Source organism: Macaca fascicularis, chromosome 3, assembly GCF_037993035.2.
Source record: "Macaca fascicularis isolate 582-1 chromosome 3, T2T-MFA8v1.1".
Lineage (NCBI taxonomy): Eukaryota > Metazoa > Chordata > Mammalia > Primates > Cercopithecidae > Macaca > Macaca fascicularis.
Window position 1 is genome coordinate 191,903,142 of NC_088377.1, and position 72,089 is coordinate 191,975,230.

The 72,089-nt window shown below is 39.2% G+C and overlaps 1 protein-coding gene and 1 long non-coding RNA gene across 2 annotated transcripts; one reads left to right on the forward strand and one right to left on the reverse strand.

Moving 5' to 3' along the window:
- Positions 1-3,042: 3,042 nt before the first annotated feature.
- Positions 3,043-40,102, reverse strand: LOC102137076 (uncharacterized). Its single transcript, XR_010585923.2, has 5 exons — positions 39,864-40,102; positions 35,766-35,840; positions 10,918-11,029; positions 7,923-7,969; positions 3,043-5,023 (listed from the first exon to the last, which is right to left on the reverse strand). It is a non-coding gene; the product is annotated as an uncharacterized lncRNA (long non-coding RNA).
- GIMAP2 (GTPase, IMAP family member 2) lies at positions 38,040-45,880 on the forward strand. Its single transcript, XM_005551148.5, has 3 exons — positions 38,040-38,126; positions 39,389-39,424; positions 44,553-45,880. Exons 2-3 carry the CDS (start codon positions 39,397-39,399, stop codon positions 45,545-45,547), a joined length of 1,023 nt encoding a protein of 340 aa, XP_005551205.3. The 5' UTR covers positions 38,040-38,126; positions 39,389-39,396; the 3' UTR covers positions 45,548-45,880.
- The last annotated feature ends 26,209 nt before the right edge of the window (positions 45,881-72,089 follow it).

Genomic DNA, 72,089 nt, shown 5'->3' on the forward strand with positions numbered 1-72,089 from the left:
CATCTACTGTTTTTTGATTGTTGGATTATGGCCATTCTTGCAGGAGTAAGGTGGTATTGCATAGTGGTTTTGATTTGCATTTCCCTGATCATTAGTGATGTTGAGCATTTTTTCATATGTTTGTTGGCCATTTGTATATCTTCTTTTGAGAATTGTCTGTTCATGTCCTTAGCCCACTTTTAGATGGGATTGTTTTTTTTCTTACTGATTTGTTTTTGTTGTAGATTATTAATATTAGTCCTTTGTCAGTTGTGTAGATTATTAAGATTTTCTCCCACTCTGTGGGTTGTCTGTTTACTCTGCTGACTGTTTCTTTTGCCATGCAAAAGCTCTTTAGTTTAATTAGGTCCCAGCTATTTATCTTTGTTTTTATTGCATTTGCTTTTGGGTCATGAAATCCTTGCCTAAGCCAATGTCTACAAGGGCTTCTCCAATGTTATCTTCTAGAATTTTTATAGTTTTAGGTCTTAGGCTTAAGTCCTTACTCCATCTTGAGTTGATTTTTCTATAAGGTGAGAGATGAGGATCCAGTTTCATTCTCCCACATGTGGCTGTCAATTACCCCAGCAACATTTGTTGAAAAGGGTGTCCTTTCCTCCACTTTATGTTTTTGTTTGCTTTGTTGAAGATCAGTTGGCTATAAGTATTTGGGTTTATTTCTGGATTCTCTATTCTGTTCCATTGGTGTATGTGCCTATAAAACAGTAATCACACTGTTTTATAGTTTGAAATTAGGTAGCATGATGCATTCAGATTTGTTCTTTTTGTTGAGTCATGCTTTGGCTATGTGGGCCCCTTTTTGGTTCCATATGACGTTTAGAATTGTTTTTTCTAATCCCGTGAAGAATGATGGTGGTATTTTGATGGGGATTGCGCTGACTTTGTTGATGGCTTTTGGTGGTATGGTCATTTTCACAATATTGATTCTACCCATCCATGAGCATGGGATTTGTTTTCATTAGTGTCGTCTATGATGTCTTTCAGAAGTGTTTTGTAGTTTTCCTTGTAGAGGTGTTTCAGCTCCTTGGTTAGGCATATTCCTAAGAATTTTATTTTATTTTATTTTATTTATTTTTTCAGTTATTGTAAAAAAAAAAGGTTGAGTTCTTGATTTGATTCTCTGCTTGGTTGCTGTTGGTATATAGAAGAGCTACTGATTTGTGTACATTAATCTTATATCCAGAACCTTTGCTGAATTCTTTTATCAGTTCTAGGAGCTTTCTGGAGGAGTCCTTAGGATATTCAAGGTTAACAATCATTTCATCAGCAAACAGTGACAATTTGACTTTCTCTTTACTGATTGGGTGCCCTTTATTTCTTTCTCTTGTCTGATTGTTCTGGCTAGGACTTCTAGTACTATGTTGAAGAGGAGCAGTGAGAGTGGGCATCCTTGTCTTGTTCTAGTTCTCAGGGAGAATGCTTTCAGCTTTTCCCTATTCGGTATTATGTTGGCTGTGGGTTTGTCATAGATGGATTTTATTACATTAAGCTATGTCCCTTGTATGCTGATTTTGCTAAGAGTTTTAATTATAAAAGGATGCTGGATTTTGTCAAATGCTTTTTCTGCATCTATTGAGATGATCATGTGATTTTTGTTTTTAATTCTGTTTATGTGGTATAACACATTTATTGACTTGCATATGTTAAACCATCCCTGCATCCCTGGTATGAAACCTACTTGATCATGGTGGATTATCTTTTTGATATGTTGGATTCAGTCAGCTAGTATTTTGTTAAGGATTTTAGCATCAGTGTTCATCAAGGATATCAGTCTGTAGTTTTCTTTTTTGGTTGTGTCCTTTCCTGGTTTTGGTATTAGTGTGATGTTGGCTTCATAAAATGAATTAGGGAGGGTTCCTTCTTTCTCTATCTTGTGGAACTGCATCAAAAAGATGGGTACCAATTCTTCTTTGAATGTGTGGTAGAATTCTGCTGTGAATCTGTCTGGTCCTGCACTTTGTTGTTGTTGCTGTTGTGTGTTTGGGAGAGGAGGGTCTCCCTTTCCCACTTCTGCAATTGGAGCACTCACAGAATTTGGGGTATCTCCCATGTCCTGCAGGAGCAGTCTGCTTCCTTTGGGGGGTCCTCGCAGGGTTGCTGGCTTATTCTTACAGTTGATCTGCAGCTAAAATTCACAATGCGAGCTTCCGCAAGCTGTTCTGTCCAGAACCGCAATCTGGTCCTGCCCCCCATCTGCTATGATGATCTAATTGTCTCCCACTTCGGAAAGTTTCAAAATGATTTTTCTAGGCCGGGCGCGGTGGCTCATGCCTGTAATCCCTGCACTTTGGGAGGCTGAGGCGGGTGGATCACGAGGTCAGGAGTTTGAGACCAGCCTGGCCAACATAGTGAAACCCTGCCTCCACTAAAAATACAAAAAAATTAGCTGGGTGCAGTGGTGGGTACCTGTAATCTCAGCTACTTGGGAGGCCAAGGCAGGAGAATCGCTTGAACCCAGGAGGGGGAAGTTGCAGTGAGCCGAGATCACGCCACTGCACTCCAGCCCGGGTGTCAGTGTAAGACTCCATCTCAAAAATAAATAAATAAATACATAAATAAAAATTTTAAAAAAGATTTTTTCTGTCTCTCTCTCATCTTTGGCTTCTCAGTATGGGATAAAGGGAAAAGTCCACAGAAAAATGCGGAGCCTTCCCCATGGACTCTCCAATCTAAGGCTTGCTCCCAGCTCACCTTCTGAGGAAAGTGTGGATCATTTCCTTTGCCCTCCCCTGATCTATTTAACACATGATGTCAATGAAAATTTACAATCATGGCTAGAGAGTAACCAAGGACAGGCTGTAGAGTGCATGGTTAAGAGTGAGCATGGTAGAGTCACACTTCAACTCAAATATTTTTATCATTCTAAAATCAAATCTTCATAACAGTCAATTCAAAGAAGTCCAGCTTCTGTTCTCATTTCTGCTCCCTCATTCCCTCCCTCTGTACACAGATAACCATTTTCCTTCTTTGTTACTCTTTCTTGCTTTCTTCTTTAATTTCTTCCTTTCTTCCACCTTTCTTTTTTCTTCTTTCCCTTCCTTCTTTCTTTCCTTGCTTGTTTTCAAAGTATTTATCTTTCTATTGTCATCTTTACATTTATATATCTATATGAAAATATATAACATATAAATATAATAAATATACACGCAAAATTGTATTTTGTGACCTTTACTAGGCAAATGATAGTTTTCCTTACATTATTTTATTCAACTCATAATTGAATAAAATACTTAGCAATATATCCTGGAGATGATTTTACAACTCTGTATAGAGATAGTCTTCACTACTTTTTACAACTAAGTACTTCATTGCATGGATGTATCTAAGCTCATCCTACCAGTCTCTTATTCATGGTAATTTGGATCAGTTTTGTCTTTTGCTTTTTTAAGTAGTACTCTTCCAAGGAGACTTTTGCATAGTTCTTTCTATGCTTTTGCCAGTGTATTTTTGGGCATATTCTTAAATTTGATAATGTTGTGTCAAAGGGTAAATCCTTCTCTATTTGCCCCCATAGAGATGAACTCTTTCGCTTTCCCTTCAGTGTCTGAGAGTTTCTGTCTTCCCTATACTTTTGCCAAGAAAGTAGGCTGTCAAACTTTAGGAGTTTTGCCAAATCTATACATGAGAAACATTCTCTGGAATCTATCCTTTTCATTCTCTGGAATCTATCCTTTTTCCAAGGACTCTTGGTTCTGGTTATTGGGTAATAAACAAAGATTTGGGCACTTGATGTGCTCATTGCTAGAAGGTGTCACTTTTTCTAAGCCTTAGCAGACAGAGCTGGGAAAGCTATGCTTGCATATTTACCTATGCAAATCCACATACTTACGTTGATTTCTGTATCTCTCTATCTACATCCTTTTAAAAAGCAGTAAGTTCTAGTCTCATTTATAACTTGTTTGTGCAACATTATTTGCAATATACATACTACTTTGTTCAATCCTGTTGTCACTGATAGAGTTGTCCAGGTTCTTGAAGTGTTGAACAAAGAATTGAACAAAATGCACAAAGTAACAAAAGAATGAAGCAATGAAAGACAAAGCAAGGAACTAACAAAAGCACGGATTTATTGAAGACGATTTACAGCGTGGGAGTGAGCTCCAGCAATCAGTTCAAGAATCTCCTTGTTACAATGCTCCCCAGTGTTTTCACATAGCCAGAATAACTTGGTAACACCTCTAGGTGCCATTTATTTATTTATTTATTTATGACTGAATCTTGCTCTATTGCCAGGGCTGGAGTACAATGGTATGATCTCGGCTCACTGCAACCTCTGCCTCCCAAGTTCAAGTGATGCTCCTGCCTCAGCCTCCTGAGAAACTGGGATTACAGGCCGCATACCACCATGCCTACCTAGGTGCCCTTTAGAGGTCTCCAATTGATTACACCTTATGAAGGATTGGCCTGTGACCAATCAGAGGATAAAGTGGAAACTTATGTCTTGTTATCACAGGAGCAAGGATGTGGCCTTTATGCTGCCTAATCTTGCCAGAACTGTCCGCACCTGCTGGTTTTTTGCGTGTGCCTTAACCCTTGGTTACCTTAATTCCCTATTCTCCTGTCTTATTTCCTGCTGAGAGACATGATCCCCATAAATCTTTATAGGAGGCAGAGGGACTGAAGATCAGTTTTCTGTAGCTGCCTCAATAGGTCATGGGCGTTGTCCCTGCCTATTGAGAATCCTGGCTCTTTGTCCCTAGGCAGTTAGGTCGGTGTCCGTGGGTTGCAGTGAACCTTGTACTTGGTCATAAAAGGTGCAGCTAGCTTGATCCAGTTGTGATAGTTGAGTATTTTTGACTTGATTTCGGATTTTGTTCCAAAACTGACTGAAACCCTTGCCCAAGTTTCTGTGAGGGAGCAAAAATCAATTAACATTTTACACCAGGGAAAATTGGTAGGTATTTACTTATCTTTTGGCTTTCTTTTAAACAGGTACTTCAGGTCTTCCACAAGTCCACAGGTATAGTGGCAGGAGGGAGCCTCCAGTTCCAGGTCCAGGGCTTCAGATATTGCAGGCTTAACCCTGGAAAGATGTATCCAACAATCTAACCCTAGTACTTTGACCATGGAAGGCATGGCCAATACAACTGAAAACAGTCCTTTCCATTTGGGTTGTAATTGTTGAGCAGGTGACCCTTCCATGTTTTTTTTTTTTTTTTTTTTTTTTTGAGACGGAGTCTGGCTCTGTCGCCCAGGCTGGAGTGCAGTGGCCGGATCTCAGCTCACTGCAAGCTCCGCCTCCCGGGTTCACGCCATTCTCCTGCCTCAGCCTCCCGAGTAGCTGGGACTACAGGCGCCCGCCACTGCGCTCGGCTAGTTTTTTGTATTTTTTAGTAGAGACGGGGTTTCACCGTGTTAGCCAGGATGGTCTCAATCTCCTGACCTCGTGATCCGTCCGTCTCGGCCTCCCAAAGTGCTGGGATTACAGGCTTGAGCCACCGCGCCCGGCCAGGTGACCCTTCCATGTTTTAACAAGTACCTTATCTCCTGGCCTGACCTTGGTTTGCTGGTTAGTTGCTGGTACAGGGAACCTCTGAGTTCCAAACTTTTGTAAAGCCTGCTGAAGTTGTCCCAGGTTAACTACGTATTTTACTAAACCAGCTGCTTCTGGATCAATCATTAGATCATTAGTTTAAAATAGCCTCACTAAAACATTTCATATGGGCTCACATTAATTTTTGCTCTTGGGGAATTACAAATTCTTAAGAGGGATATGGGCAATACGCTGATCCAAGTTTCTGTTGTTTCCTGATGTAGCTTAGCTAATGCCCGTTTTAGAGTTTGATTAGCCCTTTCTACTTTCTTGGAGGATTGAGGCCTCCATGCTGAATACAAATAGTATTTGATTCCAAGAGCCTTAGTTATATGAAAGTTATTTGGGAGTTATAAATAATCATTGAGTTATTTGGGAGACAAAAGAAGGCTGTGATCACTTTGGAGGCTTTGGGGTAACCCAAACTGGGGAATATTTCCTTCCAGAGAAACTTTATAACCTCATTAGCCTTCTCTGTTCTGGTAGGGTAAGCTTCAACCCAGCTAGTAAAGGTGTCTATTCATAGTAACAAAAACTTGTATCCTTTACAACCTGGCATGTGGATTAAGTCCAGTTGCCAGTCTTCCCCTGGGTAAGTTCCCCTTCTCTGGACTGGTCCTATTAGAGGAGGCATTTTGTTTCCTGGGTTGTTGAATGCACACAGTGAGCTGGTTTGTCAGATCTGCTTAACCACTGAACCTAAGTTAGGCCCAAAGAAGAACCTGTTTACCAGACCAGAGTGGCATCTCTTCCCATATGGAAAAAGTCATGAAGATTTTTATAATTCTCCATTGGGCTGTTTGAGAGAGATACACTTTTTATCCCATATACCACCAGGATCCTTGTTTTTGTCCCCCTTGCTCCTTTATTAACTGTTTTTCCTGTGGTATGTATTCAGGTTCTATTGGGGAATCATAGAAAGGAAGCAGTGCTAGGATTTGTTGAGATTGCCGCCTGAACTGCTGCTTTGGCTTCCCCATCTGCCTTTTTGTTTCCTTGTGCTACAGGGGTTAAGTCCTTTTGGCGCCCCCTACAATGGATTATAATTATGATGCAGGGTTTTTGCTCCTTAGCTCAGCTAGGTCTGGGTCCTTGTCTCACAACTAGGAAGAATTAGGAACACAGATACCAGAGAGTGGCTGGAGTAGAATTTATTAAACAAAAGGAAAACTCCTAGCAAAGAGAGTGGTCCCGAAAGCAGGTTGCCATTGCACCCTTCGCAGTTGAATACCCAGGCTTAAGGTGCAAATTCCTGGCAGCTCCATCCCATCCTTCCAGTGTGCACGTGGGCCCTTAGACTGAGTCACTCCAAATTGATTTATTTCCCTTACTGCGCATGTATTAAGGAATGTAATTTTCCACTGCTGGTGTGTTTAGGCAAGCCCCCTGTGCAAGTTTCCTCAAATGTACAAAACATCTGGTATAAGCACTTGTGGGGCAGGTTGGAGGTTCTCTGGGGACCTTTCCCTTACTGTCTGCCTAAAGCAAGCTGGCTAATTCCTTTCAGCTATGGCCTCTGGCAAGTATATTGCTTCCAGTAGTTGAAGAATTTCAGACCCATGCTTTATGGAGAAATGCTTATCAGTTAGTAGTCCTGTTTCTTTCCAAATTTCGGCATGAGCATGAACCTGATAACTGCATATTTAGAATCCATATATTATGTTAAGCTTTTTCCCTTTTCCCAATATCGGAGTTCAGGTAAGAGCAATAATTTCAGCTTTTTGTGCTACCCACGGGCAGAGGCTGAGCCTCAATAATGGTGTTATAATTTGGATTCTCTTTTAGGGTGCTAACTCCCAGGGAAATGTTAGTGCTGGAGTTCCAGGCATACTGTGAAAGGAGCCAGGGGTGTTAGAATGAGTGCCTCAGCTTAAAGGGGACACATTTGCATGATAGTAACAACTTGACAAAAGAAAAAGAAAAGTTTATAAAATAAATTAATTGTTGAGTATGGATATACAATCCCTGGTATGTTTCTGAAAACATTAGTCTTGCTTACAATAGGACTATATTTATGGAAAAGTTTAAAGGAATTAAATATTTAATGGATACAATTTGGGATACAGCATGAAAGTATTTCTTCTGATGGGAACAATAGTGCCATTAATTTCCTTGATGCCTGAAATTCTATAAACTTATTCATTATAGGCGTTATGAACTATCCTCATCTCATTTCAAATAAAACACAAATTTCCTAACCTCATTTCAAATTTTAGGGAGAAGTTTATAAAGTAGCAGAAGAAATGAAGGTAATTTATCCACATAACTATCTTGGGGAAACAAAGGGTGTGACTAGATTAAGGAAGGCATGGAATGGAGTAGGGTCATTGGTCTATTTACCAATGTCACTGACTTCGACCTCTTAGGAGTTGTAACTGCAGCTTCTTACCTTTAGTCTTCCTTGCTAAAGGTCAGGGAAGAGTGGCCTTCAGGCTTCTTTGGTAAAGGAGAGGGGAGGAGAGAAGGGAGCACCAGTGTGAGATTCCCAGTGTACCGCCTACCTACGCGCCTCCCCACGCCCCCAATATGGAACCTGCTGCCTGGATTCCTCCTACTACTCTCCCTCAGCCCTTGATTCTGTCACATTTATTTTGGGTCCTTAGTTGCAAGACTGCCTTATTTTATCCATTATTTGTGACCTGTGCCTCGTCTTATCCCTCCAACGACACTGAGCTTGTCTCTTCTCAACAGTGTTCTCAGCACTGTACACATGGAAGGGGCACCATGATGAACTGTACCGCTGAGTTGAGATGAGATCAAATGGGAAGGGCAGGGAGGGAAAGGCTGACAGTTTCCCATCTGTGAGAAAGCAAGGCTGCTGTCGCACTGACTGCTGCAGCAAGCAACATGCTCTGGAGGTCCATTTTTATGTCGGACTCCATGGCCTCAGTTTCCTTTATGAGTTTATACTCACTGACAAAGGCAGGTGGTGTACGGTAAGAAGTGCTGGTCTGGAGCATGGTCCCTCCTCCCTGGGGTGCCCCACAGTCTAGCCAAGACCCATTCCTGGACACATGGTCACCTGGGCCAGCTCTGTCACAGCCCAGTGTCCATCCACTTCCCATCACATCCTCTACATCCAGGTTTTCTGACTGAAGCCTCAGACCCTCAGAGCCAGGTTCCCTCCTCCTTCCAGAGCCACCTCATTTATAGAAAAGCTGCCTCAGGTGACTGAGATGACACCAACTCTGCTACCATCTCCTTTCCCTTTGGGAACCAAGATACCTAAAGAGAGCTTGTGAGCTCTGGGCCTTTGGGTGTGGGAGACAAGACACCAACATCATGAATAAAAGCATAGAAAAGACAATGAAAGATGAATGGGACATTCTAGACAATTCTCTCAGGGGCTGTTTCAGGTTATAGGCTAACAGGTGGGCATTCTCACGACAAAGCCCCTGGACAGATTCCACGATGTCCTAATCCCTGAACAAGGGGTCTTCTCTTTTCCCTAAAAATATCTGTATGTGGGCCAGGCGCAGTGGCTCACATCTGTAATCCCAGCACTTTGGGGAGCTGAGGTGGGGGGAACACGAGGTCAGGAGATCGAGATCATCCTGGCTAACACGGTGAAACCCTGTCTCTACTAAAAATACAAAAAATTAGTCGTGCGTGGTGATGGGTGCCTGTAGTCCCAGCTACTCGGGAGGCTGAGGCAGGAGAATGGCGTGAACCCGGAGGCAGAGCTTGTAGTGAGCTGAGATTGTGCCACTGCACTCCAGCCTGGGCAACAGAGTGAGACTCCGTCTCAAAAAAAAAAAAAAAAAAAAAAAAGAAAAGAAAAAGAAAAAAAAACTGTATGTTACAATTTTTTTGAATTTAAATTGCTTCTCTGGGGTTTGGAATTCATATATTGCCATGTTGCAGATGTGACGATAATAATTATCAACAGTGTCATCTTTATCCTCTTCTGAATTCTCTCTATGAAGCAATTTATCATCTTTAAAGTTCTCTTATCTCTATTGTTTTAGCATGCCCTCTAACATCCCTGTGATATCATCTAAATAGATATTAAAATCTGCTTTTTAAAATATTCAAAAACTGAGCATCACAGGATGTGTTAAAGCCATACAGTTGGTTATGAAGCCAGTATGTTCTTAATAAAAAATCCATTCTAAATAATATTTGCAGTGAGGTATACTAAGGAGATAACACAAAACAAGATTGACAAGATGAACCCTTGCACTAAAACCAGCTGGATAATTATTTTGAAAATTCTTAAGTGACAGTTTTTCCAACAATAAATCTTAGAAGAATAGACTGGAGGCATTCTAAATAGGATAATTTCCATGGAAAATAACCTGGAGCTTTTAGCTGAGCCAAAATCAATAAGAACGAATGGTGCAAAAAACCTGTCACCAAAAAAGCCCCTTTAGCTCATGCTTTCTTAACAGAAGCCCTGGATCCAACAGGAAATAATATTCCCAACCCTCTGTAAGTTTAACAGAAACAAGATCAATTCCAGAGACTAGACTATAGGAAATATTGGCAATTTGGAGTGTTCAGTGGAGTGTAGCAAAGAATATGAAGGGAGTTTGTAAAATAATTATATATTATTATACAGTACATAGAAAATAGTGAATGAACTAAATAAAGACTTCAGAAAAAAGCTGCTTGGCAGTTATACAGATCTGAAGAAATTTGCTATCTGTTGATATGCAAAGCAGAAAACAGACAAATGGGTACATGTTTCAGAAATTTCTTCACCATGAAGGGAAATCTAAATAAGATATCCAAAGATGAAAGTGCGTAATAACAGCAAGAGAAGACTAGTGGTTGAAAACGGTACTTAGAAAGCTTGATAATTTTGCCATAAAGCTTGATGATTTCAACCACGAGTAAAACAGAAGTTAGAGTTCATGCAGGAGAGTGACATGAGGTGAGCTAATGTACCTTCCCATTTTACTAGTTGGGAATTCTGACTTTTGATCTCACTGTAGGTCATCTGCAGGATTGGGACCACATAAAAACTTCCATGCGGTTTTTGAGAGCAAATTTTTTAATCTGCCCCCTTCACCCTCAGAAGTATCTCCTCCAGGAATCTACTCCAGTGCTTACATTTCAAACTCTTGGGATTTAGGGTTTTATTAATCAAGACTCTGTAAAACCTGTGGTTTAGCACACATGAAACTATTCACTAACACCTGAAGCATGGACATGGGAGGCGATGTGAGTATCAGGGAGAGAGAAACGGGCTCGAGAAAGTGCATGCACATGAGCAGGTCAGGGTTGAATCTCCAGGCAGCAGAGACAGTACAGCCATCTCTCCCACCCTCTCCCCAAGGAGACCTCGCAAAGGCATTATCCTTCCCAGCCAGTCTTGACATATAGGGTGGAGGGTTGAGTAGCGAGCTATCGCATGGGAAAATCGTGCAGTACAGCCTCACCTGACGGTATGATTTTAAGTATGTATGTAGGCCTCTGTGAATTCAGTTTTCAGATCTTCCAGTGGCATTTCTCCATTTTTGCTCATGTGTTTAGCATTTGCCCAGTTTTGCACTGTGTCATTTCACAAAGATCAAATGGGATGTGAAAAGGACAATAAAATTATTTAAATGATTAAATAATATAAAGAATAATTCAAAGACATGCTGAAGAAATAGTTATTTTCCAAACGTCCAGTAATCTTTCAGCAACTTGACTGGCAGATTTCACTCTAAACACCTCACATGAGCAGTTGATGGGACACATTTACCAACCGTGCCCACTGTTAGCAACTTTGCCCAAAACTTAAATTCAGTCTGTTCTAGTCCACACCTTAAGCCCATTTTCTCCTCTCCTTTAGTTGTGCAATGAATGATATTAAGGTATTCCTTGTGCCCCACCTAAGGATTTATTATTTTCTCTTAGGCTGGTCTCCAGCTCCTTGTGGGCCAGTCCCTGGGTCCCCATGATGACTCATGAGCTCCAATAAAGAATCACTGGTGATAGGTCTTGAATTAATTCCAAACATTATTTTCATTAGATGGAGAGTTTGCCTGAGGTCAGAGATTCATGACTATCTTGTGGACATGTGATTTGCAGAGCCCAGCAGAGTAAACACAAAAAAATTATTAAGTAAATAAATTGTTACATACCCTTTACACAGAAAAATTATTTTCCCTAGCAGAATAACACATGAAAAATTGAGTAAATAAAATTTATTCCATAGCCTTTACACACAAAAAAACCCTATCTTTTCCACAGTGTAAATAGGTCTATGCAGAGGTTTTTTTTGTTTTTGTTTTTGTTTTTGTTTTTGCTTTTTAAAACTTTGTTTCAATATAACTATGCTTACAGAAATACACTCATATTGGTTAATAGAATGCAATTTAAGTTTAACTTATCTTACACAATTTGGATCAAAAACCTGGTACATGGTTTAAGATTTTAAAAAAGGATTTGCAATCTGGTTTATTTTTATCTAGTACAAATGTATAAAATATCCTCAGTAAAATGCTGCTAAACAAGGCAGCAAGAACCTTGAGAAATTTACCTTTGGTTTGCTTCAGAAAAATAACATGTATTGCACTGCCTAAGTTTATAAAATTGGTGCAACGAAACATTGTCGTATGCCAGAGACATTGTTTCAATGCCAGTTTAGAAAGTTCAATAACTAGTGGGTATGGAAGGGACTGGGAGAGAACCTATGTACACATGTGAAACTATAAAAGCTATCTGATTTAGTTAGTATTGCACGTAGATTGTAAATTTACACAAACCAAAATTCAGATAATTTCTAAAAGAAGAACTACCATTCAACCCGGAAATCTCATTACTTGGTATATACCCAGAGGCATATAAATCATTCTACCATACAGACACATGCACACATATGTTTATTGCCGCACTATTTACAATAGCAAAGACTTGGAACCAACCCAAATGTCCATCAGTGATAGACTGGATAAAGAAAATGTGGCCATATACACCATGGAATACCATGCAGCCATAACAAGGAATAAGTTCATGTCCTTTGCAGGCACATGGATGGAGCTGGAGGCCACTATCATCATCAAACTAACACAGGAACAGAAAACCAAACACCGCATGTCCATACTTATAAATGGGAGCTGAACAATGAGAACACATGGACACAGGGAGGGGAACAACACACACTGGGGCCTGTGGGTGGGGCAGTGGGAGAGAGAACACCAGGATAAATAGCTAATGCATGTTGGGCTTAATACCTAGGTGATGGGTTGATAGGTGCAGCAAACTACCATGGCACACATTTGCCTATGTAACAAACCTGCATGCCTGCACATATATCCTGAAACAAAAAAAAAATAAAATAAAATAAGAAAGAATGTAGGTTATCATTGCTTCCAAATAGGCAGTAAATCTAAAACTAAAACTGTCAGCAGTTTAGGCTTTCAGAACTCAGTTGTCAGATTCCTGCATGGCAGGTTAGGGCAGAGGCACATGCTTCAACTAAGTGGTCATCTTGCCTACTCCTGAGGAAGTCAGAAATGGTCATTGCTGTGTCTGTCTGAATGAGGCCGTGTGTGGGTCCGCAGACTCAGAGAAAAACTCTCCTGTCACCCTTGGGTCAGCACCAGCCTGAGGAGGGTCTACAGAGGGGCCTGAGCACAATTCCCCAAGATTTCCATGGAGAGACTCCTCCTCATCCCAGTCTGGCCTTCCAGTCATCCAGGGCACATCCCATGTGCAGGGAGGGGACAGGGGCCCCAATTCTAACTCTGTCCTGTGTGGAAACCACACTGTATGTGAAGGCTAAGACAATAGATGGAGGAGGTGAGACAGGAAATGGCTGTTGCAGCCACAGGAAGTAGTGTTGCTGCATACACAGGTAAATTTACAATAAATAGTCTTGCTTTCATATCTTGAGAAGGTTCTGGGAAATGGGCTGACATCAGTAGTAGACCACAGACTTCCTGGGGACATGCTGAGATGCACAAGAACAAAAAAACCCATACACTGTATAATAAAGAGGTACAAGCTTCTGCAAATGGTGGGTAACACTGGTTTAAGAAAAATGCTACATTGCCAAAGCAAAGGAAGAACTGAAACTAGGAGGAGACATTGTCCAAACCTAAGTGCAAAGCCCTTGGGGTGGAGGCGATCCTGACTCTTGAGGCCTTTTTTTGCTGTCCTGACCCTCCTGGGCACACTTTGCTCCCCCCATGATATTGAGGAATAGGTCAGAAACCAGGGGCTTTCAAGGGAACAGTATGGTTTGTGGCGAGGTGAGATAGGGATTGGAACATGAGGAAACGGGGGCTGAGTGCCCATGTCTCTCAGCACAACCTACCTCCTTGGTTATTTTGCACCAAGACAGGGACAAAGCCGACATACCGGCCCCTCAGTCTCTGCAAGTCAACAATGTGTGGAACCAAAGGGGTCAGACCCCAGGACTTCATGGCTTTTATGAACATAGCTTCCTGGACAGGGCACTCTACTCCACACCTCCCAGGGTTGGCATTGTCACTCTCCTGGTCTGGTCACCAGGTATAGTCTCCATTAGGGATCACAGGTCCTCAGAACCAGCCCTGTGCAGTTCAGCTGTGTTCCCACAGCTCTCTGAGAACTGAGTCTGTGTTGATGGGTCATTTGGCCAGGCTGTGCTAATGGGTAAATAGAATTTCATGCTCACTGGGTAAGGTCAGAAATATCAGAGAACTTTGGATGTTGATGTGGGAAGAGAACTTAGATCATGTCCTGCAATTCTCACTTTAACCATAAAACAAGCATCCTACCCACCACCTTCATCTCCTGACGCCCGGGCTGCTGCTCTTTCCACAAGGTGGTGAACTTGTCAGTGGGAGGCACAGGTGCTAGAGCGCTAATGGCAAAGTCCATGCTGATGGGCTCCAGTGGAAAACCAGGGCCTCCATGCCAGTGAGGAGCCCTACTGATGCAAACACAGTCCTGATGGGTGCTACTGTGCCACTCAGAGAAGGAAAAAATGAATGTGTCGATGCACCGCAGCAGAGACAATGCCGGGGGAGGCAGGGGGAGAAACTCCCTACGTAATTTAATGCAGTACAACGAGGGTTTTTGGAATTGATACCCTTCCCTTTGTTAATGTCAATAAAATTCTCTTGGTAGGAAGTCCCAGTTTCTGTCACAGTATGAGAATGTCTTATGAGTCATGCTTACAGGCAAAGGGGCTTTGCAACCATCTCTGAATGCTCTAGCCTGGCAGTCTGCCTATGCCCTGAAATGTTCTCCACCACTCAGAGACAGAAATCATTGCCTATTCTCCAGATTAAATGAACTCCTAAAGCATTTTTCCCATAGAGATGCTAAACTCAGAAAGGATAAGACCTAAAAGTTGGAGAAGCTGGGAGGGGGCTGGGCCCTGCCATGGTGTGTACACATGTGCTCTCTGGGTGGAGGCAGAGCGGGCTCTAAGAGCAGACAGGCAGGGTCTGGAGTGGCCTTTTCGGGAAAGCCAGTGTCTCTGCTCTACTTTGTGACCTTCAGAACCCACTAATTCTGGGTGCAGGGTGGGACTGAGGGATGGGTGTCCCATAAGGTTGAATATTACCTAAGGTAGTGGGGCTGGGAGCTGGGATCAGGATTAACAGGACACCACGCAAGAAAGACAGAGGAAAGAGGGAGGAGCAGTGAGACAGAAAGAGGCACAAACTGACAGTGGGAGAGTGAAGTACAGGGTTTAGGGAGCAAAGGAGAGGCAGGAATGGGGGAAGAACAAGGAGACTTTCTGTAGCCAGAAAGAACTTCTCTCTTCACTTCTCTAATTAGTCTGCACCCAACAGATCAAGATTATGTAGCTCAGACCTACCATGTGTGTTGCTCAAGAGGCCATGATCACCTAGGTTACAGTTCACACTTCTTGGCCTGAAATTGACAGTTTTTATATCAGGCTGCAAACTTTCTTCACAGCCCCCTTGCTTCTATTCTACTACCTTATGAGAGTCACAGCAAGGGGCTTGGGGTAGACAGATGGGGTAAAATGGGGTAGAATGGAACAGAGTTGGGGTAGAATCCATCTCTGATTCTACAGTCATTCTCTGAGTAACATTGGTCGAGTTACTCATCTTTCTGAGCCTTATTTTTACTTCTTTAGAAATGGAGATGATAATTTCTACTTCCTACTGTTACTGTAAGCATTAGAGAAGGAGATATAAAACCCAGGGCTGAGCCAGAAAGAATTAAGTGGTAGCTGTATCAGCTCTATGAGGGGTACCCGTTTACTGGCAGTCTGCCTATGCTTATTTTTACCTTAAAGGCAATGCTTATTTTTACCTTAAAGACATTCACACTATTTCCTTCCACCTATTTGTCTGTCCCCAAAGTTCTCCACATTTCCAAATCCTCCCTTCCTCTAGTGCAAAACTCCTGCATGAAAACCTCCACAACTTGAGAGTTTTGATCCTCTGCTGTCTGTCAATCAGACAATGCCTCTTGGACTCCATTTCTCCATGTGTGCTGGTTTCATTTCCTCAGCAACATGGGAAGACATCTGTAGAAATGATGCCGGGTTGGTTTCTTCTTCTTTTTCCCCTTGCTCCACCCTCTGCCACATGACAGACACATCAGAGATTTTAAACCTTACTTGGAGTTCATGTAAATGGCCCAGGCATTCTGATGGTCCCCAGGGGTGCTAGTTTATTGTATTAGCTCCTTTTCAGACTTACTGTGTATTAGACTAGTGGTTCTCAAAATGTGGGCCATGGATCGGCAGCATCAGTATGAACTGGAAACTTGTTAGGAAGTATGGGCTCCATCCTTAACTCACTGAATCAGAAACTCTGGGGATGGAGTCCAGCAATCTAAGTTTCAGTAAACCCCCCAAGTGAGTCTGATGCCTGCTAAAGTCTGAGAACCACTGAGCTAAAGCTTTGTTAAAGGACTCTCACCTATGATTAAATCAGCTGAAATGGAGATCGTAAGAGAGTTTTTAAAAGAACATCTGAAATGTAAAAGTTTTAGGTGAGAAAAGTCAACATAAGACCCTCTCATCTAAGATCATCCTAGAGGAAACAAAATGGAGAGGTGCTTTAGGCCATCAGGAAACAGCCTAAATGTCCCTGAAAGTTGAGATGCCTCAGAAATAAACCTCCAACTTTTATTTGTAGCTGGGCACAGGCCCCAATTCCACCAGTCATGGCAGTGGCCCAACTTCAACAGTGCAAATGATACAGCAATGCCCAAGAGCAGTGGTTCTCAAAGTGAGGTTCCCAAACTACTGGGAATTGTCAGAAATGCTATTTTCAGGCTCCATTCAAAACCTACTAATACAGAAGTTCCAGGGATGTTGACTAGCCATTTGTGTTTTAATAAACTCTTTAGGTGATTCTGATGCAGGCTAAGGCTTGAAAACCTCTTTGCTAGCCACTGGGAATTCATCCTTTACAAGCACTTTTCCATGTAATTCAGACAATTCTACTGGATGGTTTAAATTGTTCCCATGTTAAGATGAAGGAAATTAGGCTCGAGTTTGAGTAAGGACACTTAGCTAGTTAGTGGCCCAGTAAGAATTGGAACTCAGTTCTAATTCCAGAACCCCAGTGAGAATATGGAGGATGTATTTTGGGTATATGTGATCACTGATGGACTGAGCAGTTAAAAATTTATGTGGGATAACTTCAGGGCAGGATGAAGAAGGTAGAGAAAGGCAAATAGAGCAGTCTCTGCTATTTTAATGGATGATCAAGCCCCAGATCTGTAGCAAGTTAAAACTATAGAGGTCATCTCTTTTACAAGATGTGGCCAAGATAACGGGCAACAGACTACATCAAAGAAACCTTCCACTGGAACCCCAGCATTTAAGGACTTGATTTTTTTGTTTGTTTGTTTTGAGGCAGAGTCTTGCTCTGTCACCCAGGCTAGAATGCAATGGCATGGTCTCAGCTCACTGCAACCTCTGCCTCCCAGATTCAAGCAATTATCTTGCCTCAGCCTCCCAAGTGGCTGGGATTATAGGCACCCACCACCACGTCCGGCTAATTTTTTGTATTTTTAGTAGATGGGGTTTCACCATGTTGGCCAGGCTGGTCTCAAACTCCTGACCTCATGATCTGCCCACCTCAGCCTCCCAAAGTGCTGGAATTACAGGCATGAGCCACGGTGCCCAGCCAAGGGCTTGAATTGTTAACTCTTCACTTGAGCTATTAATATTTGATCTGTATTCAGCTCCTTTGACTTCCTTCTCAGTATCTCCCTGTGCATTATTTTCTCCTTACCTAACTGCTGTCCTGACAGAAAACATTTACCTCTGAGAGAGGAATGACAGCTCCAGATCAATGGGGTGCATGTTTTACAGAGGGGAATTTCAGCCCCTTCAGATCACACAGGATAAGACAGTTATCTACCCTCTCTGAGGACAGAGCTTGCTGCTATAGCAGCCCTGGGTCTTGTGGTTTCCTTTCACACACTGAAGTTATTTTTCACACTTGACAAAACATCTAGAAACCAAATGCCTCTGAATACTCAGGGAGATGAAACTCAGGAAGGACAGCAAGTGAAAATGAAAAGGTACTATGGGAGAGTTTTTGGAAAGGAAATGGGGTAGGGGCTGACAGGTTTACGAGCAAAGGAAACAGAATGGGCTGGTGACCCCAGTGGGTTCACCTCAAAGTTTACAGCCAGGGTTCCTCTATGCTCGCTTTGACTCACTTGTTCTGTTTCCATGCACTGAGTGGGTGGGGCTGGTGGGAGGCAGAGCAAGTGGAAGAGGATCACAATTAAAGCAACTGAAATTCAGATCATGTAAAGCCTGATGAGGGAGAAGGTTTTGAATTCATAATTCACACAGCCCACAATTACACATATCTGACTGTGACATACCCACATTCAAGACTGGAGTGTTTTTCCATTTTCCATAATAAAACATTCAGGATACAAACTTAGTTATGAGTTTCTGTAAAACATCATCTGCTCAAATCACCAGCCTCATTTCTACACAATCTGACTTCCCACCTCGAGGATCTAGCCATCCTTGGCTTTCTTTGATTAACTGAGAGCTCCAGGTTTTCACTTACCTTGGAATATGCATTATCTTCTTCCTGAAAATACTTCTAATCTCTTTCCCTAACTTCTACTCACTATTCAATTTCAGCTCAAACAATGTTGCTTTTTCTAAGAATTTTTTTCTGACTACCCCCACTATTGGTTTAGCAGATCCTCTATACACTCTTAAAACATCCTAGTGTTCTCCTTAATAACATTCATTATCCTACAGTTTTTGTTAACTGTCATGTTTGCCTGAGAAAGGAGGTAGTGATAGGGAAAAGGTGGTGATGGTAAAAATAGAAGAGGGAGGATTTTATAGGATAGGCACAGAAGGAAGTAAAATATTTATTGATTCTAATTACACCGTTACATTATTTGGTCTGCCCTGTTGTAAAGTCCATAGTTATGTTTGTTGGCTACTTCTATTAGTTGAGCTTAAGGTCTGCTTTTATTTAATATTAAACATTTACAAGAAATAGCTCAAGTTAAGTCTTGCTTATCTTTGCAAATCAAGCAAGGTTGAGGTCATTTGTAAGGCCTAACTGCTTTTGTCTGCTCAGGGATTCTCCAGGTCTGGTCTCCATTTTAACTTATTAACAAAAAGAGATGAGACCCTGAAACCAGGTCCAGCTAGAACTAGGGCAATTGAAGAGAGAATTGCTCTTAGAAATGGATAAGATTACTTAGGAATAGCAAGTCAAAAATCCTGAATTAGCTATTAACAAATAGAATCAAGCAATGCCTTGTATGATTAAGATTTGTCAAAGTATGCAAAGAATTCAATATTAGGAAATATTTTTATATAATGTAATGTATTACAAAGTTATGGAGCAACATAATCTGATCACCTCCTTAGCTGCTGAAAGGTAATTTGGTAAAATTAGATGTCTAATAATTGGTTCCTTTTCCCCATAATAAAATTTTCCATCTCAACCTCAAAGTCTGCATCTAGTTTAATGGTAAACATTGAGATATTGCCACAAAAGTTAAGAACAAGCTAAGGAAGCCTACTACCATTGTGATTACTTACTTAACATTCTCTTAGATACTAGCCACAATAAATTAACAGTGAAAGAAATTAGAAGTTGTTTTATTAAAAAATTCAAAAAAAAAGAAGGTAAATTATAGTTTTTGGCCCCATAAAGAACTTTTACAAATCAATATCAAAATTATTCCCATCATAATTGAAACATGGGCAATAAATATATAAGACAGATATCAATAAAAATATAGTTCTTTCTTTAATAAATAGACATATGACAAATGACTCAATCATATTCCCATTGAGTAATGTGTATGAAAATCACACTAATATCATCTTTCAGCTATCCGTTTGGCACAGATAAAATTATGAGCAATAATATCAGAAACTAATAAAATGCTGGTGAAACTAATTTGATCAAAACTTTTATTGTAAGCAATTCAGTAATTTCTGTCAAAATTACAAATGCATGTACCAATTGTATAGCAATTCTCCTTGTAGGAACCCACTCAGGTGATCTGATTATCTGTTGCTGCATAAGAAACTACTCCAAAACTCAGTGGCTTAAAACAACATGTTTTCGTGTGTTAAGAATTTGGGCAGAGCACAGTGGGTACAACTTGACTTCACTCCTTGCAGACTGGGCCTCAGTTGGAGTGGCTCAAATGACTCAAGATGGGGTGGGGGACAGATCAATGAGGGCCACATATGGGAGCCTCTGGTTGTCAACTGTGTCCCTAGCTTCTTCTCCACGTTGCACCTGCTGAGCCTAGAATATCCCAAATGGCTTCTACCCTCCTTCACCAAAGTAACAGACTCTTCTCCTGGTGGTTTTACTTTCCCAGGTTCATCATAGAATTGTAAAGTCAGCAGAACTTAAAGGTACTATTGATCAGCTTTATTCACTGTTTGACTCATAATAGCCAGGAAAACAGATTGTGTGTGCGAAGCAGGCTCTCAGATGCTCAGAGATCTTTATAGAGCCCTGACTCACCCAAAACTCTTTTCCTTCATGGCCTGCTGAGTCTTTTACAATCCCACCCCATTGCATCTCATAGTAGAGGAATCCCTTGCTCCAAATGTTATACATCCCCAAAAAAAGTTACATAGCAAAATTCCACCACAGGGGCTCTATATTTCATCATTTAAAGGGGAAAAGCTGCAATACATTTCTAGCCCATCCAAAAACCCCAACAATTTCCTCCAGATATCACTAAAACACTCTTAAACAATCAAAGCAATATAACAGTCAACAATGATATCTGCAAAATGGAAGGCCATTAAATGCCAATCAGATCATTGTTTAGCTGATTATTTGCCAGTTATTTAACACTACACTCATGTCTGTCTGCAGTGAGCAGTGATATCAATGCAAACATTCTTCTCTACTACACCTCTACAAGAATTCAGAAAAATTGATCAAATATAAAAATAGATTCATATAGATAACAAATTCAAATTTCACTCACAAATTTAAAAAAGGTTTATTTACTAATTAGAATTGCCTAAAAGAGGTTTAGAGGAGAGGAGAGGGAGATCAGAGTCCTCACAGTGGCTGCTCAGTGGGATGAGTGTGTGAGATGAGCTGATGAAGGAGGAGGAGGAATTGTTCATGCCTGGGGTTTGTCCATATCCAGTTCCAAGGGACTGGTAATTGTCTTTACAGCACTTGACCCTCCAGAAGGAGATGATTGTGGTTTGAATTAGTTCTCTGGCAGTAAGTCCTTTGCTATGTAAGGCTCATAGTTCTTCACATTTTTCACTGTACATGTCACCAATTCAGACCTCTTCAAAAAGATCCAAGAAGGGTTTTTCTGTTGGCGGTGTTGGTGTTGGTGTTGTTATTGTGTTGCTTTGCAGTCATCACTTCATGAAACTTTGGAAATCAGCAATAAATTGTCCCTTTCTCGTAGAAGAAACTTTCACTTAATAATATGAAGAAAATGATTCTAACAATTAAAAACCAATTTAGACAATGTGGGAACAAGACAGGATCCTGTCAAGAAACAGCTGAGATATGACTGCAGTTCACTTAACTTTCACCCTATAGACTCAAGGGCAATATCAGTGTTTTACTGGTGTGCACAATCAGACTTCCTTCAGTGGAGTTTCAATTCAAATAATGAATTTTGGGTGCAATCAGTGGAAAGTTATTTATGGCAAATATTTAAATTTTGGGAGTTTAAATAGTGAGGGAGAGTTTGAGGTTAAAGAGCTCCTGAATTCTTAGTTATCCCAAAATATAATGATGAATTGAAAACTGCCTAGTAAGTCAGGAAGCTAAACAAGCCTAAAAGAAGTCACCATAATTTTTAAACTCATAGTAACAAGGCTCCCCACTCCATGTTTTGGAATTTGGGGATGTTAAATCCACTTGTTCCTTTTGTTTTGCAATTTCTCATTATATCTTTACCTGTGCACTCTTCTCCTTTCACAAACACAATGTTTTGTATCATCTTATTAAGAATGATATACTCTATAACTGCACTGTTCAGAACAGTAACCACTAGCCACATGTGGCCATTTAATTATATGATTTAAAATTAAAATGTAAAATTCAGTTTCTCCATCCCATTAGCTACCTTGCAAGTGCTCAACAGCCACATGTGCTAGTGGCTGCCATATTGGACAGGGCAGACAGTAAACATTTCCATCACAGAATTCTCTATCGAACAGTACTGCTTTATAAATAAACCCTTTACAAGAAATCACAGAACAATTGTCAAATACATCTCAATATCACTACAGAAAATCTGTGGTCCATTCTTTTGTCTTGACCTATTGTCCAAAATTGCCTTGAACCATGGGAATAAAATGAATTTTAAAATGTCACAGTACTCTAAAACATGCACCTTTACTCAGCCACTGCCCTCTCCTTCCTCACCTCCTCCCAACATCTATCTTACCCCTAATTTAAGGCTGTAGTCACATCACTTACTAGAAGCATGAGATGTAGGGGAAACGTTCCATGTATGCTCATGTTCAGAAGGGACAGCAGTGAGAAGGCTTGAACAAGAAGTTTCATCATGGAGATATTTAAAACTATGCTTGGAAGTCTCTACAGATGGTCTAAAAGATGAAGCAGGAGAAGCAACATTTGCATCTCCAAACCTAGAGGAACAGTGCAAAAACAGAAGGACCTATCTCCAGTTGCTGGGAGTGAGGCCAGCTGTTAGCTGTCAGCTGTTGAGCCATCAGACCTGTCCAGAAATTGGCTTCTGCTGAAGAAAGATGCCTCACGTAAGTCAAGTGTCTTTTCCAGGGGAAGTTTGCATCCAATGGGGATTATAAAGTCCTGCTAGCTCCCCTTCATTCTGAAACTCCAACCAAACTTTAGAACTCCCTGTAGAGTCCATATTTGTTGTGACTACATCTCAGTCTCACTTCTCCCTGCCTAATCCTAGGTTCTTCCCTTCCCCCTCTAGCACTTTTCCTGAGAGGATTCCCCAATAAACTTCCTTCATCCATTTCATCTTCATCTCAACAGTCTGTATTCCTTGGAACCCAAACTTTTGCACATGCACATGTACATATCACTTATGTTAGGAAACATAGTGATGCAATTTGCAATATTAGTAGGTCAAAAGGAAAAAGACATGGAATTATATCAGTCAACATTAAAATAAATTTTTCTAAATTTATATCTCAGATGAAAGACTTTAATGAAGTAGGACTAAGCAAAGTATAGCCACACTGATTTTAAAATAAACTGATTAATTGCCAATAACCAGCATCAATAATAATAAGATATTAGATGCCCTACAGTTAAATAAATAATAAAAACACATTAGCTCACTTTTGAAAAGGTAACAAGCAATGTAATTATACAAGAGAAAGAAACATAAGACTTTTTGGAAACAAGGAGAGAAAATTATCACTATTTGCAACTGAGTCTATGATAAACCTAGAAACTCCGAGAAAATCAAAAGGAAATTTTTTAAATGTTTTAAAATATTGAAATAAGTAAATTAGCTGTTTATGAAATTAATTTACTAATTTTATTGTATTTCTCTTTATAAAATAAAAGCCCTTTAGAAGATAGGGTAAAAGGATAAATTCTGATTTAGAATAGCAACTTAAAAAGTTAAATTCTCATGAACAAACTGGGTAAAAACCGTTATGTGCTCTATATGAAGAAAGACTTAATACTCTACCAAAGGGCACAAAACCTGCCACACATTTTTCCGAAGTGTTGTAACATTTTACACTCCCATCAACATTGTATGAGAGTTCTGATTGTTCAAAATTCTCACTTGTTGCCTGTCATTTTGGATTTTATTTTAACCATTCTGAGTAATGTGCAATGTTATCTCATTCTGAAATAAACTAAGTATTGAAGAAACATACTAAAAATAATAAGAGCCATCTATGAGGAACCCACAGCCAACATCATACTGAATGAGCCCAAGCTGGCAGCATTCCCCTTGAAAACTGTCACAAGACAAGGATGCCCTTTTTCACCATTACCATTCAACATAGGATTGGAAGTAATATTGGTTGGAGCAATCAGTCAAAAGAAGGAAATAAAGGGCATCCAAATAGGAAGAGAGAAATTTACACTATCCTTGTTTGCAGACAAGGTTTCTATATCTAGAAACCCCCATAGTCTCTGCCCAAAAGCTTCTTCAGCTGATAAACAACTGCAACAGAATCTCAGAATACAAAAAAATCAATGTACAAAAATCACTAGCATTCTTATACACAAACAACAGTCAAGCCAAGAGCCAAATCAGGAATGCAATCCCGTTCACAATTGCCTCAAAGAGAGTAAAATACCTCGGAATACAGCTAACCAGGGAGGTGAAGAATCTCTGTAATGAGAACTACAAAAACAGTACTCAAAGAAATATGAGATGACACAAACAAATGAAAAAACATTCCAAGCTCATGGATAGGGAGAATAAATATTGTTAAAATGGCCATACTCTGCCTGTATTAGTCAGGGTTCTCTAGAGGCACAGAACTAATGGAATATACATATATATTTCACACAATAGGCCATCTTCAGGCTGAGGAGGAAGGGGAGCCAGTCCAAGTTCCAAAACTGAAGAACTTAGAGTCTGATGTTTGAGGGTAGGAAGCATCCAGCATGGGAGAAAGATGTAGGCTGGGAGGCTAGGCCAGTCTCTCTTCAGATTTTTCTGCCTGGTCATATTTTAACCATGCTGACAGCTGATTAGATTGTTTCCACCCAGATTAAGGGTGGGTCTGCCTTTCCTGGCCCACTGATTCAAATGTTAATCTTTTGGGGAACACCTTTAGAGACCCAGGATCAATACCTTGTATCCTTCAATCCAATCAAGTTGACACTCAGTATTAACCATCACACTGCCCAAAGCAATTTAAAGCTTTAATGCTATTCCTATCAAACTACCAATGACATTCTTCACAGAATTAGGAAAAAAAAAACTATTTTAAAATTCATATGGAATCAAAACAGAACCTGAATAGCCAAGGCGATACTAAGCAAAAAGAACAAAGCTGGAAGCACCATGCTACCCAACTTCAAACTATACTACAGAGCTACAGTAACCAAAACAGCATGGTACTGGTACAAATACAGGCACATAGACCAATGGAACAGAATAGAGAGTCCAGAAATAAGGCCACACACCTACAACTTCTGATCTTCAACAAAGCTGACAAAAACAAGTAATGGGAAAAGGACTCCCTATTCAATAAATGGTGCTGGGATAATTGGCTAGCCATATGCAGAAGATTGAGATTGGACCCCTTCCTCACACCATATACAAAAATCAGCTCATGCTGGATTAAAGACTTATACGTAAAACCCAAAACTATAAAATCCCTGGAACATAACCTAGGAAATACCATTCTGGACACAGGAACAGGCAAAGATTTTATAATGAACTTGCCAAAAGCAATTGCAACAAAAGTAAATTTGACAAATGGAATCTAATTAAACTAAAACGTTTCTCACAGCAAAAAAACTATCAACAGAATAAACAGACAACCTACAGAATAGGAGAAAATGTTTGCAATCTATTTTTTTCTTATACATGCTGGATATTAGATCTTTGCATCTGACAAAAGTCTAATATCCAGTATCTACAAGGAACTTAAACGAATGTACAAGAAAAAAACAAAAGACCCCATTAAAAAGTGGGCAAAAGAGGGGTGCGCCCAAGATGGCCAAATAGGAACAGCTCCAGCCTCCAGCTCCTAGCCTGAGCAACACAGAAGATGGGTGATTTCTGCATTTTCAACTGAGGTATCAGCTTCATCTCACTGGGGCATGTTGGACAGTTGGCGCTGGTCCGCGGGTGCAGCCTGACCAGCAAGAGCTGAAGCAGGGTGAGGCATCGCCTCACCTGGGAAGCCCAAGGGGGAAGGGAATTCCCTTTCCTGGCCAAAGGAAATTGAGACACACAACACCTGGAAAATCAGGTAACTCCCACCCTAATACTGTGCTTTACCAAGGGTCTTAGCAAATGGTACACCAGGAGATTACATCCCATGACTGGCCCGGAGGGTCCCACGCCCATGAAGCCTCCCTGATTGCTAGTACAGCAGTCTGAGATCTAACTGCAAGGCAGCAGTGAGGCTGGGGGAGGGGCGCCCGCCATTGCTGAGGCTTAAGTAGGTAAATGAAGCCACCTGGATGCTCAAATTGGGTGAAGCCCACCACAGCTCAAGGAGGCTGGCCTGCCTCTTGTAGACTCCTCCTCTGGGGACAGGGCATAGCTAAACAAAAAGTAGCAGAAACCTCTGCAGATGTAAATGTCCCTGTCTGACAGCTTTGAAGAGAGCACTGGATCTCCCAGCATGGAGGTTGAGACCTAAGAATGGACAGACTGCCTGCTCAAGTGGGTCCCTGACCCCCGTCCTGAGTAGCCTAACTGGGAGACATCCCCACTAGGTGCAGACCGACACCTCACACCTCACACGGTGGGGTACACCCCTGAGATGAAGCTTCCACAGCAAGAATCAGACAGCAACACTCACTGTTCAGCAGTATTCTATCTTCTGCAGCCTCTGCTGCTGATACCCAGGCAAACAGGGTCTGGAGTAGACCTCAAGCAAACTCCGACAGACCTACAGCTGAGGGTCCTGACTATTAGAAGGAAAACTAACAAACAGAAAGGACATCCACAACAAAACCCCATTGGTACGTCACCATCATAAAAGACCAACGGCAGACAAAACCACAAAGATGGGGAAAAAGCAGTGCAGAAAGCTGGAAATTCAAAAAATCAGACCACATCTGCCCCTCCAAAAGAACGCAGCTCATCACCAGCAATGGAACAAAGCTGGACAGAGGATGACTTTGATGAGTTGAGAGAAGAAGGCTTCAGTCAATCAAATTTCTCAGAGCTAAAGGAGGAACTATGTACCCAGCGCAAAGAAACTAACAACCTTGAAAAAAGAATGGATGACTGGATAACTAGAATAATCAATGCAGAAGAGACCTTAAAAGAACTCATAGAAATGAAAACCATAACACGAGAACTACGTGACAAATGCACAAGCTTCAGTAACCGACTCGATGACTGGAAGAAAGAGTATCAGCAATTGAAGATGAAATGAATGAAATGAAGCGAGAAGAGCAGTGCAGAGAAAAAAGAGTAAAAAGAAATGAACAAAGCCTCCAAGAAATATGGGATTATGTGAAAAGACCAAATCTATGTCTGACTGGTGTGCCTGAAAGTGATGGGGAAAATGGAACCAAGTTGAAAAACACTCTTCAGGATATCATCCAGGAGAACTTCTCCAACCTCGTAAGGCAGGCCAACATTCACATTCAGAAAATACAGAGAACGCCACAAAGATACTCCTCGAGAAGAGCAACTCCAAGACACGTAATTGTCAGATTCACCAAAGTTGAAATGAAGGAAAAAATCTTAAGGGCAGCCAGAGAGTAAGGTCGGGTTACACACAAAGGGAAACCCATCAGACTAACAGCAGATCTCTTGGCAGAAACTCTACAAGCCAGAAGAGAGTGGGGGCCAATATTCAACATTCTTAAAGAAAAGAATTTTCAGCCCAGAATTTCATATCCAGCCAAACTAAGTTTCATAAGTGAAGGAGAAATAAAATCCTTTACAGACAAGCAAATGCTTAGAGATTTTGTCACCACCAGGCCTGCCCTACAAGACATCCTGAAGGAAGCACTAAACATGGAAAGGAACAACAGGTACCAGCCATTGCAAAAACATGCCAAAATGTAAAGTCCATTGATGCTAGGAAGAAACTGCATCAACTAACGAGCAAAATAACCAGCTAATATCATAATGACAGGATCAAGTTCACACATAACAATATTAGCCTTAAATGTAAATGGACTAAATGGTCCAATTAAAAGACACAGACTGGCAAATTGGATAAAGAGTCAAGACCCATCAGTTTCCTGTATTCAGGAGACCCATCTCACATGCAGAGACACACATAGGCTCAAAACAAAGGGATGGAGGAAGATCTACCAAGCAAATGGAAAACAGAAAAAAAGCAGGAGTTGCAATCCTAGTTTCTGATAAAACAGACTTTAAACCATCAAAGATGAAAAGAGACAATGAAGGCCATTACATAATGATAAGGGGATCGAATCACCAGAAAGAGCTAACTATCCTAAATATATATGCACCCAATACAGGAGCACCCAGATTCATAAAGCAAGTCCTTAGAGACTTACAAAGAGATTAGACTCCTATACAATAATAATAATGGGAGACTTTAACACCCCACTGTCAACATTAGACAGATCAACGAGACAGAAAGTTAACAAGGATATCCAGGAATTGAACTCACTCTGCACCAAGCGGACCTAATAGACATCTACAGATTCTTCACCCAAAATCAACAGAATATACATTCTTCTCAACACCACATCACACTTATTCCTAAATAGACCACATAGTTGGAAGTAAAGCACTCCTCAGCAAATGTACAAGAACAGAAATTATAACAAACTGTCTTTCAGACCACAGTGCAATCAAACTAGAATTCAGGACTAAGAAACTCTATCAAAACTGCTCAACTACATGGAAACAGAACAACCTGCTCCTGAATGACTACTGGGTGCATAACGAAATGAAGGCAGAAATAAAGATGTTCTTTGAAACCAATGAGAACAAAGATACAACATACCACAATCTCTGGGACACATTTAAAGCAGTGTGTAGAAGGAAATTTATAGCACTAAATGCCCACAAGAGAAACAGGAAAGATCTAAAATTGACACTCCAACATCACAACTAAAAGAACTAGAGAAGCAAGAGCAAACACATTCAAAAGCTAGCAGAAGGCAAGACATAACTAAGATTAGAGCAGAACTGAAGGAGATAGAGACACAAAAAACCCCCCAAAAAATCAATGAATACAGTAGCTGGTTTTTTGAAAACATCAACAAAACTGATAGACCGCTACCAAGACTAATAAAGAAAAAATGAGAGAAGAATCCAATAGACGCAATAAAAAAATGATAAAGGGGATATCACCACTGACCCCACAGAAATACAAACTACCATCAGAGAATACTATAAACACCTCTATGCAAATAAACTAGAAAACCTAGAAGAAATGGATAATTTCCTGGACACTTACAATCTCCCAAGACTAAACCAGGAAGAAGTTGAATCCCTGAATAGACCATTAGCAGGTTCTGAAATTGAGGCAACAATTAATAGATTACCAACCAAAAAAATTCCAGGACCAGATGGATTCACAGCCGAATTCTACCAGAGGTACAAGGAGGAGTTGGTACCATTCCTTCTGAAACTATTCCAATCAATAGAAAAAGAGGGAATCCTTGCTAACTCGTTTTACGAGGCCAATATCACCCTGATACCAAAGCCTGACAGAGATACAACAAAAAAAGAGAACTTTAGACCAATATCCCTGATGAACATTGATGCAAAAATCCTCAATAAAATACTTGCAAACCAAATCCAGCCGCACATCAAAAAGCTCATCCACCACAATCAAGTGGGCTTTATCCCAGGGATGCAAGGCTGGTTCAACATATGCAAATCAATAAACGTAATCCAGCATATAAACAGAACCAAAGACAAAAACCACATGATTATCTCAATAGATGCAGAAAGGCCATCGACAAAATTCAACAGCCCTTCATGCTAAAAACTCTCAATAAATTCGGTATTGATGGAACATATCTCAAAATAATAAGAGCTATTTATGACAAACCCACAGCCAATATCATACTGAATGGGCAAAAACTGGAAGCATTCCCTTTGAAAACTGGCACAAGACAGGGATGCCCTCTCTCACCACTCCTATTCAACATAGTGTTGGAAGTTCTGGCTAGAGCAATCAGGCAAGAGAGAGAAATAAACGGTATTCAGTTAGGAAAAAAAGAAGTCAAATTGTCCCTCTTTGCAGGTGACATGATTGTATATTTAGAAAACCCCATCATCTCAGCCCAAAATCTCCTTAAGCTGATTAGCAACTTCAGCAAAGTCTCAGGATACAAAATGAATATGCAAAAATCACAAGCATTCTTATACACCAGTAACAGACAGAGAGCCAAATCATGAATGAACTTCCATTAACAATTGCTTCAAAGAGAATAAAATACCTAGGAATCCAACTTACAAGGGATGTAAAGGACCTCTTCAAGGAGAACTACAAACCACTGCTCAGTGAAAAAAAAGAGGACACAAACAAATGGAAGAACATACCATGCTCATGGATAGGAAGAATCAATATCATGAAAATGGCCATACTGCCCAAGGTAATTTACAGATTCAATGCCATCCCCATCAAGCTACCAATGAGTGTCTTCACAGAATTGGAAAAAATTGCTTTAAAGTTCAAATGGAACCAAAAAAGAGCCCGCATTGCCAAGACAATCCTAAGCCAAAAGAACAAAGCTGGAGGCATCATGCTACCTGACTTCAAACTATATTACAAGGCTACAGTAACCAAAAGATTATGGTACTAGTACCAAAACAGAGATGTAGACCAATGGAACAGAACAGAGCCCACAGAAATAACACCACACATCTACAGCCATCTGAACTTTGACAAACCTGACAAAAACAAGAAATGGGGAAAGGATTCCCTATTTAATAAATGGTGCTGGGAAAATTGGCTAGCCATAAGTAGAAAGCTGAAACTGGATCCTTTCCTTACTCCTTATATGAAAATTAATTCAAGATGGATTAGAGACTTAAATGTTAGACCTAATACCATAAAAATCCAAGAAGATAACCTAGGAAATACCATTCAGGACACAGGCATGGGCAAGGACTTCATGTCTAAAACACCAAAAGCAACAGCAACAAAAGCCAAAATTGATGAATGGGATCTAATTAAACTAAAGAGCTTCTGTACAGCAAAAGAAACTACTATCAGAGTGAACAGGCAACCTACAGAATGGGAGAAAAATTTTGCAATCTACTCATCTGACAAAGGGCTAATATCCAGAACCTACAAATAACTCAAACAAATTTACAAGAAAAAAACAAACAACCCCATCAAAAAGTGGGCAAAGGATATGAACAGATATTTCTCAAAAGAAGACTGCATACAGCCAACAGACACATGAAAAAAATGCTCATTATCACTCACCATCAGAGAAATGCAAATGAAAACCACAACGAGATACTATCTCACAGCAGTTAGAATGGCAATCAGTAAAAAGTCAGGAAACAACAGGTGCTGGAGAGGATGTGGAGAAACAGGAACACTTTTACACTGTTGGTGGGATTGTAAACTAGTTCAATCATTATGAAAAACAGTATAGCGATTCCTCAAGGATCTAGAACTAGAAGTACCATATGACCCAGCCATCTCATTACTGGAGATATACCCAAAGGATTATAAATCATGCTGCTATAAAGACGCATGCACACGTATGTTCATTGTGGCACTATTCACAATAGCAAAGACTTGGAATCAATCCAAATGTCCGTCAGTGACAGACTGGATTAAGAAAACGTGGCGCATATACACCATGGAATACTATGCAGCTATAAAAAAGGATGAGTTTGTGTCCTTTGTAGGGACATGGATGCAGCTGGAAACCACCATTTTCAGCAAACTATCGCAAGAACAGAAAACCAAACACCGCATGTTCTCACCCATAGGTGGGAACTGAACAATGAGATCACTTGGACTTGGGAAAGGGAACATCACACACCAGGGCCTATTATGGGGAGGGGGAAAGGGGGAGGGATTGCATTGGGAATTATACCTGATGTAAATGACGAGGTGATGGGTGCTGATGAGTTGACGGGTGCAGCACACCAACATGGCACAAGCATACATATGTAACAAACCTGCACGTTATGCACATGTACCCTAGAACTTAAAGTATAATAAAAAAATGAATAAATAAATAAATTAAATTAAATTAAAAATAAAATACAATAATAATTTAAAAAAAGAAATGAAAATGGCCATACTGCCCAAGGTAATTTATAGATTCAGTGCCATCCCCATTAAGCTACAAATGACTTTCTTCACAGAATTGGAAAAAACTGCTCTAAAGTTCATATGCAACCAAAAAAGAGCCCGCATTGCCAAGACAATCCTAAGCCAAAAGAACAAAGCTGGAGGCATCATGCTACCTGACTTCAAACCATACTAAAAGGCTACAGTAACCAAAACAGCATGGTATTGGTACCAAAACAGAGATATAGACCAATGGAACAGAACAGAGCCCTCAGAAATAATACCACACATCTCCAGCCATCTGATCTTTGACAAACCTGACAAAAACAAGAAATGGGGAAAGGATTCCCTATTTAATAAATGGTGCTGGGAAAATTGGCTAGCCATAAGTAGAAAGCTGAAACTGGATCCTTTCCTTACTCCTTATATGAAAATTAATTCAAGATGGATTAGAGACTTAAATGTTAGACCTAAAACCATAAAAACCCTAGAAGAAAACCTAGGAAATACCATTCAGGACACAGGCATGGGCAAGGACTTCATGTCTAAAACACCAAAAGCAACAGCAACAAAAGCCAAAATTGATGAATGGGATCTAATTAAACTAAAGAGCTTCTGCACAGCAAAAGAAACTACCATCAGAGTCAACAGGCAACCTACAGAATGGGAGAAAATCTTTGCAATCTACTCATCAGACAAAGGGCTAATACCCAGAACCTACAAAGAACTCAAACAAATTTACAAGAAAAAAACAAACAACCCCATCAAAAAGTGGGCAAAGGATATGAACAGACATTTCTCAAAAGAAGACATGCATACAGCCAACAGACACATGAAAAAATGCTCATCATCACTCACCATCAGAGAAATGCAAATCAAAACCACAATGAGATACCATCTCACACCAGTTAGAATGGCAATCATTAAAAAGTCAGGAAACAACAGGTGCTGGAGAGGATGTGGAAAAATAGGAACACTTTTACACTATTAGTGGGACTGTAAACTAGTTCAACCATTGTGGAACACAATGTGGTGATTCCTCAAGGATCTAAAACTTGAAATACCATTTGACCCAGCCATCCCATTACTGGGGATATACCCAAAGGATTATAAGTCATGTTGCTATAAAGACACATGCACACATATGTTTATTGCGGCACTATTCACAATAGCAAAGACTTGGAATCAACCCAAATGTCCATCAGTGACAGACTGGATTAAGAAAATGTGGCACATACACACCATGGAATACTACGCAGCCATAAAAAAGGATGAGTTCGTGTCCTTGGTAGGGACATGGATGCAGCTGGAAACCATCATTCTCAGCAAACTATCGCAAGAACAGAAAACCAAATACTGCATGTTCTCACTCATAGGTGGGAATTGAACAATGATATCACTTGGACACAGGAAGGGGATTATCACACACTGGGTCCTATCATGGGGAGCGGGGTGGGGAGGGATAGCATTAGGAGATATACCTAATGTAAATGACGAGTTAATGGGTGCAGCACACCAACATGGCACATGTATACATATGTAACAAACCTGCACGTTGTGCACATGTACCCTAGAACTTAAAGTATGAAAAAAAAAAAGGGCAAAGGACATGAACAGACACTTTTCAAAAGAAGACATACATGCAGCCAACAAGCATATGAAAAAATGCTCAACATCACTGATCATTAGAGAAATGCAAATCAAAACAACAATGAGAGACCATCTCACACCAGTCCAAACGACTATTATTAAAAAATCAAAAATTAACATATGCTGGTGAGGTTGCAGAGAAAAGGGAACATTTATACACCATTGGTAGGAGTGTAAATTAATTCAACATTTGTGGAAAGCAATGTGGTATTTCCTCAAAGACCTAAAAACAAAACTACCATTTGACCCAGTAATCCCATTACTGGGTATATACTCAAAGAAATATAAATCATTCTGTCATAAAGACACATGTATGTTCACTGCAGCACTATTCACAGTAGCAAAGACATGGAATCAACCTAAATCCCCAATAATGGTAGACTGGATAAAGAAAATGCAGTACATATGCACCATAGAATACTCTGCAGCCATAAAAATGAATGAGATCATATCCTTTGCAGGAACATAGATGGAGCTGGAGGCCATTACCCTTAGCAAACTAACACAAGAACAGAAAGCCAAATACTGCATATTCTCACTTATAAGTGGAAGGTAAATGATGAGAACAGATGAACACATACAAGGGAACATCAGACACTGGGGATTACCAGAGGGTGAAGAGTAGGAGGAGGAGAGGATGAGAAAAAAGAATTATTGAGTACTAGGCTTAATACTTGGGTAATAAAATAATCTGTACAACAAACTTCTATGACACAGGTTTACCTATATCACTAACTTGCACATATACCCCTGAATTTAAAAGTTGAAAAAAAAAGATGTTAAGTAACTGTGTTATTCATGTATCTCCTTTTCTGAAGTATCTGTTCAATTTTTGCCCATTTTTATTAGGTTATGTGTCTTTTTTAAATTATTGAGTTATAAAAGTTCTTTATCATGAATAACATATTTTTCTAGATACATTTTTGAGAATTTTTTCTCCTAGCTGTAGCAAGGATTCCTTCCTTTCTCTTTCTCTTCCATACTTCCTTTCTTTCTTCCTTTCTATCTTTTTTATATAAACACAGCTATATACTGCCTTTTAAGCACTGATTTAACTACATTCAATGAGTTATGGTAAGTTTTGTTTTCATTATCAGTTTTCAAATTTTGACACATTTGGGCATTATCTAGACATCATATTGTTATTGATTTCTTTGCATCATCCAATTGTTGTCAGAGAACATACTTTGTATGGTTTCAGTAGTTTCAAATTTATTGAGACTATTTTCCATCATATTATGTCTTCATGAAGGTAGATGTTCACTTGAAAAAGAATACGTATTCTGCAGTTGTAAAGCATAATGTTTTATAAGTATCAATTATCTCAAGATGGTTAATAGTACTTTTCTGATCTTCCATATCATCATGAATTTTTTATCAAGTTATTCTATCAATTACTAAAAAAGAAGTATTAAAATCTCCAGCTGCTTGTGGATTTCTTTCCCCTCTAGTCCTGACAATTTTTGTTTTATGTATTTTGAATCTGTTATTATATACATATTTATCATTTTTGTTTTTTATTAAAGTTTACTTTTTCCTTAAAAAACCGTTACAGAAAAGGAAAATTACAAACTTTTCTCTAGACACTGCTGTTCCTGAGCATAATTTATGGAATTACAAATCCGTCTTTCTACCAAAGTAAGATAAAGCCAACGCTGAAAATGGATAGTTAGATGAAATGAACATGGGTCGTGTAGGTGATCCACTGAATTCATTAGACCTGTAGATGCCTTGCACTCCCACTTACATCATCCAATATTTTTTATTTATAAACCTAAATTATTAGGCCAGATGCAGTGGGTCACGCCTGTATTCCTAGCACTTTGGGAGGCCAAAGCGGGCGGATCATGAGGTTAGCAGATCAAGATCATCCTGGCTAACACAGTGAAACCCCGTCTCTATTAAAATAAATAAATAAATAAATACAAAATATTAGCCCAGTGCCCGTAATTCCAGCTACTTGGGAGACTGAGGCAGGCTAATCGCTTGAACCCAGGAGGTGGAGATTGCAGTGAGCCAAGATTGTGCCACTGCACTCCAGCCTGGGTGACAAGTGAGACTCCAAATCAAAATAAAATAAAATAAAATAAGCCTAAAGTAATTTTTTTTGGTATTCAGAGAAGCATATATTATAATTCTGGTATTCTAAGTTGACAGTTTTTTCTCATAAATTCTATTTATGATTTAGAAAATTGGTAAGCTTTCAGTTTGATGCATATTTCATTACCTTGGTTTCACACATAAAACAATAAGAAATAGTGTTTTTACATAGAATATTTCATTTTTAGGACTAAATTATAGACTTACAGATTATAGATATCAAGCAGGAGTTGCCTGTGTATTGTTCTTCAAGCACGCTTATGAGATTGTACAGTAAAGGATCTGGAAGAAAAAGAAACAGAGCAACAATTGTGTGTTATAAAGGTGGTAGTGTTCACCCAGGTTCCATAGGGTCCACTGCATTCCCCAGTCTCCCTCATAATGTGTCCAGAATTGATGGGTTCTTGGTCTCACTGACTTCAAGAATGAAACTGTGGACCCTCACGGTGAGTGTTACAGTTCTTAAAGATAGTGTGTCCCCAGTTTCTTCCTTCTGGTTGGTTCTTGGTCTCACTCGCTTCAGGAGTGAAGCTGCAGACCTTCGAGGTGAGTGCTACAGATCTTAAAAGCAGCACGTCTGGAATTGTTTGTTCTTCCCGGAGAGTTTGTGGTCTCACTGGCTTCAGGAGTGAAGCTGCAGACCTTCAGGGTGAGTGTTACAGCTCATAAAAGCAATGTGGACCGAAAGAGTGAGTGGCAGCAAGATTTATTGCAGAGGGGAAACACAAAGCCTACACCACGTGGAAGGATACGGGATGGGGTTGCGGAAGCTGCCTGGAGGGACAGACTGCTTTTATTCCCTCATCTGGCCCCACCCACATCCTGCTGATTGGTCCATTTTGACAGAGTGCTGATTGGTGTGTTTACAATCCCTGAGCTAGACACAGAGCGCTTGGTGCACTTACAATCCTCTAGCTAGACATAAAAGTTCTCCAAGTCCCCACTAGCTTAGCTAGATACAGAGTACTGATTGATGTATTTACAAACCTTGAGCTAGACACAGAGTGCTGATTGGCGTATTTACAATCCCTTAGCTAGACATAAAAGTTCTCGAAGTCCCCACTAGACTCAGGAGCCCAGCTGGCTTCACCTAGTGGCTTCCGCCGGTGGAGCTGCCCTGCCAGTCCCCCGGAATCCACTTCTCAGGGGGTCATTTGCACCTGTACTCTTCAGCCCCTGGGTGGTTGATGGCACTGAGTGCTGTGGAGCAGGGGGCAGCGCACGAAGAGGCAGCTGAGGCCCCGCGAGAGCTCGAGCACAGCACCGGCCGGCACTGCTCGGGACCGGGCCCACCCACCGCAGCTGCTGGCCCAGGTGCTAAGCCTCTCACTGCCCTGGGCTGGAGGCACCGGTCAGCCGCTCTGAGTGCTGGGCCCCCGAGTCGCGCCCACGCCGGCCGGAACTGGCGCTGGACTCCGTGCAGCACGCAGCCCGTGCCTCTCCCTCCACACCTCCCTGCAAGCAGAGGGAGCCGGCTGCAGCCTCGGCCAGCCCAGAGAGGGACTCCCACAGTGCCGTGGCGGGCTGAAGCGCTCCTCAAGCGCTGCCAGAGTGGACGCTGAGGCTGAGGAGGCACCGAGAGCGAGGGCTGCTAGCATGTTGTCACCTCTCAATAGGAGAGCCATGTGATTAGGAGCCTAGGGCTTTGTGATTAGGAGCCTAGGGCTATGTGATTATTTTGACCAATGAGTTTGGAAAGAAAGCAATGCATATCACTACTAATCTGGGGGTATTTAAAGACAATAGAAATTCCATGTCTTTCTTCCCCTGCTGTGGCAACTGCCCTATGTATAAGAAAAAGAATATTTGGACGATTTCAACTGTAATTATTTGCGTTATTCTTCTTCAATATAAACCACTCCAGATTATTACTATAGATATTTCCTAGACAATTTCTCCCCACAGGGAGGTTCTCTGAAATTATAGAGCTGGACAGGGAAGAAAGGCCCAGAAACCTAGAAGCCATGAATGAATTATGTAAAAACGTTTTGATGGTTAATGGTCCTTACAATCAGACTCGTACAACACCGGCCCCTCTCAGGTTCCCCTTTCTGTGCCCTTCTTCCCCTGGGCAGTGCCTATCAGAGGCTCCTCTTCTCTCCCAGTGGCATCTGCTTTAGAACAATCCCTGCTGCCAGTGTGAATGAGGTTTAAGCCCTTCTCGGGGGGTCATTTGCATCTAGACAAACTTCTAACTGTTAGGACATATCCCAGCTGGGAAGGACTGAAATCTACCAACTTCCTTGGCATTCGTGCCTTTCTTTCTAGTACAGATGAAATAATTAAAACACTCTTTTTTCACTTTTGAGAAGAGACAGTTGGCCCGCATGACAGTAAATAACTACTGATTAACTTTCCATTTAAACTTTATTTTGTTTAATGGCATGAAAGAGAATTTCAGACATAGGCACGTGGTGGGGTTTGTTAGCAGTCAGGAAGCTCAGTGAAGATTAAGAGAGGAAGAAGACCATCTGGAGTTTCAGTTTTACTTTCTTTTTCTCTTGGAGCTGAGCTACAAGATAACAGGACTGAACAGGGAGCCAACTGTTTCTTTGGACAGTAAATCAGGTAAGCCAAGATTTACAAAAAGTTCTGCAGTGTTGATTTCTAGGTTCCAAGCCATGCACAAACATTTTCATTTTTCTTAGAACAAATTTGTCCTATTTTAAGAGAAACAATTTAGAGTGACTGCCTTTTCCTTAAGTGAAGCCAGTTTACAGGAAACCAATGCAATTTGCTTTACACATCACTGGCAAAGAAAGAATTTCCATAGTATAAAGCCAATAAAAAGTGCTAACTGGGAAGAATCTGGGCATTAACATGTGGCTTTCAGTTTTCTGTGCTTGTAGGCTTGGTCTATGCCTGCCAGATTTAAGCAAGAGAAACTAGCTGATGAAAATGTACCGATACTTCTCACTGCATAGTAGTTCCTAGATTGCAAGGGCTTCATAATCAATGGCTGTTGGGGAATGAGGAAAATTCAAGCAATTGATGGATCAAGTGAAGTGTATTTCTAGCTTAAAGGATTGCACGGTTTCCCAGAGTCATAATCTTAATTCATTGAGTCTGTCAGCAAAGACTCAACATGAGGGAGGAGGTTTGGAGAGAGTAGAGGAGGGAAGGAGGCAAGGTGGAAAAAGAAAGAGAGGGAAAGGGAGGACTGAGCCTCAGGTGTAAGGGAAGGCACACCTACAAAGAAAGCTGACAGAAGGGAAGAGTGTGCAGGCAAAACAAAAACAGAAGGGAGCCGGGCTGACCTGTGAGAGGATGGGAGGAAGGAAGCGAGAGAGAACTGGGTGTGAGGCTTACGAACGAAACCCACTTCTCAGCTCCTCAGCAAGTGATTCCAGTTCTCTGTAAAGTAGGAAGTCATTCTTTTCCCACCCATCTTGTCCCTTATTAGTAGACAAATGAAGCATGGTTGTTTAGAAATATAAGGATCTTGGCCTAGCGCGGTGGCTTATGCTTTTAATTCCAGCACTTTGGGAGGCCGAGGCGGGTGGATCAATTGAGGTCAGGAGTTCGAGACCAGCCTGGCCAACATGGTCAAACCCTGTCTCTACTAAAACTACAAAAATTAGCCAGGGGTGGTGGTGCACACTTGTAATCCCACCTACTCGGGAGTCTGAGGCAGGAGAATCGCTTGAACCCAGGATGTGGAGGTTGCAGTGAGCCAAGATCGCACCACTGCACTCCAGCCTGGGTGACAGAGTGAAACTGTGTCTCAAAAAAAAAGAAAGAAAAAAAGAAAGAAAGAAAAAGAAAAGAAAAATAAAGATCTTTCAGGATTTAGAACTGAAAAATAAGTTTCTTGTCTGTCTGTTTCTCAGGAACACCAATGGACCAAAATGAACACAATCACTGGGGTAAGAAAGTGACTTCTCTTGTGTGTGTGTGTGTGTGTCTTCTGATGATGTTGGGGCAAAATAAAAAAGAATGAAGGATCTTATTCTAACTCCCACAGCTACCACCACCGGCAGCTGAAAATTGCAGGTTTTTGTTTTGGTTTTGTTGTTGTTGTTCGTTTGTTTGTTTTGAGATGGTGTCTCGCTCTGTCACCCAGGCTGGAGTGCAGTGGCGCCATCTTGGCTCACTGCAACCTCCACCACTCAGGTTCAAGTGATTCTCCTGCCTCAGCCTCCTGAGTAGCTGGGACTAAAGGCACACACCACCATGTCCAGCTATTTTTTTAAATTATTATTATTTTTAGTAGAGACGGGGTTTCCGCCAGCCTCGACCTTGCAAAGTTCTGGGATTACAGGCATGAACCACCACATCTGGCCTGAAAATTGTTAAAATACTCACCAGGATCCAAAATATGCATCCAGGCTTTTCCCTTATGCACAAATCTTTCAGATCTCTTTGATATATTCCTTCTCCTACCATTCAGTCTTCTCTTCCTTCTCTCACACTTCTATAGATTCTTTGTCTCTCTCTCTCTCTCTCTCTCTCTCTGTCTCTGACTCTATCATTCCCTTTCTTTCCCTTGTCCTCTCTCTCTCTCTCTCCTCTTCTTGCACCTGTTTCTGCTATCTGTATGGTATGGGTGTCTTTCTCTCTGTATCTTGACCTCCCCTTTCCCACTCCCTCCTCCTCACTCTCTGCCCCTCGCCAGCCCTATCTTCAGTCTCTTACATCAAGAAGAGCCCAGATCTTCCTCCCTTCCAAGTTCCCTTCACACTCAACCCTCACCTGTGAGAAATAGGAGGTCTCTGGCTTCATTGTGTATGGAACTTGTTTATTAACAAGCTGAACTCTGCGATCCAAATGAGAAACAACTTTTTTTCCTCCCATCACTGCCTCTTATTATGCAATCTTGATTTCCTTTTGTTTTGGTTGGGGGGGGGGTGATGGAGTCTTGCTCTGTGGCCCAGTCTCACTCTGTGGCTCACTGTAACCTCTGCCTCTCAGGTTCAAGTGATTCTCCTGCCTCAGCCTCCTGAGTAGCTGGGATTACAGGCATGTGTCACTATGCCTGGGTAATTTTTGTATTTTTAGTAGAGACAAGGTTTCACCATGTGGGCCAGGTTGATCTACAACTCCTGACCTCAAGTGATCTGCCTGCCTCAGCCTCGCAAAGTGTTGGGATTACAGGTATGAGCCACCGCGCCTGGCCACAATCTTGATTTATTGATGCCATCTCAGGCAGTTGCCTTTATGATTAATGCAGACTAGAAGAATAGTCTATTAAAGTCCCTATGACACATACATCAGGTGTTGCATTGTTCGGTGCCATCTAATATCAAACTTACATTCAGTATGAGTTTCTCCTTCCTCTACCTCAGCCTCAGCCTCAGCCTCAGCCTGAACTCTGGGACCTTCCAAAAGTCCTCCTCTCCCTTCCAGCTCTGCCTCCTCAACCCTCATGCTAGTCCTTCTTTCCCCATCAGGCAGGAGGATGGGTGACTGGAGAAAGAAAGTGGAGTGCTTGAGTCCCATTGTCTTTGCAGTCGTCTCCTGGCTGGTCCTCACCACCATCCCATGCCCCATTACAGCAGACACCCTCCACCGTGCGAGGACACTGTGGCGGCCCCATGGGGCTGATGCTTTGCACACTTCCTGCCAGAGGCTGTGCCCTCTCTGGCTGAATTATCCAACTAGACCTCTGCTCCCACCTTCATGGCACCCCTGGCTTCCTCTTACTATTGCACTCCCTTTGCCATACAAGGCAGGCCTTTGGCAGGGCCTCATCAAGGCAGCTGTGCCTCGTTATTTTCTGTAAGATCCCTTCTGTCCATGGGAAACCCCCTAAGCCATTGCTTCTTACACCTTATCCTGGTCTCCTAGTTGGCTCTAGTCTGCCTTCAAAATTTAGAATTCTCCAGAAAGGAAATAGACACCAATTTCCATGTTTATACATGTCTCCAAACTCCAGGTAATATCTTACTTCTCTCTAAATTTGCTCAAGAATTCTCTTCACTTTGCTGCACTTGGATAGGCTTACCAGTTTCTGTCATTCAGCAGACACCCATCTGGGAAATGACCTATCTCTCAACTTCGGTGTCGTGCCCAATATTTATGAGTGGATGTTTTAGAGACCCTCTCACTTGGCTTTGGATGCAGAGAATTCTCTTCCCTATACCCTCCCCACGGGAGAGAATGAGGCTGCACTTCCTAGGAGGCCAGAAACTCAGGACTCCCACCGGTTCTCTTCAGTGACTCCCTTGATTTCTGTTTTCATAGGCGAGAGGAAGGTTAAAGGTGCAGTTTGGCTACCTCTAAGCAAGCACCAGCAAGGTGTATCAGGAGCTGCTTGGCTGCTGTTTTCAGAATATAGAAATCTGTAATGTAATGCCTGCTTCCTTTTAAGTAAAAGTGTACATTGCCTGCCCACTGTGAGGCCATAACTTCACTGGCATACAGAAAATAAGAATAAATGTCCATAAGTTTTGGCCAATTTGGCTGGAAGAGAAAATACTTAAATATATGCAACAAGTATTAGTGTAGCAGCATGGCAAAGCACTAATACTTCAGGCATAGAAAATGGGCTGGTTCAACTGCCAGCTTTTTCATTTACAAAATTGGTTAATTTTAATAGCTCTAAGTTCTTGGCCAAGTTGCAGATTCATGTGTAAAATAAGGTGAATAAAAGAAACCCATGGGTAAAAAGGTTGACAAACCATTTCCCTTTCTGCCTGAGAATTTAATCTTTGGTTAAACGTTTTAGCTCAGATTCTCTAGTAATTTAATAAGAGTAAAATGTCTATAACATTATTAGGAACTTTGCTTATGGTTGAAAACTTCTCTTGATGGGTGAATTGTATCTATGCTGAAAGAACTATAAATACACGCTAGGAAGCTGTTTGGAACTTCCCTGAGCAGAGTGACTTTTGTAACTCTCATGTTCCTTGCAGGGAATCTGGAAGCTAAACCCCTAGGGTTGCTACAAGAGACACTGGCTCCTGTGAGTCCGGGTGGCTTCTCTAACTGCTCAAGATGCCATCTCCTTGCCCTGGGACATCCCCAGGTGACAGTTTGCAGTGTTCCATGAATTGCTGCATAGACTTCCACTAGGTGGAAGGCCCAACATTGTCCCTCTGGCAAGCTAAGATTTCCATTAAAGTAGACTAGTGTCCCAGTGAGGCCCATGGCAGTTCTGTGAGCCCAAGAGGTCATTTGAACCAAATAAGAACAAGACCCCTGGTGGGCATTGCAGCACCTAACTCATACCATTGCTAGAAGGAGTACATTAGGTAATGAAGGTAAACCACTTGGAACAGATCCTGGCACATTAAAAGTTCTCAATAAATGGTAGATTTCACTAACTATTTAGGACTTTGTCCAAGTTACTTAACCGCTGCATGCAAGTTACTTCCTCTATAAGGAGGTTGCTGTAAACAATCCTAGCCTAATTTTCACTAAGTGCTTTAGTGCACCAGCACTCTTTTAAGTTCTTTACATATATTAACTTATTTAATACTTAGAACACCACCACATGGAGTAAACCGTCATCTTCTCCAGATGCAGAGAAATTAATCAGTTGTCCAAGATCATATGACTAGCAATGGAAAGACAATTAAAACTAAGCAATCCAGCTCCAGATTCTTTATTCTTCACCACTGCATGCTGCCTCTCAGAAAGCTCATTTTCTTTGTACAGTCTAAGTTCCTTCTAAGCTCTGATATTCTGTAGTCAATGTAGATGTTCTTTCTCCAACTTTATTTCTGCAACATGACAGTAAGGAACAGCTAAACCCCAAAAGGCCATGGGCTTAGCAGAAGAGTCTTAGTTTGTTTGGATATTCCCTCCAGAAAGATTCTTCTGTTATCATGGTATTCCATTTCATTCATACAGGTCAAATGTTCCTCCCTTACAGTAAAGGAATCAAGGAGTTAACCCTCAGGAGTCAGAGTACCCCTACCTTGCAAGTTAAATAACTCATCTCTCCACTACAAAGCTGCATCTTGAGTCTTCCATGAACCTGCCCTAGACAAGTCATTCCTTTCACTGCCATGTGGACCAGCAGAAATGGCACCATGGCTCCTATGCCTTCCCCTTTAGGGGGAATGAATGAAACACATTTTTTCCCTAAAGTCTCAAGCTCCTTCATACCTCTGTCCCCATTCACTCGTCTCCCCAGAACCTTACCCACGTTGAAGGGAAATGGGGAAAGAGAGAGGGAAGTTTACCATATTCTGTGAATATCTTTTACAAAAATTATGCCATCCTTTCTAAGCAAAATTATGATATCCTTTATAAGATCTCAGTTATTTCTTCACTAATAAAAATAATTTTACACTGCTCATTCTAATATTTTGCTGGTCTAGACACTTCCCTGGTAGTCATGACCCCACTCTGCCCAGCAAAGGTCAGAGGAGAAACCTCTGGCCTTGAAACAGAGCCAGGTCACTTGACCCACATTGAGATGGAACCCATGGCCTTGCCTACACATCTCTGATCTCCAGAGAACTTTTCTTCTAGAGATCCAGGACTGAGTGATTCAGGCAACCACTGCATGATGAGAAATGTTTCTAAATCCATCTCATCCCCAAGTGTGTTTTCCTAGGCTCCAAATGGCAATATCCTGCAGTCCTAGAGAAATCAAGTTAGTTTTCATTTCATACATGAAACAGATATGAGAGTATCCTTTTACATAACGGGGAATACCTCCTTACCATTAAAAAATATTCCACTGCCAGCTGGGCGCGGTGGCTCACACCTGTAATCCCAGCACTTTGGGAGGCGGAGGTGGGCAGATCACGGCAGGAGATCGAGACCATGGGGTGAGACCCCATCTCTACTAAAAATACAAAAAAAAAAAAAATTAGCCTGGCGCGGTGGTGGGCGCCTATAGTCCCAGTTACTCGGGAGACTGAGGCAGGAGAATGGCGTGAAACCAGGAGGTGGAGCTTGCAGTGAGCCTAGATTGTGACACTGCACTCCAGCCTGGGTGACAGAGTGAGACTTGGTCTCAAAAAAAAGACAGAAAAAGAAAAAAAAATTCCACTGCCATGATCAATGTGGTGATAAACACAGTAAACTTGCTCCTCACAGGATCACATGCAAAGGGCCAATGTGCCAGCAGATCTGAGCTGAGAATCATCCTTGTGGGCAAAACAGGAACCGGCAAAAGTGCTGCAGGGAACAGCATCCTCAGGAAGCAAGCATTTGAATCAAAGCTGAGTTCCCGGACCTTGACTAAGACTTGCAGCAAAAGTCAGGGAAGCTGGGGAGATAGAGAGATTGTCATTATTGACACACCAGATATGTTTTCTTGGAAGGACCACTGTGAAGCTCTGTACAAAGAGGTGCAGAGGTGCTACTTGCTCTCTGCACCAGGACCCCATGTGCTGCTCCTGGTGACTCAGCTGGGCCGCTACACCTCACAGGACCAGGAGGCTGCACAGAGGGTGAAGGAGATCTTTGGAGAGGATGCCATGAGACACACAATTGTCCTCTTTACCCACAAGGAAGACCTCAGTGGTGGCTCCCTGATGGATTACGTGCGCAACTCTGATAACAAAGCCCTAAGCAAGCTGGTGGCAGCATGTGGTGGGCGAATCTGTGCCTTTAATAACCGTGCTGAAGGGAGAAATCAGGATGACCAAGTGAAGGAGCTAATGGACTTGATTGAGGATCTGTTGATGGAGAAAAATGGTGATCACTATACCAATGGGCTGTACAGCCTAATACAGAGGTCTAAATGTGGATCTGTGGGATCAGATCAAAAATTAAAGGAATTCAAAGAGAGCCTTATAAAGTACATGGAAACTCAGAGAAGTTACACAGCCTTGGCTGAAGCAAATTGCCTGAAAAGAGCCTTAATCAAAACACAACTGTGTGTTTTATTTTGTATTCAGTTGTGTCTCAGATTGCTAATTCTGTTGCTTTGCATATTGCACAGCATGTGCACTTTGTTTTGTTGCTTACTCTTTAGTATGTGCAATTTACTCTGCAGCTTGCTGTTTATTATACCCAAAAAGTTAATGATAGTTTCGAGAACAGTTATTAGACTAGAACGCAGGACTCCTAGGTTATTTACTCACTAGTGGGTGAATTTTTTATTATTTACTCACTAGTGGGTGAATCACAGTGCTTTCCCTGTAAAATGTGGTACCCGATGTCATATTTGAGATTCTATGAAATGTTTAAATCTTAACATCACTCCAATTATTAATGAACCAAATCATACGGTAAGTTACTGTCTGCATTGAAATATAATATCAAAGCCTTTTGAAATCTGTAAACATAAAATTCCTCTCATTTTCAAATATTTAAAGCCAGTTTTATGTTCCTAAAAACTCATTTTCTTCTTTCTAGTACTACTGTTTCTACTGAATATAATGAAAATGGCAATAAAATAATATTACATAAACTGTAAAGTTCCTTTGATCATATGTTGTTAATTCTCTTCTATAGTTTTCTCCTTAGAAAATGATAAGTGGACACATGACTCATTTTAGCCAGATTTTAGCCCAGACGTCCTTCAGATTGATCACTGAAACATAGGTAAAGACAAATGTCAGAAAAGATAGTAAATTGGACTGGATATTCTGAAGCATCATCTTGCTAGGTGCAAATAGAGGCTACATTTATTAAAAGAAACAGAATTTTTATAATTGATGAGCTCACCAGAAGAATAAAGAAAATTCCAAAGATGGAGCAAACAATTTTTTTTTTAAATGAGGAGCACAAACTGGAGTTGAGGCCCATGAGGAATACATGAACAAGGAAGGCAGAGCTGACCAATAGACAAATGCTGGAACCAATCCTGAGATGAAGAAATCAATCTTGGATTGTCAGTAAAATTGGAGAGCTGATTTGGAGTGTTCTGTAGTAATTTAGGACCTTCCAGGAGACTAAAGTTATCCAAAATTAGTTGAATTCTTGACATCCAGTAGAAGCAAATGCAATCTTCTCTACAGGAAGCCATCTCCAATTCACTTGAGTATTCAGATGGAATTAATTCAGTAAAGTGAACCTAAATCATGTCCCTATGAACAAGATCAAAAAGATTTAAAAACCCAACGGAAGTAGACTCAGAAACTTTAATATCACAGTACTAGTTACAGTGTACTAAGTAGCTATGAAATATTTCTTAAAATATCATACACACACAGCCCAAATTAAAAAGGAACAAAAAACTACCAAAGATGATGAACTGTATTTGAAAAAACTCATGAAATTTTAATAAATCAAATTATAATTGATTTTTAAAAAGTTAATGATGAATACTCCTATTAATGATGGGGAAGTGAATTGATTACATAAACTCCTCCATGAGTAGCAGTTATAAAAACTTTTAAAATTTTTAAATCAATGTAAAGATACTGAAAAACATCTAAAAGTAGACAGATGAAAAAAGAGAATTTCTCTCAAACATTGCAGGCATTTGTATTAAAATTTAGAACAACAAAGGATGCAGACTATCACTGCTTCTTTTAGCATTTTACCACAGGTCTCATCTATCTAATAACTTTAAAAACAGAAATAAAAATAAAAGGTATGAGTACTGATGAGAAAGAAAAATAATAATTTTAGATAGATAATTAGAGGTAATAAAAGTAAAGCAATGAATCTCAATATAATATCAACTTTTTAAAAGCTACAACACTTCCATACCCTGACAACAGACAGAAAAACTAAATTTAAAAATCAGAGTTCAGACTTCCTTGTCAGATCAAAATAGCATAACAAGGATCAGATACCCACTTCCTGCCCCATGTGAAACAACCAAAAAATGGACAAATGATATAAAATGACAGTGTTGAAGACACTGAACAGAGTAATCACTGAGAATTGGAAAACAAGACAAGACTTTCAATTGTCCCAGCCTCCTGTCTTGAGAGAGTTTTCAGGTCACAACACAGAGAGGGTATAGCAGACAGACCCTATGATGACTTCAAATGATTCCTGGCTCCTGGTGTTCACACCTTTGTAGAACTCCTCCACTTGAGTGTGAGTGGGATCTGAGACCTACTTCTAACCAATAGAACATGGCATGGGTGACAGAATGTCACTCCAGTGATTTATATGGCTGCACAAAGACTTGCTTTTCCTCTCCTTCAAGGAGCAAATTTCTATTTTGTGAATTGCCTATGAACAGGGCTAACATGGCAGAGAACTGCAGGTGGCCTCTAGCCAACATCCAGGAAAAAGTCAAAACCCTTAGTAACAGTCACAAAGAAACAAATTCTGTCAACATCCTGAGGGTTCAGATCTTTCCCTAGTCAAGCCTCTGATTAGACTTAAGCTAGCATTACAGGCTGGTGAAACCCTAAAGCAGAGAACATACAGTTATGCTATGTCTACACTCCTTGCCCACACTAATCTTGAGATAATAAATCTATGCTGTTTTAAGTTGCTAAGTTTGTGGTAATTTGTTATGCAGCGTTAAAAAAAAACTAACATTTATGGAAACCAGGTGGAACTGGCAGACTCCCTGATTTGAGAAGATAGAGCTGGGATTCTGGAGATACAAAGGCGGCTAAGAGTTCACATAACAGTCTGAGAGATGAGACAGCTACATGGAGAGAGAAATCCAGACACCTACAGAGAGTCCCCGTTGAGTCTTCAATTGAATACTAGTCACCACATGCATGTGGTGAAGCCCCCTGAGGTGACAAAAAGAACCAGTCAAGAATATTACAGGAGATAGTATCCTGCACTCACCACAGACCATAAAAACTAAGAGAGCCTATGATTTGTGGGGTATTGGGTAGAGTTCACAGAAGAGCCTTGCCTCGCTAGTGGGAAATAATTGGTTCCAGACTAAAAACTTATCAAGTATGCCTACTAGATATTAAAAGCAAGACCTGAAGGATCAAATTGTTTCCAAGTAACTTAAATGCATCCCATAAGAAAGCTCAAGAATATTTACAGGAGTACGAAAATGTTCAGCACATAAGAAGGTCAAAACCAGATGTCTGGCATCCAATAAAAAATTATTAAACATGAAAATTAGCAAGAAAATATGACCAACGGTGAAGAGATAAATCAATGAATAAATACCAGCCCAGACTGACAAAAGCATTAGAATTATCGGCCAAAGACATTAACACAGTTATTAAAATGGTATGCTATATGTTAAAACAGTTAAGTAGTAAGATGGAAGACATGAAAAAGATCCAAATTTAACCTCTAGAGATAAAAACCACCATAAAAGATATAAGAAATACATTGAATAGGGCTAGCAAAACATTAGGCTGAAAAAGAAAAGATTAGTGATCATCTAAATAGATGCATGAAAGGCTTTCGATAAAATTCAAAAATCCCTTCATGTTAAAAACTCTCTATAAACTAGGTATTGAAGAAACATACCTCCAAAATAGTAAGAGCTATCTATGACAAACCCACAGCCAACATACTGAATGGGCAAAACCTGAAAGTATTCCCTTTGAAAACTGGCACAAGACAAGGATGTCCTCTCTCACCACTCCCATTCAACATAGTATTAAAAGTCCTGGCCAGAGCAATCAGACAAGAGAGAGAAATAAAAGAAAGTAACAAAAGAGAGTTTGTTTCTCTCTTCCAAATGAGAAGAGAGAAATTTACACTATCCTTGTTTGCAGAAAACAGGAGCCTATATCTAAAAAATCCCATAGTCTCAGCACAAAAGCACCGTCAGCTAATAAAGAACTTCAGCAAAGCCTCAGGATACAAAATCAACGTACAAAAGTCACTAGCATTCCTATTTACCAACACCAGTCACGTCGAAAGCTAAATCAGGAATGCAATCCCATTCACAACTGCCTCAAAAATAATAAATATTTAGGAACACGGCTAACTAGGGAGGTGAAAGATCTCTATAATGAGAACTACAAAACACTGCTTAAAGAAATCAGAGATGACACAAACAAATGAAAAAACATTCTATGCTCATGGATAAGAGGAATCAATATTGTTTAAATGACCATACTGCCCAATGCAATTTATAAATTCAATCCTATTCCTATCAAACTACCGATGACATTCTTCACAGAACTAGAAAAAATACTATTTTAAAATTCATACAGAATCAAAACAGACTTAATAGCCAAGGTGATCCCAAGCAAAAAGAACAAAGTTGGAGGCATCATGCTACCTACCTTCAAACTATACTACAGAGCTACAGTAATCAAAATAGCATGGTACTGGCACAAAAACAGACACATAGCCAATGGAACAGAATAGAGAGGCCAAAAATAAGGCCACACACGTACAACCATCTGCCAAAAATAAACAATGGGGAAAGGACTCCCTATTCAATAAATGGTGCTAGAATAATTGTCTAATCAGGCTAGCCATATGCAGAAGATTGAAGCTGAACCCCTTCCTTACACCATATACAAAAATCAACTCAAGATGAATTAAAGACTTAAATGTAAAACCCAAAAACTATAAAAACCCTGGAAAACAACCTGGACAATATTATTCTGGACATAGGAACTGGCAAAAATTTCATGATGAAGATGCCAAAAGCAATTGCAACAAAAGCAAAAATTGACAAATAGAATTCAATTAAGGAGCTTCTGCACAGCAAAAGAAACTATCAACAAAGTAAACAGACAACCTACAGAATGGGAGAAAATTTTTACAAATTATGCACCTGACAAAGAAAGCTCTAATATCCAGCATCTGTAAGAAACTTAAGCAAATTTATAAGAAAAAAAGACAACCCCATTAAAAAGTGGGCAAAGGACATGAATAGATACTTTTCAAAACAAGACATACATGTGACCAGTAAGTATATGAAAAAAAGCTCAATATCACTGATCTTTAGAGAAATACAAAATAAAACTACAATGAGATACCATCACGCATCAGTCCAAATGGCTATTACTAAAAAGTCAAAAATAACAAATGCTGGCAAGGTTGCAGAGAAAAGGGAACACTGATACACTGTTGGTGAGAGTGTAAATTAGTTCAACCATTGTGGAAAGCAGTGTGGCAATTCCTCAAAGAGCTCAAAACAGAACTACCACTCAACCCAGCAATCCCATTGCTGGGTATATACTCAAAGGAAAATAAATCATTCTATCATAAAGACACACATGCATATGGATGTTCATTGCAGCACTATTCACAATAGCAAAGACATGGAATCAACCTAAATGCCCATCAATGGTAGACTGGATAAAGAAAATGTGGTACATATACGCTATGGAATACTACACAGCCATAAAATGAATGAGATCATGTCTTTTGCAGGAGCATGAATGGAACTGGAGTCCATTATCCTCAGCAAACTAACACAGGAACAGAAAACCAAATACCACAAGTTCTCCTATGGGCACTAAATGATGAGAACACATGGACACAAAGAGAAGAACAACAGTCACTGGGGCCTACTTGAGGGTGGAGGATGGAAGGAGGAAAAGGAGCAGAAAAAACAACTATTGGGTACTAGGCTTAGTATCTGGGTGACAAAACAATCTGTAAAACAAACCCTTGTGACATGAATTTACCTATATAACAAACCTGCATATTTACCCCGACCCTAGAAATTTTAAAAAGAGAAAAGATTAATGAACTTGAAGACACAGCAATAGAAATGTCCCAACATAGAAAACACACACACACACACAAAAAAAGAATAATAGTCACTTTCAAAGAACATAGCTTCCATTAGCTCTGGGACAACCTCAAGTGGAATGTGTATGTAACTGGATTCACTAAAAATAAAAGGGGTTCAGGACAGAAAAAATATTGGAATCAATAATGGCCAAAAGTTTTCCAAATTTTATGAAAACTGTAAGCACACAACCCAAGAAGTTCAATGAACCCCAAGCAAATAAAACATCTACACGAAGGAACATTATAATCAGGTTGATCAAAATGAATCATAAAAGGACAATCCTTAAAGCCACTAGAGGAAAAAAACATGTTATGACCAGAGACACAAATGTAAGGATGACAACAGATTTTTCTGAAGAATTAATGTGACAGAGAGGACAGTGAAACAACATTTACAAAGTACAATCGTGTGTCACTTAACAATGGGGATATATTCTGAGAAGTGCACCATTAAGCTACTTCATCATTGTGTGAACATCATAGAGTGTACGTACACAAACCAAAATGGTACAGCCTACTACACACCTAGGCTATATGATATGGCCTATTGCTCCTAGACTACAAACCTGTATAGCATGTTACTGTAGTGAACATTGTAGGCAACTGTAACACATTGGTAAGTATTTGTGTATCTAAACATATCTAAACACAGAAAAAAATACAGTAAAAATAGAGTGTTAACTTTTATGGGACCAACATTGCATATGTGGTCTGTCGTTGACCAAAACATCATTATGTGACACATGACTGTATTAGAAGAAAAATTGTCAAATTAGAAGTATTTTTCAAAATTACCTGTCAAAAATGAAGGCAAAATAAAAACTTTTCCAGACATTCAGTAGCTCAGTTTGTTGCCAGCAGACCTGAACTACAAAAAAAAAAGTTAAAAAGGGAGAATGATATCAGAGAAAAATACTGATGTGTTCAAAGGAATTAAGATCATCAAAAATGGTAACCTCATGAGTAAATATGTAAGGTATTTTTCTTATTAATTAAATACCTTTAAAATATTATTGACTGCTTAAACAAAAATACTAACAATATAGATTGAGGTCTGTAATATATGTAAAAGTAAAACATGTGACAACAATAGGACAAAAAATCAGGAGAGGAAAAAAGAAATGACTATTATAAAATGTTTATGCTCTATGTAAAGTGATATATCACTTGAAGGTGAACTGAGGTAAGTGGAGGCTCTATACTATAAACTCAAAGTCAACAAATAAAATAACAAAACAAGGAGTTATAGATAATAAGCCAACAGACAGAGAAAAAATGGAATTTTTTAAAAGTTCAATTAATATAAATGAAGGCAGTAAAACGGGAAACAAAGAACAAATGAGACAAATTTTTAAAACAGTAAGATGATAGATTTAAATCTAAAGAAGTCAATAATCTAAATATTAAATACATGATCTACATATTCTCAGTTAAAAGGCAGCGACTGTCAGAGTGGGTTTAAAAAACAAAGCTTATCTATATTTTGCCTACATGAATCTTGCAATAAATATAAAGACAGCTGGCTTAAGCAGAAAAGGATGAAAAAAGGTATTATATGATGAGACTAATCAAAAGATACTTGGAAGGACAATATTAATATCAGACAAAGTGGACTTCAAAGGAAAAAATATTACCAGGAATGAAGGACATTCTACAATGATAAAGCCATCAATTCATCAAGAGGACATAACAATCTAAAACTTTTATGTGTGTAATAACAGAATTCTAAAACACATGAAGTAAAAATGGACAGAATTGCAATAATAAAAAGAAAAACTGACAAACATGGTCAGAAATTTTAATGCCCCTCTCAATAATTAATAGTATGGAAGACAGGTATGGAAATAATAATAATAATAGTACAAGTAGATTAAAAAAATCTGTAAAGATAGAGCAGATTTGAACACCATTGTATTAGTCATTGTATTAGTTTCCTATGGCTGCTGCAAGAAATTTATACAAGCTTAGTGTCTTAATACAACCCATTTATTCTCTCACAGTTCTAGAAATCAAAAGTCCAAAATCAGTTTCTTGGGGCTGAAATCAAGGTGCTGGTAGGGCCCTACTTCTCCAAAATCTCTAGGGAAATTATTTTTTTGCCTTTTCCAGCTTTTAGAGCTGCTCATGGCCCCTACCTTAATCTTCAAAGCCAGCCAGCAGCACAGCATCTTACTTCAGTCCTCACATTGCCCTCTTTTTCTGTGGTTTCCCTGTGCTTTTCTCTTACAATTTATATTTAGAGTCCATCTGGACAATCAAAAATAATCTCTTTATCTCAAGATACTTAACTCAATTACATCTGCAATATCCCTTTTTGACATATAAGGTAACATCCACAGGTATGTCCTGGGCAATAAGACATGGATATCTTTGGGGGCATTATTCGGTGTGCCAACATTGTCAACCAACTTGACCTAATTGACATTTATAGAACATTCCACTTAATAACAGCAGAATACACATTTTCAAGTCCAATACACTTAGTTTCCTGTTGCTACTGTTACCATAAATTTAGTAGCTTAAAACAATAAACATTTATTATCTTACAATTTTGGAACTTAGAGGTTCAAAATGAGTCTCAAGGTGTTGGTAAGGATGAGTTCTTTTCTGGAGGCTGTACTGAAGAATCAATTTCCTTGCCTTTTGCAGCTTCTAGAGATCACCTACATTCCTTGGCTCATGGCCCACTTCCATCTTCAAAGCCAATGACGGTAGATTGAGTCCTTCCATTTTGATTACATCAGGCCATTTTGATTACACTGGGGGTACCCAGACAATCCAAAATAATCTATTTTAAAGGCAGCTAATTAGCAACCTTTTCCCCCCAGATTACTCCAGCAGTAAAACCAAGCCTCCAGCTTCTGCCTGGAAGGGGCTTATCTATACATTGAGCACCCCAACTTGTACAGCTCCCACTTGAGGGACTAGCACCTAAATCACTTATCTCTAGGAACTGACATGACTTAGCATTTACAAGTCCCACCAGACCACAGAGAACAAAGAATTGATTTGATTATAAATGGGAATGGGAACACTTGTAGTGGCTATTTCCCCTGGCTCGGCAGAGAGCAAGAAGGGAAAACACCCAGTTTCCAGTTTCTCCCTGGAAGGGGTTCAACTGTGCACCTAGCATCTCAACTTTCACAGCTGCTTTCCAGGGTTAGGACTTTAATTATCCTGCATCTTGGAGCTGATGGGGCAGGCAAAAAGTAGTTCTCTGGGCACCTGAATGGAACTATAGGCACTTCCCACAAATCCTCTTCTCGGCTTGATCTAGAGATAGTACCAAGCCTCCATCTGACTCACCTGTCTCTGACAGCTGATGGAAATCAATATTCATTAGGCCCCTGGGGGAAACAAAGAGCAGACCGGTGGGTTGAAAGAGTGTACAGTCTGAATTAGAGTGCAGGAATCTGACACAGATGGTCTCCATGCCGTATTCCAGAACAAGGGCAGAAAAACTTCAGTTCCAAGCTTCTCCCTGAAGAGAAAAAGAAAACTGGGCCACACATCTAGCACCACAAATTTTCCAGCTTCTTCTCAAAGTATTGACTTCTTTTTCAATTATCTCAGGGCACTAATAGAATCTGGAACACATTAATCCCCCATGAGGGATACAGACAGTGCTTTGGACAAGCACAAAGGTTTGGGAGGCACCCAGAATCACTGGCCAGACTGATTTGTGTGGTTTATTCCTACACGAAACTGGAGAGGTGGCTGTTTTATCTAATGCACAGAAACCAACACAGAATCACGGAAAATGAAGAAACAGGAAAATATGTTTCAAACAACAACAACGACAACAACACAAGATAAAACTCCAGAAGTCAAGCTAATAAAATGGTAACAAGTCATTTACCCAGCAGAGAATTCAAAATAATGGTCTTAAAAATATTCACTGAGGTCAGGAGAGCAAGGCATAAACAAAGTTTTTTCAATACACAGATAAAAAATATTTAAACGTACCAAAGAGAAGTGATACAGCTTAAGAATACAATGCCTGAACTGGAAAATTCAACAAAGGAGTTCAGCAGCATACTAAACCAAGCAGAAGAATCAGTGAACTTGAAGACAGACCATTGGAAATCATCCAGTCAGAGGAGTAAAAAGAAATAAGAATGAAAGAGTGAAGATACCTTGAGAGACTTATGGGACACCATAAAGCTGACCAAAGTATACATTATTAGAGACCCAAAAGAAGAGAAAAAAGAAAGTGAAAGAAAGTATTCAGTTTGTGCAAAAGTAATTGCAGGTTTTGCAATACATCTACAAAAAAAACGCAATTACTCTTGCACCAACCTAATATATTCGAAGAGATAATAGCTAAAAGCATCCCAAGCCTGGGGGAGTAAATAGAAACCCAGATTCAGGAATCCCAAAGGATACCAAATAAGGTGAATCCAAAAAGACCCATTATAATTAAATTGTCAGAAGTTAAAGACAGAGAATTTTGAAATCAGAAAGAGAAAAGCAACTTACTACATACAAGGGAATCTTCCTAAGACTATTAGCAGATTTTTCAGCAGTAACCTTGCAGGCCAGAAGTGCATGGAATGATATATTCAGGGTGCTGGGAGTGGGGAACTGCCAATCAAGAATACTGTATCAAGTACATCTAACCTTAAAAAATGAAAAAGAGATTAAGACTTTCTCAGAAAAACAAAAACTCAGGGAGTTTATTACTGCTAGACCTACCTTACAAGAAATGCTAAAGAGAGCTCTTCAAGTTTAATTAAAAGGGTACTAAACAGCAACACACATGCATAAGAAGAAATGAAGCTCACTGGTAAAGGTAAATATAGACAAAAACAGAATATTGCATTACTATAATAGAGGTGGTAAATCACTTTTAATTCTACTATAAAAGCTAAAAGACAAAAATATTAAAAAGTCTATAACTAAATTATATTAATAGATACATAATACAAATAGATGTACATTGTTACATCAACAGAATATAATGTGGATGGAAGAGAGATCAAAGCAGTTATTGTATGCAAATGAAGTTATTATCAGCTCAAAATAGACTGTTACAACTATAAGACGTTTTATGCAAGCTCCTTGGTAGCCACAAATAAAATACCTACAGAAGTTACACAAAAGAAAAACAAAAAGAAATCAAAACCAATTAATTAAAAATGAAAAGAGAAAAAGAGAGCAGAGGTAAAAATGGGACAAAAGAGCTGTAAGACAAAGAGAAAAGAGTTAATAAAATGGTAATAATAAATCCCTCCTTATCAGTAATAATTTTAAACGTAAATGAGCTAAACTTCCCAATAAAATGATATAGAGTCATTAAATGGATAAAAAAATCAAGATCAAACTATCTGCTATCAACAAGAAATTCACTTTAGATTTAAGGACACACAGAGGCTGAAAGGAAAGGGATAAGAAAGGATATTTCATACAAATGGTAACCAAAGGACAGCAGGAATGGCTCTGCTTATATAAGATAAAGCAGAATTTTGGTTAAAAAAAAAAAACTGTCTTTAGATACAAAAAAGATCATTACATAATGGTAAAGGAGTCAATTTAACAGAAACATATAACAATAGTAAATATAAATGCGTCCAACATCAGAGCATCTAAGTATATAAAGCAAATATTGACAGATTGGAAAGGAGAGCTTGACAGCAATACAATAATAGTAGAAGACTTCAATATCCTACTTTCAATAGTGAATAGGACATCCAGACATAAAATCAACAAAGAAATAATGGAACTGAACTACACTATAGGCCAAATGGACCTAATAGACTTATATAGAACTTTTTATCCAACAGCAGAATATATATTCTTCTCAATCATACATGGAATATTCTCCAAAATAGATCACATTTCAGGTCACAAAGCAAATCTTAACAAATTTAAGAAGATTGAAATCATTCCAGGTATATTATCCAACCACAATAGAATGAAGTTAGAAATCAATAACAGCTGGAAAAAGGGAAAATTCACAAATACATGAAAACTAACACACTCTTGAATAGCCACTGGGTAAAAGAAGAAATCAAAGAAATTTTAAAACTATCTTGAGAGAAGCAAAAATGAAAATATAATTTATCAAAAGTTACAGGATACAGCAAAAGGAGTACCAAGAGGGAAATTTATAGCAACATGGATGCATCTGAAGACCATTATCTTAAGCAAACTAACACAGGAACAGAAAACCAAATACCATATGTTCTCACTTATAATGGGAGCTAAACATTGAATACACATGGACACAAAAATGGGAACAATAGACACTGGGGATTACTTGAGTGGGGAGGGTGGGAAGGAGGAGAGATTGGAAGGCTACCTATTGGGTACTGTGCTCACTACCTTGATGATGAGATCATTCATATACCAAGCCTCAGTGACACACACTGTACTCATGTAAAAAACTTGTACATATACCCCCTCAACCCAAAATAAAACTAGAAAAAAAGAAGAGCAATCTCAAATAAGCAACATAACTTTACACCTCAAATTACTACAATGACAACAAATTGATAGGGATAGCATTGAATCTATAAATTACTTTGAGCAGTATGGCCATTTTCACACTAAACAAAAAGAACAAAACTGGAGGCACCATGCTACCTGACTTCAAACTATACTACAAGGCTACAGTAAACAAAACAGCATGGTAGTGGTGCCAAAATAGATAAATAGACAAATGGAACAGAACAGAGGCCTCAGAAATAACACTACATATCTACAACTATCTGATCTTTGACAATCCTGACAAAAACAAGAAATGGGGAAAGGATTCCCTATTTAATAAATGGTGTTGGGAAAACTGACTAGCCACATGCAGAAAACTGAAATTGGACCCCTTCCTTATACCTTATACAAAAATTAACTCAAGATGGATTAAAGACTTAAACGTCAAACCCAAAACCATAAAAACCCTAAAAGAAAACCTATACAATATCATTCAGTACGTAGGCATGGGCAAAGACTTCATGACTAAAACATCAAAAGCAATGGCAACAAAAGCCAAAATTGACAAATGGGATCTAATTAAACTAAACAGTGTCTGCACAGCAAAAGAAACTATTATCAGAGTGAACAGATAACCTACAGAATGGGAGAAAAATTTTGCAATCTATCCATCTGACAAAGCTAATATCCAGAATCTACAAAGAACTTAAATGAATTTACAAGAAAAACCTCATCAAAAAGTGGGCAAATGATATGAACAGACACTTTCCACAAAAAAAGACATTTATGCAGCCAACAAACATATGAAGAAAAGCTCATCATCACTGGTCATTAGAGAAATGCAAATCAAAACCACAATGAGATACCATCCCACACCAGTTAGAATGGCAAACATTAAAAAGTCAGGAAACGACAGATGTTGGACAGGATGTGAAGAAATAGTAACACTTTTACACTGATGGTAGGAGTGTAAATTAGTTCAACCACTGTGGAAGACAGTGTGATGATTCCTCAAGGATCTAGAACCAGAAACACCATTTGACCCAGCAATCCCATTGCTGGGTATATACCCAAAGAATTATAAATCATTCTACTATAAAAATACATGCACACACATGTTTATTGTGGCACTGTTCACAAGAGCAAAGACTTGGAACCAACCCAAATGCCCATCAATGATAAAATGGATAAAGGAAATGTGGCCCATATACACCATGGAATACTACGCAGTCATAAAAAGGATAAGTTCATGTTCTTTGTAGGGACATGGATGAAGCTGGAAACCATCATTCTCAGCAAACTAACACAAGAACAGAAAACCAAACACCACATGTTCTCACTCATAAGTGGGAGCTGAACAATGAGAACACATGGACACAGGGAGGAGAACATCACACACTAGGGCCCTTCGTGGGGTGGGAGGTTAGGGGAGGGATAGCATTAGCAGAAATACCTAATGTAGATGACGGATTGATGGGTGCAGCAAATCACCATGGCACGTGTATACTTATGTGACAAACCTGCACGTTCTGCACATGTATCCCAGAACTTGAAGCATAATTTTAAAAAATTTAAAAAAGAAAAAAGAAAAAAAGAACAAATAAAACCCAAAGGTAGCAGAAGGAAGAAAATAATGAAGATCAGAATGGAAATAAATCAAAGAGAAAACAGACAAACCATAGAAAAATAACCCAAAATTAAGAGTTGGTTTTTCAAAAATAAATAAAGTCAATAAACCTCTAGTTAGACTGAAAAAAAGAGAAGACTTAAATAAAAAATATCAGAAATGAAACAGAAGACATTACAACAGATGCCTAGGAAATTAAAAGAATCATAAAGGACTACTTGAAAAATTATATGTCAACAAACTGGATAACCTAGAAGAAGTGTATAAATTCCTAGAAATACACAACCTACAAAGATTGAATCAAGAAGAAATAGAAATCCTAAACAGATCAGTAACACATGAGATTGAAGCAGTAATAAAAATCCTCCCAACAAAGAAAAATCCAGGACCAAACAACTTCAAAGCTAAATTTTACTAAACATTCCAAAAATAAATAATACCAACGATTTTTAAACTCTTCCAAAAACAGAATTAGAGATTAGACTTCCAAACTCATTTTACAAGACCAGCATAACCCTGATGTCAAAGCCATGCAAAATTACAAGGAAAGAAAACTACAAGCTAATATCTCTGGTGAACACAGATGCAAAAATCCTCAATAAAATATTAGCAAACCAAATTCAACAACACATCAAAAAGATTATACACCATTACCAAGTGGGATTTATCCCTGGAATGCAAGGTTTGTTTAACGTATGCAAATCAATGTGTTATACCACATTAAGAAAACGAAAGATGAAGACCACATGATCACCTCAATAGACACAGAAAAAAGAACATTTGACAAAGTTAAACATCCTTTTGTGATAAAAACCCTCAACAAAATAGTCATAGAATAAAATTTCCCAGACACAATAAAGGCCACTTATTTAAAGCTCACAGATAACATTATAATCAGTGGAGAACACCTGAAAGCTTTTCCTCTAAGATCAGGTACAAGTCAAAGTTGCTCACTCTCACCACTTCTATTCAACATAGCACAGGAAGTACTAACAAGAGCAATCATACAAGAAAAAGAAATAAAAGGCAATCCAGTCAGAAAGGAAAAGGTAAAATGATCCCTGTTTGCAGATGATGTAATCTTATGTGTAGAAAACTACATAAACACTCCACAAAAAAAAAAAAAAAAACTGTTGGAAATGACAAGTGAATTCAGTAAAGTTGCAGGATACAAAATCAACCCATAAAATTCAGTTGCATTTCTTTACCACAATAACAATCTATGCAGAATGGAAATAATGAAATAATCCCATTTTGACAGCATCAAAAAGAATGAACAATGAATAAATTTAACCAAGGAGGTGATAGATCTGTACACTGAAAACTGTAAAACATTGACAAAAGTAACTGAAGAATATACAAATAAATGGAAAGATAGCCATGTATATGGTTTGGAAGAATTAACATTTCTAAAATGTCCATACTAACCAAAGTAATATATACATTCAATATAATCCATATCAAAATTCCAATGGCCTTTTCCAGAAATAAAACAATTGGATGTACCTATAATCCTCTGTATGTATGTAACTACAAAAGACTGAACAGCCAAAGCAATCTTTAGGAAGAAGAGCAATGTTGGAGGTATCACATTATATTACAAGGCTATAGTAATCAAAACAGTATGATACTAACATAAAACAGATACATACACCAATAGAACAGAATAGAGAGCCCAAAAAGAAATCCATTCATGTATTATCAACTAAATTTTAACCTGGGTGCCAAGAAGACAGAATGGGAAAAGAATAGTCTCTTAAATAATGTTGGGAAAACTGGATGTCCACATGCAGAAGAATGAAATTAAAAACTTTAACATAAGGCCCGAAACCATAAAACTCTTACAAACAAAAACACAGAGAAAAAGCTCCTTGATATTGGCCTTGGCAATGATTTTTTGAATATGACACCAAAAGGTTAGGCAACAAAAGGAAAAATAAAAAAATGGGACTATATCAAACTAAAAAGAACTTTTGCACAGCAAAGGAATCAATCAATAAAACAAAAAGGCAACCTAAAGATTGGGAGAAAACATTTGCAAACCATGTATCTGATAAGGCATTTATTTCCAAAGTATATAAGGAACTCACACAACTCAATAACAAGGAAACAAATAATCTGATTTTTTAAATGAGCAAATGACCTGAATAGATACTTTTCCAAAGAAGGCATATAAAAGGCCAATAGGTATATTAAAAGGTACCCAATATCACTAACTATCAGGGAAGTGCAAATCAAAACCATCATGAGATACCACCTCACACCTGATGTCCACTATCAAAAAGACAATAGATAACAAGTGATGGGGAGGGTGTGGAGAAAAAGGAAGATTTGTACACTGTTGATGGGACTGTAAATTGGTACAGTGATTATGGAAAACAGAGTGAAAGTTCCTCAAAAGAATTAAAAATAGAACTACCATATGGTTCAGAAATTCCTCTTCCGAGTATATATCCAAAGGAAAACTGACCATGTTAATCGCAGCATTATTCACAATAGCCAAGATTTGGAAACAACCTAAATGTATGTCAGTGGAGAAGCTGATAACCATGTCTTATCTGCTCATCCACTCATGTCCTCTTAGAATATTATTCTGCCTTCAAAAAGAGAGGTTCTGCCATTTGCAACAACATGGATGAAACTGGAAGACATATGCTAAATGAAATAACCCAATTATCCAGATACAGAAAGAAAAATGGTGCATGATGTCACGTATATGTGGAATCTAAAAAAGTTGAATATATGGAAGCAGAGAGTAGAACGGTGGTTACCAAGGGCAGTTATTATAGTTAATAATAGTGTATTATATCCTGGAAATTTGCTAACAGAGTAGATCTCAGGTGCTCCTACCCTTTAAAAAAGGTAACTATGTGAAGAGAGACACATTTGTTAACTTGTAATCATTTCACTATGTATATGTATATCAAAACATCATGTTGTACCTCTTAAATATATACCATTGTTATTTTTTAAAAATGGAAAAACAATAGAGAAAATCAATGAAACCAAAATTGATCATTTGAGATTAATAAAACTGATCAACCTCTGGCCAGACCAATCAGGAGAAAAGAAAAAACACAAATTACGAATATCAGAAATGAGAAAGAGGACATCACTACAAGCTCTACACATGTTAAAATGTAACAGAATATTATGAACAACTTTCTGCCAGTAAATTTGACTATGTAGATGAAATGTGCAACTTCCTTGAAAGAAATAAATTTCCAAAGCTCAATCAAAAAGAAATAACCCAAATAGTCCTGTATCTATGAAAGACACTTGATTTATAGTTACAAACCTTTCTACAAAAAAAAAAAAAAAAAAAAAAAAACGCTCCACACACAGATAGCTTCACTGCTAAATTCTATGAAATCTTTTAGGAAGATATACCAACTCTATAAAGACTGTTGTAGAAAATTGAAAAGGAAGGAAAACCTCCCAGCTGCTCACCTGAGATTAGCATAGGCCTCCTCTGCTAGACAACGTGAAGAAGGGGTTTTCACTAAGGAACTACCAACATGTAGCATGCTTTAAATGATAATGAATGAACCACCTGGAAATAAATAGTGAAAAATGACATAAAAAGACCTGAGCGTTCATCTTTTCTTTGCCACTAAATTTAAGGGCCAACTGGCACAGGCCGTTTAACTTTCAGCCATAATGTAATCATCTCTAATATTAATCTGTTAAATTATATGAGTGATATTCAAATATTAAGAGAGTATAGAGGAGAAATGTATACTCATTTCAAAGGTTCCATGGTTTGATAATGTCTGTTCAACCTTACGATTTTCTGTTTCAAAGATACCCACCACTTTTTTTTGCAGTTCAAAAGAAAACAGTTAAGACCTAATTTTTTAATGCCCTGATAAAAATTCACAGAAGATAGAGACTCCCTTGAAAAGCAAAGCACAATCCCTGAGAGTGTAAAGCTTTGTATATCAGAGACATGAATTTATTTTTTAAAAAAATAAGTTTGTGAAAAACCAACTAGATGTTTCCCTAAGCAGTTTTCAATTCTCCCACTCTTTTACCTAATTGTCCGCAGCACCTCTGCCTCTTGCCTCTTCTCAGATGTCCCATCCCTACAGAGGTCAGAAGGGAGGTTGAGGTAGCTGAGGCTGTGGGTTTCCTGAAGAGAATATAGGACTTATGACCCCAGGTGGCTTCCTATTGGATGGCTCCTGAAACATTTCCAACGCTTCTGTATGGAAAACCTTCATGGGACATCTTCCTTCCATGGCAGGTTTAATTTTAGTTTTCACCATGCCAACTGATTCAACATCTGCTGTCTTCCTCCAGACCAAATGGGAAATGGAGTCAGCCCAGGGGAGAATCTACAACCATGCTACAACACAAAATAGTTGGGGCCCAGATACATTTGTAATTTTTTGACACAAGGTTATTAAGCCTGGCATTAAGCCTATCAAGGTTATGATGCCTCTACTGAGTTGGAAAGTTCCCCTCCTCCTCTATTTTATAAGAGATGCATAAAGCTGGAGTAATTTCTCCCTAAGTGTTGGACCAAATTCATCAGCAAAGCTATCTGAATCTAGACTTTTCTTGGTGAGGAAACCTTTAATTACAAATTCAATTTTTAAACTAAATATATAAAGCTGTTCTTATTTTTTATTTCCTCATGCTTATTTTGGTAAGTATCCTTGTAAAGAAATTAGTTGATTATATTAAAATTATTGAATTTCTTTGGACAAACTCATAAAATCTTCTTATTATCCCTTAAATACATACAGGAACTATAGTAATTTTCCTCTTTGAATTCTGGTATTAAAAATTCAGACTTGGAGGTCTGATGGCCGAATAGGAGCAGCTCCAGCCTCCAGCTCCCAGCCTGAGTGACACAGAAGATGGGTGATTTCTGCATTTTCAACTGAGTTACCAGGTTCATCTCACTGGGGCACGTTAGACAGTCGGTGCTGGTCAGTGGGTGCAGCCCAACCAGCGAGAGCTGAAGCAGGGCGAGGCAAATGGCACACCAGGAGATTATATCCTACACCAAGCCTGGAGGGTCCCACGCCCACGGAGCCTCCCTCATTGCTAGCAGAGCAGTCTGAGATCTAACTGCAAGGTGGCAGCGATGCTGGGGGAGGGGCGCCCACCATTGCGGAGGCTTAAGTAGGTAAACAAAGATGCCTGGATGCTCGAATTGGGTGGAGCCCACCGCAGCTCAAAGAGGCCTGCTTGACTCTATAGACTCCACCTCTGGGGACAGGGCATATCTGAAAAAAAAGCAGCAGAAACCTCTGCAGATGTAAATGTCCCTCTCTGACAGCTTTGAAGAGAGCAGTGGTTCTCCCAGCACAGAGGTTGAGATCTGAGAATGGACAGAATGCCTGCTCAAGTGGGTCTCTGACCCCTGAGTAGCGTAACTGGGAGACATCCTCCACTAGTTGCAGACCAATACCTCACACCTCACACGGCGGGGTACACCTCTGAGACAAAGCTTCCAGAGCAAGAATCAGACAGTGAGGCTTGCTGTTCAGCAATATTCTATCCTCTGCAGCCTCTGATGCTGATTCCCAGGCAAACAGGGTCTGGAGTAGACCTCAAGCAAACTCCAACAGACCTGCAGCTGAGGGTCCTGACTGTTAGAAGGAAAACTAACAAATAGAAAGGACACCCACACCAAAACCCCATCGGTACATCACCATCATCAAAGACCAAAGGCAGATAAAACCACAAAGATGGGGAAAAAGCAGTGCAGAAAAGCTGGAAATTCAAAAAATCACAGTGCATCTCCCCTCCAAAGGAATGCAGCTCATCACCAGCAATGGAACAAAGCTGGACGGAGAATGACTTTGACAAGTTGAGAGAAGAAGGCTTCAGTCGATCAAACTTCTCAGAGCTAAAGGAGGAACTATGTACCCAGCACAAAGAAACTAAAAACCTTGAAAAAAGAATGGATGAATGGATAACTAGAATAATCAATGCAGAGAAGACCATAAACGAACTGATAGAGATGAAAATCATGACACGAGAACCACATGACAAATGCACAAGCTTCAGTAACTGACTCAATCAACTGGAAGAAAGAGTATCAGTGATTGAAGATCAAATGAATGAAATGAAGTGAGAAGAGAACTGTAGAGAAAACAGAGTAAAAAGAAATGAACAAAGCCTCCAAGAAATATGGGATTATGTGAAAAGACCAAATCTACGTCTGATTGATGTGCCTGAAAGTGAGGGGGAAAATGGAACCAAGTTGGAAAACACTCTGCAGGATATCATCCAGGAGAACTTCCCCAACCTAGTAAGGCAGGCCAACATTCACATTCAGGAAATACAGAGAACGCCACAAAGATACTCCTTGAGAAGAGCAACTCCAAGACACATAATTGTCAGATTCACCAAAGTTGACTTGAAGGAAAAAATGTTAAGGGCAGCCAGAGAGAAAGGTCGGGTTACCCAAAAAGGGAAGCCCATCAGACTAGCAGCAGATCTCTCAGCAGAAACTCTATAAACCAGAAGAGAGTGGGGGCCAATATTCAACATTCTTAAAGAAAAGAATTTTCAACCCAGAATTTCATATCCAGCCAAACTAAGTTTCATAAGTGAAGGAGAAATAACATCCTTTACAGACAAGCAAATGCTTAGAGATTTTGTCACCACCTGGCCTGCTCTACAAGAGATACTGAGGGAAGCACTAAACATGGAAAGGAACAACTGGTACCAGCCATTGCAAAAACATGCCAAAATGTTAAGACCATTGATGCTAGGAAGAAACTACATCAACTAATGAGCAAAATAAACAGCTAATGTTACAATGACAGGATCAAGTTCACACATAACAATATTAAGCTTAAATATACATGGACTAAATGGTCTAATTAAAAGATACAGACTGGCAAATTGGATAAAGGGTCAAGACCCATCAGTTTGCTGTATACAGGAGACCTATCTCACAGCAGAGACACACATAGGCTCAAAATAAAGGGATGGAGGAAGTTCTACCAAGCAAATGGAAAACACAAAAAAAAGCAGGGGTTGCAATCCTATTCTCTGACAAAACAGACTTTAAATCATCAAAGATCAAAAGAGACAAAGAAGGCCATTACATAATGGTAAAGGGATCAATTCATCAGGAAGAGCTAACTATCCTAAATATATATGCACCCAATACAGGAGCACCCAGATTCATCAAGCAAGTCCTTAGAGACTTACAAAGAGACCTAGACTCCCATACAATAATAATGGGAGACTTTAACACCCCACTGTCAACATTAGACAGATCAATGAAACAGAAAGTTAACAAGCATATCCAGGAATTGAACTCAACTCCGCAGCAAGCGGACCTAATAGACATCTACAGAACTCTCCACTCCAAATCAACAGAATATACATTCTTCTCAGCACCACATCGCACTTATTCCAAAATTGACCACATAGTTGGAAGCAAAGCACTCCTCAGCAAATGTAAAAGAACAGATATTATAACAAACTGTCTCTCAGACCACAGTGCAATCAAACTAGAACTCAGGACTAAGAAACTCTATCAAAACCGCTCAACTACATGGAAACAGAACCACCTGCTCCTGAATGACTACTGGGTACACAACGAAATGAAGGCAGAAATAAAGATGTTCTTTGAAACCAATGAGAACAAAGATACAACATACCAGAATCTCTGGGACACATTTAAAGCAGTGTGTAGAGGGAAATTTATAGCACTAAATGCCCACAAGAGAAAGCAGGAAAGATCTAAAATTGACACCCTAACATCACGTTTAAAAGAACTAGAGAAGCAAGAGCAAACACATTCCAAAGCTAGCAGAAGGCAAAAATAACTAAGATCAGAGCAGAACTGAAGGAGATAGAGACACAAAAAACCTCCAAAAAATCAATGAATCCAGGAGCTGGCTTTTTGAAAAGATCAACAAAATTGATAGACTGCTAGCAAGACTGATAAAGAAGAAAAGAGAGAAGAATCAAATGGACACAATAAAAAACGATAAAGGGGATATCACCACAGACCCCACAGAAATACAAACTACCATCAGAGAATACTATAAACACCTCTATGCAAATAAACTAGAAAACCTAGAAGAAATGGATAATTTCCTGGACACTTACACTCTCCCAAGACTAAACCAGGAAGAAGTTGAATCCCTGAATAGACCAATAGCAGGCTCTGAAACTGAGTCAATAATTAATAGCCTACCAACCAAAAACAGTCCAGGACCAGACGGATTCCCAGCCGAATTCTACCAGAGGTACAAGGCAGAGTTGGTACCATTCCTTCTGAAACTGTTCCAATCAATAGAAAAAGAGGGAATCCTCCCTAACTCATTTTATGAGGCCAGCATCATCCTGATACCAAAGCCTGGCAGAAACACAACAAAAAAAGAGAATTTTAGACCAATATCCCTGATGAACATCGATGCAAAAATCCTCAATAAAATACTGGCAAACCGAATCCAGCAGCACATCAAAAAGCTTATCCACCATGATCAAGTGGGCTTCACCCCTGGGATGCAAGGCTGGCACAACATATGCAAATCAATAAATCTAATCCAGCATATAAACAGAACCAAAGACAAAAACCACATGATTATCTCAATAGATGCAGAAAAGGCCTTTGACAAAATTCAACAGCCCTTCATGCTAAAAACTCTCAATACATTTGGTATTGATGGAACGTATCTCAAAATAATAAGAGCTATTTATGATAAACCCACAGCCAATATCATACTGAATAGGCAAAAACTGGAAGCATTCCCTTTGAAAACTGGCACAAGACAGGGATGGCCTCTCTCACCACTCCTATTCAATGTAGTGTTGGAAGTTCTAGGGCAATCAGGCAAGAGAAAGAAATAAATGGTATTCAGTCAGGAAAAGAAGAAGTCAAATTGTCCCTGTTTGCAGATGACATGATTGTATATTTATAAAACCCCATCATCTCAGCCCAAAGTCTCCTTAAGCTGATAAGCACCTTCAGCAAAGTCTCAGGATACAAAATCAATGTGCAAAAATCACAAGCATTCTTATACACCAGTAACAGACAAATAGAGAGCCAAATCATGATGAACTCCCATTCACAATAGCTATGAAGAGAATAAAATACCTAGGAATCCAACTTACAAAGGATGTAAAGGACCTCTTCAAGGAGAACTACAAATCACTGCTCACCGAAATAAAAGAGGACACAAACAAATGGAAGAACATTCCATGCTCATGGATAGGAAGAATCAATATCGTGAAAATGGCCATACTGCCCAAGGTAATTTATAGATTCAATGCCATCCCCATTAAGCTACAAATGACTTTCTTCACAGAATTGGAAAAAACTGCTCTAAAGTTCATATGCAACCAAAAAAGACCCCGCATTGCCAAGACAATCCAAAGCCAAAAGAACAAAGCTGGAGGCATCATGCTACCTGACTTCAAACCATACTAAAAGGCTACAGTAACCAAAACAGCATGGTACTGGTACCAAAACAGAGATATAGGCCAATGGAACAGAACAGAGTCCTCAGAAATAATACCACACATCTACAGTTATCTGATCTTTGACAAACCTGACAAAAACAAGAAATAGGGAAAGGATTCCCTAGTTAATAAATGGTGCTGGGAAAACTGGCTAGCCATAAGTAGAAAGCTGAAACTGGATCCTTTCATTACTCCTTATATGAAAATAATTCAAGATGGATTAGAGACTTAAATGTTAGACCTAAAACCATAAAAACCCTAGAAGAAAACCTAGGAAATACCATTCAGGACATAGGCATGGGCAACGACTTCATGTCTAAAACACCAAAAGCAATGCCAACAAAAGCCAAAATTGATAAATGAGATCTAATTAAACTAAAGAGCTTCTGCAGAGCAAAAGAAACTACCATCAGAGTCAACAGGCAGCCTACAGAATGGGAGAAAATCTTTGCAATCTACTCATCTGACAAAGGGCTAATATCCAGAACCTACAAAGAACTCAATCAAATTTACAAGAAAAAAACAACCCCATCAAAAAGTGGGCAAAGGATATGAACAGACACTTCTCAAAAGAAGACATTCATACAGCCAACAGACACATGAAAAAATGCTCATCATCACTCACCATCAGAGAAATGCAAATCAAAACCACAATGAGATACTACCTCACACCAGTTAGAATGGTAATCATTAAAAAGTCAGGAAACAACAGGTGCTGGAGAGGATGTGGAGAAATAAGAACACTTTTACACTGTTGGTGGGACTGTAAACTAGTTCAACCATTGTGGAAAACAGTGTGGCGATTCCTCAAGGATCTAGAACTAGAAATACCATTTGACCCAGCCATCCCATTACTGGGTATATACCCAAAGGATTATAAATCATGCTGCTATAAAGACACATGCACAAATATGTTTATTGCAGCACTATTCACAATAGCAAAGACTTGGAATCAACCCAGTGTCCAACAGTGACAGACTGGATTAAGAAAATGTGGCACGTATACACCATGGAATACTATGCAGCCATAAAAAAGGATGAATTCGTGTCCTTTGTAGGGACATGGCTGCAGCTGGAAACCATCATTCTCAGAATATCGCAAGAACAGAAAACCAAACACTGCATGTTCTCACTCATAGGTGGAAATTGAACAATGAGATCACTTGGACACAGGAAGGGGAACATCACACACTGGGGCCTATTGTGAGGAGGGGGGAAGGGGGAGGGATAGTATTAGGAGATATACCTAATGTAAATGACGAGTTAATGGGTGCAGCATACCAACATGGCACATGTATACATATGTAACAAACCTGCACATTGTGCACATGTACCCTAGAACTTAAAGTATAATAAAAGAAAGAAAGAAAGAAAGAAAGAAAGAAAGAAAGAAAGAAAGAAAGAAAGAAAGAAAGAACGAACGAACGAACGAACGAACGAAAGAAAGAAAGAAAGAAAGAAAGAAAGAAAGAAAGAAAGAAAGAAGGAAAGAAAGAAAAGCATCCAATCTCTGGCCATCAAATATATGTTATTTTTTTTTTTAAATAAATGTTTTCATCAAAAAAAAACCTCAGACTTCATCTCTTTTCTTCTTGATCAACCTAACTAGAAGTTTATCTATTATTTTAAACTTTATAAAAATCTAGCTTTGTTTTTCTCTATTGTATTTTCTGTGTTCTGTTTTGTTATGTTCTTAAAAGTGTTTCTTGAAGAACAGAAGGTTTTTATTTCATTGAAGTCCAACTTACCAATTTTTTTCTTTCATGAATTCGACTTTTGGTTTTTTGTATAAAATGTTATCTCTAAACTCAAGGTCACCTAGATTTGCCCCAGTGTTATCTTCTAGGAGTTCTATAGTTCTGTGTACTTTACATTTACATCTATGATTTATTTTGAGTTAGTAAATGTACAGTTGTTCCAGAGTCATTTGTTAAAAAGACCATCCTTTCTCCATTGAATTACTTCTGTTCCTTTGTCAAAAATCAGTTACATTTAATGCAAGCAGAGCTATGGTTGGATTTCAGTCTACCATCTTGCTCATGCTTTCTGTTTACCCCATCTTTTCTTTGTTCTCTTTTATCTCATTCTTTTCTATTAATTGGTTTTTAAAATTATTCCATTTTATCACCTCTTGGGGCTTTCATTGTTTTAGTGGTTGGTCTAGGGACTAAGGTATTTATCCTTAACTTATTATTCTCTACCTTGAGTTAATGGTGTTCCACTTCAAATAAAATGTAAGAACCTGAAAGTGGTGTAGCTCTAGTTAACTGCTACCCTTCCTTAATGATAGTGTAGTTATTTTTCACTCATTCATATGTTTAAAACTCACAATATGTTATTATTTTGTTTTAGTCAATTTAATTTTAAAGAAATTAAATAATAATCAAAATAATAATTTTTTCCCATTTCCCACATATTTTAAATTTCGAGCAATCTTTATTCTTTCTTGTTGATCTAAGTTTCTGTCTGATATCATTCTTCTTCAACCTGGACAATTTCTTTAATTTCTTGTAACACAAGCCTTGTGAAACAAGATAACTTATCTCTTGTTTTCATTTGTCTTTTTAAAATTTTCAATTGTCTTTTTTAAATTTTCAATTATTTAAGGGTAGTTTTGCTGAATATAAATATCTAAGTTGATGTTACTTTTCTTCAGCAAAGTATGAACATATGCCAGTGTTTTCTCACTTAAATTGTTTCTTATGTTTTTTTTAAAAGCAGCCATTATTCTTATGTCATTGCCCTGTGTGTAATGTGTCTTTTTATCCTCCTTTCCTTTATTCAACACTTTTATCTTTTTCTTTGGTTTTCAGCAATTTACCTATAAAATATCTGTGTTTGTTTTTCTTTGTATTTCCTACTTAAGGTTCATTAAGATGTTTGGATTCATGAGTTAAAGTTTTTCAAGAAATTTTAAACATTTTGTCTATTATCTCCTCAAATATTTTTTTCTAGCCAGTTCATTTTTTTTCTCTTTCTTACATTTTATTTATATTAGATTGCTTGATATGATCCCACTGATCATTAATGCCATGTTCATTTTCTTCAAATTTTTTTCATTTTATACTTCAGTCCAAATAATTTCTCCTGAACTTCCTTCAAATTCATGTATCATTTCAACAATATCCAACATGCTATTAGATCCATCCACTTAAGCTTGTTCATTTCAGATATTTTATTTTCTAGTTCCAGAATTAGTTCTTTTCAGAGTTTATATTTCTGTCCTGAAATTCTTCATCTCTTAACCCATTATATTTATTTTTCTTTAAATTCTTTATCACATTTATTATAAAGTCCTTATATGGTGATTACAATGAATGAGTCATCTGTGGTTCTGTTTCTACTAACTGTTTAATCTTTTGATTATGAGTCATATTTTCCTGATTCTTCATATGCCATGTAAATTTTTATTGTATTCCACACAATAAAGCTGAAATCTAAGGTACATGTTTAGTCTGCTTCAGTTTTTCCTGGAGAATGCAAGTTCATTTATCTGCCTAGTGGTTAGAGTGACCACACCATTTGCTCCTAAATTT

Bases quoted from the DNA above. Each gene is read 5' to 3' on its own strand.
- GIMAP2 (XM_005551148.5), top strand. From the start codon at position 39,397: ATGGACCAAAATGAACACAATCACTGGG. The intron at 39,425-44,552 runs GTAAGAAAGTGA...TGCTCCTCACAG, and splicing joins AAATGAACACAATCACTGGG to GATCACATGCAAAGGGCCAA.